The sequence below is a fragment of the Polyodon spathula genome, chromosome 6, assembly GCF_017654505.1.
Source record: "Polyodon spathula isolate WHYD16114869_AA chromosome 6, ASM1765450v1, whole genome shotgun sequence".
NCBI classification, from domain to species: Eukaryota; Metazoa; Chordata; class Actinopteri; order Acipenseriformes; family Polyodontidae; genus Polyodon; species Polyodon spathula.
In genome coordinates, this window is record NC_054539.1 from 33144615 (window position 1) to 33216703 (window position 72089).

Genomic DNA, 72089 nt, shown 5'->3' on the forward strand with positions numbered 1-72089 from the left:
GGGGGGGGGGGGGGGAGTTGGCCGATTGCGGCCGGTGTACGTTGTACATGGGGGGAGGTGTGTGGCAGAGCAAAGCTCTGCTCTTTAGAAATTGGCAGGGATGGGGTTAACTTCCCCTACCTGCCTGGGTTTATTATGTTCAGGTGGCTGGGGTTGATTAGTTGATTAGGTTGATTAACGATCAATCAGCGCCCAGCCACCTGATATAAAAGGAGGCCTCTGCTTCTCATTTGGGGAGAGGGAGCTGAGGAAGCAGGTTGGTGTTTGTTTTGTGGTTTTTGAATTTTCTAAATCCAGTGAAGGCATTGCCCAGCCTGGAAACTTTATTTTTCTGAGTTTTGTTTTTGCTTTATTTGTGTTTGAGTATCTGTTATTTTGCCCTTGTGCACTTTATTTTTGTTTATTTATAATAAAATAGTTATTTTTTTGAACTGCAGTCTGTCTCTGGGCCTCTATCCACTCGCCAGCCTGCCACATAGGTTAACATTTGTTATGACTACTTCTTGATTAAATAAATGTTATCTGCTCACAATGAGATCCTCAGCAATAAACCAGGAAAGTAGACTATTCTGCTTCACAGCCATCATTTCAGTATTTCACCCCACAGTAACTTTAAATATACACAGATATTCATTTTGATAATATCATTACCCTTAATATTTATGATGCATTATTTTATTTAATTCTTTCAGGAAATACAGATATACTGCATATAGGCAGTTTGTCTGGCAGTGTTGGGGATATTTGGGAAAGTATATCTGGGTACCTTTGCCAGCATGTGTTGTGGCACGAGTGAGGGAGACATTTCCTACACAGGGGATTTACGCTGGCTTTTGCCTTCCACAGCTGTATGTGTGTGGTACAGTGTATCTTTCATTTCTGATTAACCCTTTAACTGACACTCATAGAAAGACAGTAAAAAAAAAAAACTATTGATTTTTTTTTTTGCTGGCCTCAAAAATAACATTTTATTACATATTTGTGTGTATGAGATTAGTTTTTTTTTTTTTTTTATTTTAACTTATTATCAGTTACTAAATGCCATATTCATGCCCAATTATGGTCATTCTTCTTAGGTGGCAAAGGGTTAAACCAAGATACAAATTGATCCACAGCCTCTCCATGTTTGCTGCAAGTAACACAGGGGTGTTGTTCCATATTCCTGAATAGAGTTCTTTAGTCTAGTAGGATCCTCCTTGTAATCTGCCAGTGCTCTCTGAAGTAGCTCATTTGTGTAGTCTGAAAAACAAACATTAAAAGGAATAAAAAGAAACTTGGTAGGTAAATTTAAGAAACTTAGAAACAATGTTTCAATACCCCAATTATAAAATGTGCCAGTTTTAAAAATAAAACTTTATTATTAATCAGGTTGTTGCAAGTACAAAACTTACCAAAGTTGCAGCAGTCATCTCTTTCCGTACAGTATGTCCCCCCTTCTTTGGGAAGCGTATGGAAAATCTTGGCTGACCATCTCTTGTCATGGCTTGAAAATGATCACTGTTCTCAATATAATGAAGAGTTGCAAGAATCTGCCTATAAAATTGCAGATAATTCTGTTAATTTGACATTTCTTGGGACATAAATGAGATGTAATGTATGTATTTTACCACATAAATGAAATGGCAATTTTGGAAGTATTTTGAACCTGGAACCAAACAATTTTAATGTAACAAACATTCTGCATAATTGTGTGCATTCTTCATTCGGTGCTTCCCTGCATGTCAATCCCACATATGAGAATCCTGTGTGTTTAGGTGCAAATCTGATGATGAGGTTATGAAGTGCTTCAGGAGTGCTCTGGAAGTGTGGTGACAACTGTTGAATATCTTTAATGAGTGATGGTCTGGTGAGGAAAGCAACCAACTTTTCACAGGCTTTTGTACCTACAGAAGTTTTAATATTGAATTGAACAAAAACAAATAAATCCTTTTAAAGCAATACTTTCCATACTCAATAAAAAGTATAAAAGAACAATTCTAGCTTTGCATCTATTTAGCAATGGCATTCGTGAAATTTGATCAGTTTTACCTGGTTGAAGCCACCGTTTCTTCTGCTCTTCCACATTTAACTGTTCATGAGCCCACTTGGGGTACAGTTCACTTTTGTGCTCAAGGATGTCCTAGATGTGATTGACACCTGACATCCACATGGCCTCAATCAGGTCTTTCTCATCCACTGGGGCTGTAGCTGCTATCCAGTACATGTGAACAATGATGGATTTTTTCCACAGTGCCAATTCTTTGCAGCCTTTCTGCTTTGATAGGGCATCTATTTTCCCATAATTTGCACAATGTCCAGGTGAGTCTGAGTGAGCATCGCCTGTTAAGGCCAGGTCCCTGTCCATATACCCAAGAGCCACTAGCATTATCTTTTGGTTTTCATGCCACTTGCCAATGATGGTAAGGAAGGAGCCCTGACACCAAGCGGCAGCTATACACAGTGTGTCCTCCTCTGCCATCAAAGACTACGATTCCAGCTCCCATGGAAGACCCAGGGATCTGAGCTTGTGCAAGTGGTAGTGGGGCCCCGCCCTGCACCAGTGCTGCAGGCGCTTGCTGTCTAACAGGAGCTCAAGGACCTGGGCCATCTGCACCTTGAGGTCCATGATGTCTCTCGCCTGCCTTGAGCACTTTACCCTTCCTGCTTGCGGAAACGGGGAGCAACTACAGGGTGTCGTTGCAGGACTCTGAATGTAGGGATCTCCTGCTAGGGGCTCTGCGTCAATTGGAGCAGCGGGGGTGGGGCCCCAAGGGCTGCTGACGGCTCCTCCTTGGGGATGGAACGTCTATCCCCATGGCCCTATTGAGCCTATTGTGAAGAACTCTATGCTGAAAAGCCATGCAGATGTCACAAAAGTCCTCATCCCTGATACTCCTGGCCCATGACCTCCTGTTATGACCCTGCTTGCCTGACCCTGACCTAGCCTCTGGTCCTCTGCTTTCATATTAGCAACTAATCTGTATCTCCCCACCCTAGCCCAATAACTTACATTCTTTCTTCACCCATTTTTCTTGATTGTACCGTTTTGTTTAAATTTGTACAGCGCCTTGACTAAAGGCGCTGTAAAAATGTAAATAAATTAATAAAATACAAAAAAAAAATTAATCACCTTCATTCTCTAAAACTACCAGGTTAATTAAAATGGTTGTGTGTCAAACTTAACTAACAATTTTTTCACTTTTGAGGTTTTTGCTTGAGTAACCTTAACGTTATTTTAACACAGTTTTTGCATATGAATATATATATATATATATATATATTATATATATATATATATATATATATATATATATATATATCAAGTATTCAAGTATAAAAACGACATGGAGACATCATAAAAACAAATGCAGGTTATTTTGTAAAACTAGTGTTTTCTAATTTGACTAAAGCATATTCATATTAAATGATCTTTGTTTATTTTAGGCACCCGCTGACTGTAATCAATGCATTGAATTACTGTAATCAAGAATGATCAGACCATTTGAATGGTGCATTTGGTCTTGCATAAGCCACACTTACTGTCTGTTTATTGATTCTTAATGCATTAAATACTGATTAAAGCTAGACAGGCTGCATGCTGCACATTGCAATGAAAAAGGGGTATAGTAAGGTGAAATTGTGATGTTTAAAAAATGTATTAATGTGTAATTCCAATTGAGCCAATTGATTACAGTGAAATCAGGTGTATATTTTATCACAATTTATCACTAAATATCAGTAAAAAAACAGAAAAAAAACAACAAAAAAAAACAAAACAGAACACTCACAAGTTTAATTCACTGGCATCAGAATCTTCTGACAGACAATGCTGTGATGGGATAAAGTTCTTATCTAATAACTGTTGTAATTTCTTTGTTGGACTAGGGTCAGGGCTGAAAACAGAACTGGGAAGAGGTGCAGAGGATTGGAGTAGAGTAATCTTTCCAAGTAACTGGTGACTGGGTCTCTTATTAACCATTGTGATCTTACGATGAGTTCTTGTGAAAAGTAGCAAAGATAGATATATATATATATGACTTCAACTTCTTGATATAATTATAATTCTGAAATAATGACAAAATATTATGCTCGGGTTACCAATACATGTTAAACATATTGTCATAAGTACTTGTCAAGTGCATAATAACAGAAACAAACAATAATTTGTTGACAGTGCAATAGCAAGAAAGACATTTGACATGGAGTGGAATTTGACAGCATATTGAAAACCACACAATAACTCAAATAACAAGTGTTTACAAAATATTATGGTAAGAGTCTTACCCAAACTAGATATGCTTACTTCGTCTTTTTCTCTCCTTTTTTAGATTGGACAAACTTGACCCAAAGTCGCCTTTTGGCAGGATCTTTTGGAAATTAGTGGACACTATGTCCACTGTAAGTGGAATTACCACAAAACATTACAGCACACTGTTTAACCAATGCGAAATGTGTGTATGATCGTTTTGTTTATTCCATATAAATATAAATATGTCTATGGTATGTGTCGACTGACGTTACGGCTTTTTGGCGGAAGTAGTCAAAATCAGCTTTACAATTGTAATTTTCTTACAGTTGTAGCGAAAAAAAATATATATATATTTTTAGAACACTATTATAGTGTAGTTTCATAAAATACAACAGAATTATAATGTAAAATAGGTGACTCGTGGACTTGAAACTCCATTCATTCTCTCATTGGTGCTCTGCTCACAGGGGCTTTTTATAGCCTTCACTCACTCTTGATTGGACATTTTCACGGTTACAAATATGAATAATCAAACAATCAATTAGAACACAACGCAGAGTAGCACATCAATGCAGAGCGTGCTTCTCTCTCTCTCTCTCTCTCTCTCTCTCTCTCTCTCTCTCTCTCTCTCTCTCTCTCTCTCTCTCTCTCTCTCGTGGAGGATTGTGGGAAGGGCTTGCAGAGAGGTGGATGCCGGTGCGGTAGCACCGGGAAATATAAAACTTTATCTATCTATCTATCTATCTATCTATCTATCTATCTATCTATCTATCTATCTATTTATTTATTTATTTATTTATTTTGTTTGTTTGTTTGATAGTTACTTAGTTGTTCTTTTTGTGTGTTTGTTTGTTCGTAGGTTAGTGGTGTGTGTGTGTTTGTTTGTTTGTTTGACTAGACCGGTTTTATACTCCTAAAAACGATTTAAATAAATTTATCAAAGCAAGAATCATCCCCAGTAGTCTCTCTGACCACCACTGTCTATTAATTACAGTAATAAATCAATCAGAACCCCACAGAGCATCTTACTGGCATTTCAATGTAAAATTAATACACGATATAAAATTTAAGCAACAATTCAAACTTTTTTGGATAATTTGGAAAAAAGAAAAAGCACAATATAAAGATTTAAGACAGTGGTGGGACATTGGCAAAATACAAATTAAATGTTTTTGTCAACAATATACTATAAATGCAACCAGGTCACTGAACACAGCCGTGAGAGAACTGGAGTCAGAAATCCTCCTCCTAGAGGAAAGTTTAAATTCAGAATTTAAAGAACAGACCCTGGAGAACCTAAAAGAGCAGAAAATCACGCTGGGGAGCTTGCTGAAGGCAAGAGTGAAGGGGGCGATTGTGCGTTCCAGATTCATGGAGTTGAGAGACATGGATGCCCCCATTAGTTTCTTCTTCAACCTGGAAAGGAAGAGAGCGGAAAGTAGACAGCTGTGCTGTATCAGGACTCCTGGTGGGAAAGAACTGTACACCCGGGAGGAAATCAGCAGAGAGGCGGTGCGTTTTTACAAGGAACTTTATAATAAAGAACTGTGCAACATAGAGGACACTGAGAGGTGCTCCAGGGGTTACCCAGCCTCAGTGAGAAGGAGCAGATTCAGCTGGACGCACCACTGACCCACCAGGAGATGACCGCCGCTGTAAAGCAGCTCTCCAGCGGAAAGGTTCACGGGATCAATGGACTGCCAGCAGAATTTTATAATAATTTCTGGGATATAATGGGGGAGGATTTGCTCAAGGTTCTGAGAGAGAGCCTCAGCCACAAGGAACTGCCTCTTAGCTGCCGTAGGGCAGTGGTTACACTGCTGCCCAAGAAGGTAGACCTTTGCCAGCTTAAGAATTGGAGACCTGTGTCAACTTTGTGTTCTGATTTAAAGATTTTATCCAAAACAATCGCTAATAGATTAAAAAGTGTTATTGGAACTGTAATACATATGGATCAAACATATTGTATACCGGGTCGCTCTATTTTTGATAACTTATTTTTTATTAGAGATTTTTTAACTGTAAGTGATATTTGTGATTTTAATGTAGGAATGGTCTCCCTGGATCAAGAGAAGGCTTTCGACAGAGTCGACCACACCTACCTCTTTCATACACTGGAAGCCTTCGGGTTCGGTCCTGGTTTTATTTCTTATATTCGGCTTTTATATTCCAACATTTTTAGTATTTTAAAGATCAACAATGGGCTGAGTCAGCCCTTCCCAGTGTGCAGGGGTATAAGGCAGGGCTGTGCCCTGTCTGGTATGCTGTATTCACTGGTTATAGAGCCCCTGCTGCACCTGCTGAGGGTCAGGCTAGCTGGATGGACAGTGCCCTCCTCGCCCTCCACACCCTCCTCTGCCACAGTGAAGGTGTCTGCCTACGCAGACGATGTGACTGTGTTTGTGAGTGGGGATGCAGATGTCCAAGCACTGCAGCAGACTCTAAATGAGTTCCAGAGAGCATCTTCTGCCAGAGTAAACTGGGCAAAATGTGACACCTTCCTGTCAGGCAGCTGGGATGAGGGCACCCCTCCTTTCCTGCCTGAGGGGCTGAAATGGAACAGAACAGGTATTAAAGTGTTGGGGGTGCACCTCGGAACAGAAAACTACATGAAAAAGAACTGGGAGGGTTTGTTGGACAGGGTGAGGGGGCGGCTGCAGAGGTGGAAGGGACTGCTGGCTCAACTGTCCTTCAAGGGCCGGGTGCTTGTTATTAATAATCTGGTGGCCTCTAGCTTGTGGCACAAGCTGGTATGCCTGGACCCACCCCAGGGCCTGGTGAAGGAGATCCAGAGAGTGTTGCTGGAGTTCTTTTGGAGCGGGAGACACAGTTTGAGGCCGGCAGTCCTCTACCTCCCTAGTGATGAGGGGGGGCAGGGGCTAGTCAGCATTGCCAGCAGGGTGGCAGCCTTCAGACTGCAGGCGGTTCAGAGACTCCTGTACACTGAGGAGGAGGCTCATTGGAAGAGGCTGGCCTGTTTCCTTCTCAATAGATTTGGGGGGCTGGGGTTAGGAAAACACCTGTTTTTAATTGAGAACACCAGTTTTAGTAAAGCAGGACTTCCTCCTTTTTATCAAAGTATTTTAAAAGCCTGGCAGCTGGTGAGGGTGGAAAGGGATGTGGAGTCCTTGACAGGGCAGGACCTGTTTGAGGAGCCCCTATTTTTTAATCCACTCTTTCCAGTTAAGTTCCTCCAGTCGATGACGCTCTGTGCCAGTTTTTTAAAAGCAGGTGTAACCAGGATGGTCCACCTGTTAAACCTTGAGCTCTCCTGCTGGCTAACTGCCTCCCAGCTAACTGCACAGCTAGGCTGGCACTCAGAGAGGCTTGCAGAAAGACTGATGGGTGAGTTGAGGGGCTGCCTCTCCCCGCGGCTCAAGGCAGTCCTGAGGGAGGAGTTGTCCAGAGGCACAGAGCAGAGACAGCTTTCCTTATTTCCAGGGATGATCGTGTCACCAGCAGTAGGTGAGGAAGGTGAGGGGGGTGGAGAGAATGGAGGGACTTTGCTTAAATTGCAGAATGTGGAGGAAATTATCTTTCACACAATGAATGGAAAACATATATACAAATTGTGTGTTAAAGCCATAGAGTATAGTAGGCTAAGGGGTCTGGTAGACTCTAAGTGGCAAGCTTATTTGGCTGTAGAGGAGGGGCACAGGCCGGTGTGGAGGGTGCTATACAAGCTGCCTCTCGCCAAGAGAGTGGGGGACCTGCAGTGGAAGATTCTACACTGCATTGTGTCCACAGGCAGGTTTCTCCATAGAGTGGACTCCAGCATCAGTGAGCAGTGCGCTTTTTGCTCAGCAGAGGAAACTCTCTTTCATGCCTACAGTGAGTGTGAGAGGCTGCGGCCACTTTTTAATTTACTGCAGGGAATCCTGAATAATTTAGGGGTCATTTTTAGTAAGGAGCTTTTTATTTTTGGGGTTCTATACAGTTTTAAAATGAAAAACAGGTGTGTTCTTATTAATTTTTTAATTGGACAGGCAAAATTGGCTATTTTAAAGACAAGGAAAAATCAACTCTCTGGTTCTGGACTGACCAGTTTAGTGGTTCAATTCAGGGTGCTCGTGGTCAGCCAGATCAGAGTAGAGTTTGAGTATTTTAAACTGATCAGTAACCTGGAGGACTTTCAGGAGAGGTGGTGTGTGGGAGACGCCTTGTGTGCTGTGAGTGAGGAGGGGGAGCTCCAGTTTTTGTTCTAATTTTATTTAATTTTTGTTTTACAGTGTTTTATTTTGGCTTTTATCTGTTTTCAACATTTTGATTCTTTAATGATCCTTTTATTTTGCTTAAAATCTGTTTTTAAGGAGAACACGATGTATTTTAGGATTTTTTAAATTTTGCTGAGGCAGTAGGAATCTTAACTTTTGTTGTGTTTTACCTTTATTTGAATTTTAATTGATTTTATTTGGAATATTTAAATAAAGGATCTTGAAAGTCAAAACTCTCTCTCTCTCTCTCTCTTTAGCTTTACCCACTACAACACAGCACACCATTCACGCAGGCCAGTCACACACATCAACAAAGGCAACATCTAGAATCTACACGAGTACTCCAATCCTTCCCCACAGTCCAACACAAAGTCCAGAGCTCCTTAATCGTCTGGCTCAACCCCTCTTAAACAGGGGCAGGGGCAGTTGATGCTGACGACGTGAAAGTGTCCTACGGCTGTCCCATTGTACTGACATGGAGCTTGAGGGGGATGCACTGCAGTGTTCGCTTGTTCTCTTGGGACGTGCCGCCCCTGGAGAGGGAGAAACTGGCAAGTGGTTTGGTGGTGTACTAGAAGCAGGCTCCGGATTCCACGGGTGGCTGCAATGTGTCGCTTCGATAGGGAAGAGAAAGCGGGAGAGGGAGATGCAGGTGGGTTGGTCGAGGGGGAATAAATTGTCATGCCATTCGATTAAGGGTACTCTTTTCCTTCTTTCTCACAGGTCAGGAACGAGATCTAACACCAAGTATCATTCGATCTCTGTCACATATCCCACTGCTCAGAGTGGAGCCGAAGGAACACTCGGATAAACATACCTTTCCCATTACTCCCTCCTCCCGGGAAAAATAATGGTGGTCTTTCGCAGCATGGTGTACCATGTGGTACATGAAGGGCTGCAATGCCAGATACCACCAAGTTATTTGGGCATTGCTGTCCTTCATTGTGCTTAAACACATGAGTGGGGCGTGGTCAGTGACAAGATCAAATGAGTGACCCAGCAGGTAGTATCTCAAAGAGTGAGTAGCCCATTAGCCCAATGGAGCATTTTTTAACTTATGTACAATAAGGGATGTTCAACTCCGTTTACCATTTGGGACAGGACTGTACTCAAACCCACATCCGAAGCATCAGGGTGGAGGATGAATCTCTTGGTGAAGTCTGGAGTGATAAGAGCGGGGGCCTGGCACAGTTTCTGCTTGACAGTATCAAACGCCCCCTGATATTCTGCTGACCACTTAAATAAATTTGGTGCACTCTTTCTGGTAAAGTCAGTTAAGGGATTGACCACTGTGGCATACTCGGGATAAAGCAGCGGTAATAACCTGCTAACCCCAATAGAGACCTCACCTGAGCCTTGGTTTTGGGGATTGCCACGTTCACCAAGGCCTGGACCTTGGTGACAACAGGCTTCACCCTACCATTCCCCATTATAAATCCCAAATATTGTGTCTCTTCTTTGGGAGACGCACATTTTCGCAAGTTGGCTGTTAGCCAGGCTACCCTTAGAGACTGAAGGATTGCTGTGATCCTTACATCTCTCAACAGATGGAGCTGTAAATAACCACATGGTCAATATACGCTGCCATATATTCACAATGTAGATGTAAAACCTGATCCATCAGTCTCTGAAAGGCAGCGGGCGCACCATGTAGTCCAAACGGCATGGTTGTGAAATGGAACAGCCTCACTGGCATTGAAAATGCAGTTTTCTCTCTATAACTACGAGTTAACTGTATCTGCAAGTGAGATCTTCCATCAGATCCAGAGTGGAAATAAACCTTGCCTTCCCCAGTCTATCGAGAAGTTCGTCGACCCGAGGCATGGAATGAGCATCAAACTTGGCAATAGTGTTTACCTTACGGAAATCAACACAAAAGCAGTTGATGCCATCCTTTTTGGCCACTATCACAATCAGACTGCACCACTCGCTTCTGGAAGGCTCAATCACCCCAAGTTCGAGCATGTTCCATACCTCTTTGTAAACACCACCTCGTTGACTTTCTGGGATCCGGTACAGTCTCTCTCGCACCGTGACACCTGGTGGTGAGATAATGTCATATTCAGCAAGGTTAGTTCTATTGGGCACGTTGGAAAAAACATTGCTAAATTCCTCAATTAACCAAGAGCTCAAGAATGCTGCAAGCCTGTCAGCCATACAAGAGCTCGAAGGGGGAGAACCCTGTTGAACTCTGTGGTACCTCTCTCACTTCAAAAAGGAGGTAGAGAAGAAGTGATGCCTAATGTTTTTGCTCTTGATTTACAAACCGTCTAAGCATCACCTTCAGGGTCTCACTAAAATGTTCCACCAAACCGTCTGTTGTGGATGATAAACAGACATTCTGATGGGATGTATTTTTAGTATTTTATATACTTGCTGTAACATATTTGACAATAAATTAGTTCTGTGATCAGCCAATATCTCCTTAGGGATCCTGACTCTCACCATAATCTGCACTAGTTCTTTGGCTATCACAGCAGAACAACGGAACTGCCTCCGGGTATTGCGTTGCATAATCTACCTCCACTAATATATGCATATACCTGGAGTCAGAAGGTAGCAAAGGGCCGACTATGTCCATTGCGATGCGTTCAAAAGGGGTGGAAATAATCGGCAGTGGGACCAAAGGGGCGGGGCACACTCAATCCAGCGCTACTGGTTGGCAGTCTGGGCATGTGGCTACATATTTCTACACGTCTTTATAAAGTCCTAGCCAAAAGAATAGAGCCAATATCCATTCCCTTACCTTGTCAGCTCCAAGGTGCCCCACAAAAGGGATATCATGTGCCAGCCTCATGACCTCCAGTCCGACAGGATGGGGGAACCAATAATTGTGTTACAGGCTGTCCTGTGTTCGTGGCAAGGTTTACCCCATACAGTAATTGCCCCTTAATAATGAAATGTGGAAATACTTGTGCCCCAGCGCCTTCAACATCCTTACCTTTAACAGACCAGGCCTGTCCCCAAGTGTGCACCAGTGAGGGTTCATTTTTCTGGCTCCACACAATGTCCACATTTGAGTGCCACATGTCCAGTATATTGACAGGAGCAGGAGTAACATCTGTCCATAATGGCCCAGTAACCTCGCCCTCTTGGTCACATTGTGTTCCGACCCCCTTTGAGTGGCGTTTGTCACCGTTATAGCAGGCTCCCACCAGCCCCAGCCCTGTTTCGTTAATGCTTCCTCCCATTTCCGCAACCTTCTCTTTTTATTTGTTTTTGTCGGGCAGAACAAGGGAGAAAACAATTCTGTTTGAATGGGAAAAACATTATCAATCATTTCCCTTTCGGCTTTTTCTGCCACATTTACATGTGTGATCGGGACTGCCATTAATTTCACCAAATCTTTATAGTTTGGCCAGTCTCAACCCAGAATAACTGGATGTGCTAGCTTTTCCGCCACCCCAATTACCAGGTGACATTTTATCAGACCAATCGATAAATATGCTTTGACTGAGCGGTATGTTGCCGTGTCTATATGGATAGAGGCGATTGCCATCTTACCTTGTGGCTGCCACAACACACTGCCCAAGAAAGATGCTCTAATTAAGGTCTGACCACACCCTGTGTCCAATAATGCCTGGGTTTTCACATTTCCCAAAATCACATTAACAATACAAGGCCCTTCCCGACCATTTATCCCTCGCTTACCAGCTTCAGATACCAGATTACATACGGTCATGTCACACTCTATCGCAGATGGGCATGGGCATGACCTGGCCTGATGACCCAGCTGGTGGCACTTAAAACAGGTAGGGGGAAAGGAGGGTAGAGCGGTTAGTGGTCTGTCCCGCTGCTGGTACGGCAACGGGGCTGGAGAAACACCTCTACCCCAGCTGGGGGAAAACCTTGATCTCCATGGGAGACAAGGTTGCCCATCGGGGCCGGCGGTCTAAGAGGCTGTTGACCCGGTCCCGGTGGTGGGGGTGGTGGAGCAGAGAGAGGAGGTGGTGCTTGGATGCTCCGCTGAACTATAGCAGTGAGTAGCCCAGACTGGGCTGACACCAGGGAGTTCTCAAAATCCTCTGCCAGTTTCACGGCTTGGTCTAGGGTGTCGGGGGTTGTAGCGACGTATTCATGCTTGGGTTTCGGCACCAACCACATGGCAAAACTGTTCTATTACAATGGTCTTCCCCATCTGTGCACTTGTTTTTAGCACAGGGGTGAGCCAGTGTACCAGATGGTCACACAGTTTTTGCACAACCACCCTGGGTTGTGTATTTGGGGAAATGTTGTACTTCCTGAGCCTCAACCGATGGGTTTCCTCCATTATATTGAGATGGCGGAGAATGAACAGCTTTACCAGGTCATATTGAGCGGTGTCATCATCAGCCATTGCCTGGTATACTGCTTCAACAATCAGGCACGGTCCCAATTGGCTTGCCCAGAACTGTCGGGTCCATGATACGGTGGTAGTCAGCAGCTCAAATGCCACCAGGTATGTTTCTGGGTCATCCTCCACCATCATTTAATGCGTCCTCGCTTTTGGGGCCACCATAATGGGTGCTGCTGTTGCTGTTGTGGGAGATATCACCAGCCCGACTCTCTCGATCAGCGCGGTGCACCGCTCCTCTCTCCGTCTCTCCTCAGCTGAAAGTGCTGCATAGTCCAACCCTCTTCTGACAACCATGTGTGGCAAAGTGGTAAATACATGCAGATGAGTGCAGTGCAGGGCAGATTAATCACACGGCCAATGATTCACAGGTGCAAGGGTGTTTATTAATGATTATAATGTCCAGAGTCTTATAGCAAAACCTGTAAACAATAATAATGATGGAAGTGGTACAGTGGCGTGTATCACTTCTGTTTGTAAATCCCACGGGTTTGACCCGAAACCAAAAGTCAGTCTTTTCTCACCCATACAAAACACAAAATATAGACACAGTTCCTATAGTGCATGAATTAAGTGCTTGTGGTGGAAAGACTGTTCCAAAGTGAAAAGTAAGTGTTGATGTCTGGGTTTAATACTGGCTTGCGGCTGCAGCTCTGGATCATGCTAGTACTCTTGAAAACAAACATCACAAACAAACAGTGTTAACAAGACAGGCTAACACTCACGGTTTTGAACACTCATGGTTTATATTCACAACTTACGGGCTCCTTCTAGATCGTTGCTAACCATAAACAAAAGAACAGATCACTTAAGCCCCCTATTTATACCCTTGCCCATGGCCCCTAGATTAACGAACACATCCGCTCCTCCAATCCTTGGATACCACGCCGTCTACCGTCCAGGTCAGTGAGCTTGGGTGCCGTAGCTCCGCCCCCTTCCTAAATGGCCGACTTCCACCTTCCCTACGGAATAAATTGTCATGCCATTTGATTAAGGGTACTCTGTTCCTTCTTTCTAGTGCCCTCACACTAAGCATCATTCTATCTCTGTCACAGGCTGTGATGAGTCAAAGGGATTTCGGTCTGTGATTCAGCCTCCCGACAGTAGATGGCATCAAACCAACTCGGGACTTCCCTTACCAAGATCTCGTGACCATGGCAAAAGTCATCTTTTGAGGGGCGGCACCTTGGTGAGGGGCGGAAGTACGAGTATGTAAATTCCAGCCACTGGAGTCAAGTGAAGGATAAGGACACTTGTCAGTTGGGGATTGGTGTTCCACTGACTACAGAGGCGGGACATTACATACTAAAGGGAACGTACTACTGTGTTCGGGGTTGGTCCGAAAGTAAAATAGGAGGAGTAACGGGTGGAGGGAGAGACTAGTTTGGTGCAGCGGGATTTTAAAAAAAAACACAAACATTTCTTTTGTCTTTTTTTGTTTATGTATGGTTTGCCACGAAGACGATTAAACACGTGTTATCACGGTCTGTTTTGGATTTCACCCCTGCACTCCTTCCCTCACACCATTTTGTTTTCTTTTGTTATTTAATTAAATTTTGTTGTGTATAGATAATAAAAATAAATTATTTTATTTCTGTACACATAAATTACTGTCTGGACATTCCATTTAATACACTCTCGCCTCACACAGGCACTCAGCGCAATCTTTCTCCCGCTGATCTCGCTGCTCTCTTAAGAGACACTAACTTCATCCTTCTGGGGTGCAAGGGCGATGGGACAGGGCATCTGCATTTCCATGCTTCCTGACGGCTCTGTGCTGTATTTCAAAGTCGAACCCTTGCAGCTGTTCAAGCCAGCATGCAAGTTGACCCTCAGCCATTGGAGAGAGGTGAGGACAGTTCTCAAGGTGAAGTGCCATCCGATAAGGTAAGCCTTGAATTGTCGCAAAGCGGTGATGACAGCATACAGCTCCCTTCTGGTAATACAGTACCTGCGTTTGGCTTTACTGAATGCACGACTGTAACAGGCAATGACTCTCTCACCTTCAGACATCAACTGGGAGAGAACAGCTCCCAGAATGGGTTCCTGGGTTTGGGCCTCTTTCAGGGACTCAAAAGTATCCTCACAAGCAGTTGTCCACACAAAGGCCTGTTACTTTGTAGCAGTGATGGAGTGCAGCAGCAATCGTGGTGAACTGTGGAACAAATCGCTAGTAGTACAAACCCACGCATCTGCCTTACATTGGCCAGGGCTGGCCAACGTTGAACAGCTTCCACCTTTTTCGGGTCAATCCGAATCCCATCTTTCCCCAAACAATGACCCAAGAAGGTGACTTCATGTTGCATCAAATGGCACTTGTTGGGATGGCCAGAGCTTCAAGGAAGGTGGCAATGTGGACAAGAAGGTTGTCTAGATAGATGTGACACTGCTGAGGGGGATCGCCAGTGAACACTCGCTCCATCAGGTTCTCAGATGTGTTGCACAGACAGAAGGAGAGCGCCTTAAAAACTGCCAAAACCCTCGCCCAGTAGAAAAGGCATTCTTGGGGCAGCAATCATTGAGGCGGCGGTAGTCTACACAGAATCGCCATTCACCGTCCTTCTTGGGAACTAACATGACGGGGAAGGCCTAAGGACTGTCGGATGGCTCAATGATGTCTGCAGCCTGCATCTCCTGTAGGATTGGATCAGCTACTCCTTGTCTGGCTAAGGGAAGTCGACGGGATTACTGACGGATAAGATGAGCATTCCCCGTGTCGACAGTGTTTTGAAAAAGATGAGTGCGTCCAGTCTCCTCAGGTTTGAATAGCGAAGATGTGTGGGAACGCAACTGGCAGCATTGCTCTGAGTTGAGTCCCTCACAACTGTGGGTAAGGACCGTCCCCATAGTAGTCTCAGCTCTTACGGGAGTGGGGGATAGAGTCTGTGTGGCAGATCCAGGAGGGTGTCTGCACTCTGCAGAAAATCCAAACCCAGGACACATGAGTCTTGTATAGCTGCTCCAGATCAGGTGCCTCCATGTTCCAGCTTCAGCTAGCCCCTCACCTCTATCCGGGCCATCTCTCCAATCACGGTATGCAGATGGACAGGAGTGGTCATTACCCACTTCTTCCAGTATGTGCAGGCTTGTTGTATCACATCAGGGTGGATGATCATAATGGAAGAGCCAGTGTCGATAAGTGCTGGGCCCGGTACTCCTTCAATCTTGACAGCGGTGTACAGGAAGTCTCCTTCTCCCGTACTACCCACGATGGCAACGTTGGTATGGACAGTGTGTTGCAGGGATTGAATTAGGGGGTCCATGTCTCCCCTTCTATAAAGACCCGCTTCCGTTTCTCCGATGGCTGGCATGTAGTCAGTTTTGCTTCTAGCAGGCGGCAATCAGTCATCACATGGCTGGGCTCTCCACAGCGCAAGCAGATCCTCTCCATTTCATGACCTTTCTGTTTCAATGGCTGTGGTCCGGTTGATGCCTTCGTCCAAAGAGGCCCAGGTAGCGAGCCGAACTTGATGGTGCAGTTTTGCCAGCTCAAGGCTGTAGAAGAAGGTGTCCAGTGCAACCGACGAACAAAACTACTGCTCTCATCACTATATGCTCTTCTAGCTAGGCGGGCGATGTTGGCTCCCAGTGTTCCCTAACATTCTTTGGGGGTCCGTCTGCAGTTCTGTAGCTGGTCCTGGAGTAGTATTAGTTCTTCTAATAATCCTTCAGAGCCCTTGAAAGGTCTCACTAGTTAACTCTTTCATCTGGATCTAAGTCCAGCAGTACATCTAGTGCAGCCCCTTCGAGGGACTGAGTCAGGTAGGAAGACCTTTCGGGGGAGCTCCAGCTGTACTCAGTGGCTGTGAGCTCAAATTGGGCCAGGAAAGCTTCCAATGAGGCTTGTCCAGAGAAGCGGGGAAGCTCTGGTTTGTGTCCAGCCGTGGTTACAACCGATGAGGCCGTCTCTTGAGGAGGTGATGCTGCAACCGGAGTTGGTGATGCTTCTGTGGCAGTGGCGACGGAGCTCAAGCCATGCTCTGGCTGTGAGTTTGAATTGAGTCAGAAAGTCTTTCAGGGAGGCTCGACTGTTGTAGTCAGTTCAGGTGACAGTTGGACTTCACTCAAGTGCTCTTCCAACAACATGTTGGTTGTGGACCGCATAAGCAGAGCGTGCTACGAGAGAGAGAGAGAGAGAGAGAGAGAGAGAGAGAGAGAGAAAGAGAGAGCTAGAGAGCGAGAGAGCTTTACCCGCTAGACACAGCACACTCCGTTCATGCAGGCCAATCCCACACACATCAAGAAAGGCAACATCTACAATCTACACGAGTATTCCCACCCTTCCCCATGGTCCAACATAAAGTCCAGAGCCCCATAATCCTCAGGCACAGGCTCAACTGCTCAACATCATCAACATCACGGTCCAACACAAAGTCCAGAGCCCCATGATCCTCAGGCTCAACTGCTCCACCGTTACAGTGTGTTGAAAACTCTCCCCAGAGTGTTTTTTTTGCGCAAGTGTTTTGAGCATACTACACCGGTGTGGTCTTATTTTGCGGTATGCACTGCGCTATGCCAGGACATGCGGAAATGATTTTAGATCAGAAAATAAGGAAATGCCTATATGAACTAAGTAACCATATACTGAGTTTGCCCTTTAAAGTTCTTTTTAATTAAATTTTCTATCACAATTCAGCAAATTTATGTGACTTTAACTGATGAGAGACAAATTGGGTTATAAACATATATGATTTTGTGGGTGAACTACAGTGTGACAGGGTCTTCGTCGAGTCACGCATGTGGGTCGCCGCTGTTCAAGCATACAGAGAGACAGAGGTGGTGTTGAAACGTCGGCACAGGCACGCAGGTTTTATTCTCACACAAACAGAAAACGAAAGTAAAATAAAGGCGGTCATGTGATGTTACCAGCGATGGTAACGCATAGAGGACTAGTACATCACGTTGTACAAAAAAGTGCAAAATAAAACACAGTACAAACTATAAATCAAAATGTGCCGTGAAAACGGCAGGCCTTGCAGCAGCCCCAAGCTATCTCCTGCAGATGTTTTTAAACTGACGGACACTCGGTCAAGACCCGCCCACCTGCTGATTGAGGACCAGCACAGCCAATCACTTGCTGTCCTTCCTCAACCAAGCATAGCAGGCAGTAAGTCTCAATCGAGCGCCCGTCTGTAAACAATAATACAATCAAACTTATCAAGTCCCAAAACGACACAAAATAAACCCATTCCCACATATAAACCACACCAACACTAATTTACCACTGTGCAGGGCAATCGCACTAACACATACAGTTTGTCTTGTTTATAGTGATTTGAGCAGTAGTCAATCACAGCACCTCATCAATGTACCCTTAATTAGAGCCTTGTATTGCTGGAGATCTAAGGTGTGTAATAAAGTCGGTCAGGGCTACTATATAAGCCTGAGAATGCACAGCTTTCTGCCCTGTACTTCACCTTCCTTCCTCTAGAGGGGTCACTGTGACTACAGAAGTCAGAAAGAGAACTCCTTTGCCAAGAAGGCCTTGGGTTTCGCAACCAGCTTAAATGGACTAATTGCTTAACTGATTTGACAGGTGTCTACAATAGGGGTGACTGTGAGCTCTTTAAAAAGGGACAGGGTGAACCCATCTGGGAGGAGGTAGAGAAGGGGAGTACATGCGGACGGACAGACAGACAGACAGACAGACAGACAGACAGACAGACAGACAGACAGACAGACAGAGAGTTAGCAATCAAAAGAAACAAACCTGTTGTCTAAGATACCACCAGGCCAACTGTGAAGAAGTTACCTGTAGTCTGGGGAACTGTTTATGTTCTGGGTGAACTTCAATGAATTAATGTTTTGTTACGGGTAAATGGCTTAGCAATCCAGTGTTTAGCTAGGACCAAGTGATCAACAGTTGGATTCAGTGCCAAACTCGATATTTATTAAGAGCACTTAATACATGCTCGAAGACATTATGACAAATGTTAAATGTTAGCCTGCGTAGTTCAGGGGGCGTGCAGCAGGGGACTTCCAATTTCTTTTCAATTAGTACCTATTTTCTATTTAAGCCCTGATCACTTGCACCTTCGTTGTCTAGCGTTTTGTTTTTGTAGCAAACACTCAGACGCTATCTTTCCGTGCTTCACTGCTAATCTACACTTCGTTGCCTTTCACTGGAGGTCAATTCTTGCGCAGCGCTCCCACGATATTATCAAATATTTTCCTACCTGCTCCGGTGCTGCTTCTCATCATTCAGCTTCTCCTTTCGGCTGCAGGAGCTCCAGCGTTAGCCTTTCCTGCTCTTTCCAGCCTCTAGCCCAGCAACAGCATCGTCCAAACCGCAGCTTCATTACTCAACTCGTCCGTGTCTTTATTAGACAGACTGGCCCTCCACTAAAACCTCTAAAGCTCCTTCAACAAGACATCGACATTCCCGTCGTCAGCTTTTGCCTTGCCATAATTCCTCTTTTAAATCCACCACAAAGATTGCCAAATTGTGACATCTAAATACTGTGTTAACATATTTATATACATGACTAACTGTCCTAAAACATGTAATGAAGATATTCAAATCTAAAAGAATACGCCATTGTTGTTCTACACCGACAAGGATTTTAATCACAATAACCAAATATATTCTACCCGGCTTCACTCACGCCAATGGTTAATTCTAATCATAACCACTAGATGGCAGTATAACACCACAAATTTTATACAGTCTCTAAGCCGGTTTGCTATCACTGAGAAGCTCGCATGCTCAAGCTTTTCTATACATTCCTGCAGTTTGTTGTCACTCCGAGGGATTCGCAGGAGTCCCCCTCCTCCTCAACCTTTTGTAGCAACTGACGTTCTCCAATTTCAACTCTTTCAAGGACCTGGTCATGAAGCACCCTTACTCAGCTGTTTTTGAGAGGCTCAGTATCTACCATCATAGTAACGTCCTGCTTCCCTGCATCACGCATAAATTCCTGTGACTTATTCCTGTTTCCAGATTCGTGTTTCCTCATCTGGCGCTGCTCCTCCAATCTGAGAGACCAGCTTCATCAAAGTCGTAATTTCATCAACGCGAGCCGCTAGTCAGTCATGGAACCATGTCTTACGATTTCTTAATGTTCCAGTCAATGTCCTCCTACCCCCAATAGACAATAAACTGCTCCCGACCAATCAACAGGTTTTGCAGACGCCTCGGAGCAACACATTCTTCATCCTCTCTGGTTCTGCAGCGGTCTCACCATGTGAGTCAGAGCGGACCCCCGGCCACACATTGTTCTTTCGCAGCTCCTGTGCTTATCTTGCTTCACTCTGTTCTATACTCTGTCTCAGTTCGGGACGTGGCTATTCATGCTCGAGTCCCATACTAACCTCTATGCCTTGTTCTTATCTCAGGTCCCAGGCAGCGTGAAGTCTCGGCCAATTGGGGGTCTAACGAGCGCCCATTTACAGAAGTCTCAGACGCTGGGTACCTCTTCCTCTCTATCTCCTTTCGTGTCCCGGTCTTCCGGGACCGTCCTCCTCTGAGGGGCGGCTCCCCGAGTCATAATCCTCATATGTGTTTTCGGTTGCTGCGTCCTTCGGCCCTGGGTTGTGTCGGCATCGCCGCCCTCAGTCAGTGACCACCTTCTATCCTAGTTTCCATGTCCAGCTTTGCTGGTCTGCTACTAGAGTGGGCCTCGCCTGCTCTTCTATCCTAGGTCCAGTCCTTTCTAGCCAGCACTCTGTCCTACTTACCGCTCCCTTCTGCTTCTTCTGCCCTATCCCTACCCCCCAGCTCACGCCCCGTGAACTAACAATGAAACACGTCGCTGTGGGCCATGACCTATGCCACTAAACGAATTCATTTTATAAAAAGGAATTTCAGGATGAAATTGTTCTGTCTCTATCTGTTCACCTTTGTCTACTGCACTCAACAAACTCAACACTTTGTCACTGGTATTTAGCACCAGTCAGTTCCACCTCATCCCTCTCCATGGCCAATCGCCAGCAGCTTCCTGTGGTCTGTGCCTGTCGCTCATAGGCTGTTGTTATTGTGTGCTGTCCCATCTTGACCGATGAGAAACACAGCACCTACTCCAGGCATTCTAACAGACCTCACATATGTTACAATATGTGTGGTTCATTTTCTAATTTCTAATTTTAAAATACAAAAAAGGGTTCAGGCTTGTCTTTCCATTTTCCATATTGGTTTTTGCAACAAAATATTCGAAATGAAATAATCTGTAATACAAAAATAAATAATACACGATAAATTAAATCAATCTCCAAGAGTCGGTGATAAAGTAAGTAGTTTTATTCAAACAGATATCTGGAGAGACAACACTTCACATGAAATCTGTTAATGCTTCTCCAACAGGTACACAGTGGTATGACACAGACCCAGTTTTTTGGGATGGAACCACGTAACGCATTTTGATTGGTCCATGTCTGTCACCTGAATATGTCATCACGCGAGTGGAAAAGCTTGCAGGCATTTTTAACATTGAGATCAGAGAGAGAAAGAGAGTGAGGGATCTGCTTTCCACAACCTTTCAATTAAAATATAACGTGGCATTATGCTGTACTAATAAAACAAACTATGCGTTATTACTTTATATGAATTATCATGTTATGCACGAATATAAGAATTGTTTTTTTCTGTAGTAGTGTACTTTTTTCATTCAAATAGCATATATATCTATAATCATTTGCCAGATGTATTTTAATATCATATATATATATACACTATTGCAGTTTTGTTACAGGATACTTTAGTTTATCTCTAATGTAATCATAGTTTTAAATACAGGCTTCTGCTGTTTTCATTTACGTCCCAAATTCTGGGCATTTGGATGGCAGATAATGTTCCAAATTCTGCACTTTCGAATTCAGCCCAGTTTTTGGGATATTCTGCTCCGCTGACAGCTAAGTTTCTAAGTCATGCATGCTCAGTTTACCATAAACTGGATCATGAATTCATTTGAGAGTAACCCTTAGTACATGAATCAAAGTTAATGTATTTTTTTGTCTGCCAAGATTTTTTTTTATTTTTTATGAAGAAACAGAAATAAAATGTTAATGTTAAAAAAACGTATTTCTTATTACAATGAAGAAACTTGAAATAGATATATGAAAATTAATTAAAGCAGTTGTTTTCCTTTATTAAAGGCTAATATTAAAACACTTTTCAGAAGGGACACGGTATTCTAAAAAAAAAAGTAAAAAAAACATTTATTTTGCTTATGTAATGTCCATCAATATATAGGCATGCATAGGGGTTTATCAGACCTTCTGGGTTTAGGAGACCAGTGCCCTTCAACAACTTCAAATAAATCTTATTGTATTGTATTAGTCAATACTTTCCTTATACTGTAGGCCAGGTGTTTTCAATCTTTTTTTGAAACTGTACGCCTTCTACATGGAGCTTTCAGCTCAGGTACCCCTTTACAATTTTTGCTCAACTGAACGGTACCTCAGCTGCAATAAAATGGAGAATGATCTGATGACCCCCCCCCCCCCCCCCCCCACCTCCCCGTTTATTTAATAAATAATTTAATGTCCATTGGGTTCGTACGACCCCCTTGGCCAATAATTTTCTTTAGCTGAGAGTCATGTGCCCCAGGGGTCAAAAAACACCACTGGGGTAAGGCTCAGCAAATGACGGTTGTGTGTCGTACGAACTTGAAGGAACTCAAAGACTGCTGTGTATCTAAAGAGAGTACTATTGAGTTCGTTGGCCCAGGATCTGTGGACTTATGGGGTACGACAGGAAGACTCCCCCGGCCTCTATTTCCTATAGAAAATCCCATAAAAACGGCAGATCTAGTGGAAGATAAATATGTCATATTTAGGCCCGTCAAATGGTAGTCGGGGTCATACAAACCCAGTTTTCAGCCTAGAGCATGCATTAGTTACTTAATTATGTAATTTAGGGTACAGTTGGAACATAAACCAGGAGGGACACTGGCCCTCCATGACCAGGATTGGAGACCCCTGCTAGCAGATTCATTGCTCCATATCACCAGATTTATATTGTGCCCTTTTTAATTAAAACATTTAATGAATCTCCCTGTTGTTTCTTGCTAATTCTGCATTTATTATGTGCTTCTCCAGGCAGAATGTATGTATTTTATGAAAGAAGTGGTGTGCAGTGTAGTGACTACATCTGCTTTACAGTGAGTGTAAAGCAATCAGTTTTGTTCAAGGAATGTATATCTAGGTTTGTGCATGCAGGGGTTACATGGTGGGTGTATGCATGCAAGGGTTGCATGGTGGTGTGTGCAAGCAGGGGTTGCATGGTGGTGGGTGTATGCGTGCAAGGGTTGCATGGCGTTGAGTGGTTGTAGGGGTTGCATATTGGTTTGTGCATGCAGGGGTTGCATGATGGGTGTGTGCGTGCAAGGGCTGCATGGTGGGTGTATGCATGCAGGGGTTGAATGGTGGTGTGTGCGTGCAGGGGTTGCATGGTGGTGTGTGTGTGCTGGGGTTGCATGGTGGGTGTAGGCATGCAAGGGTTTCATGGTGGTGTGTACCTACAGGGGTTGCATTATGGTGTGTGCGTGCAGGGGTTGCATAGTGGTGTGTGCATGCAGGGGTTGTATGGTGGTGTGTATGTACAGAGATTGCATGGTGGTGTGAGTGTGCAAAGGTTGCATGGTGGGTATATGCGTGCAAGGGTTGCATGGTGGTGTGTGCGTGCAGGGGTTGCGTATTGATGTGTGTGGGGGGAGTGCAGGTTTGGAGCAAAAGAGGGGGCGTGGAAAAGAATGGGAAGGGTAGGATAAAAGAGAAACTACAATCATTTATTTTCACTTAGACTCGGTCCCCTTTTCTCACTTTATGATTTTATGTTGTGATTATTTTATTGACAAAATAAACAGCCTTAATCTACTCATGGCTGCAGTCTCATTTCTGTCCCATAAAGAACCCAAAACGCTACAATATATTGATGGTCATTACATAAGCAAATGAGAGATCATTTTTTTGGAATACCATGTTCCTTCTCAAAAATGTGTTTTAATATTAGCCTTTAATAAATGAAAACGGCTGCTTTAATCAATTTGCATGTAACTATTTCAATGCAATGTAGTTTCTTCGTTGTAATAAGAAATACGTTTTTTAACATTTACATTTTATTTCAGTTTTTTCGTTAAAAAAAAAAAAAAAAAAAAGGGGCGAGTAAAAAATGCATTCACTTTGTTTAATGTACTAACGGTTACTCTTAAATTAATTCACGATCCAGTTTCTGGTAAACTGTGCTGCATGACTTAGAAACTCGGCTGTCAGCTGAGTCCCAAAAACTTGGCTGAATTCGAAAATTATCTAAAAACCAAAGCGACTCAGAATTTGTGACGTCGTCTGAAAAGCAAAGCGGCCAGAATTTAGGACCTTATCTGAAAAGCAAAGTGGCCCAGGATTTGGGACGGAAATGAAAACAGGGTCAGTCTATGTGGAAAACTGCGATTACATTAGAGATAAACTAATGTATCCTGTAACAAAACTGCAATTGTGTATATATTTAATATTAAAATACATCGCGCAAACGATTACAGATATATGCTATTTGAATGAAAAAATACATCACTACAGAAAACACAATTCTTACATTCATGCATAACATGATAATTCATTTAAAGTAATAGCCCATAGTTTGTTATATTAGTAGCAAATACTACATTATGTTTTAATTGAAAGGTTGTGGAAAGCAGATCTCTCTCTCTCTCTCTCTCCCTCTCTCTCTCTCATCGCAATATTAAAAATGCCTGCGAGCTTTCCCACTCGTGTGACAACATATTGATGTGACAGACTGAGGGACCAATCAAAACGCGACACTGTTATACGGTTCCATCCCAAAAACCAAGCCTGTGTCATACGTCGGTACACACTTCACACACAGCACACAACAATGATAGATATGCCAACGTACCATGAGAGGGGCAGACATATTCAACCAATAAAAGCGTGTAAGCTCTGTAAGATGCTAACAGTTCCTCTCTCCCTGCGGTTTGCAGCACTTGCAAAAGAAGGAACTGCGATACAGTGCGAAAACTTCACCATATTCGGTTACTAAAGAAACCCCACTGCAGCACGAAAACGCTTTTAACATCATTTTATATCTTAAAAATTATTTAGCTCCTTCAAAACCTTAAAAAAAGGTCAGACACAGCCAGCTCTGCCTCAGTTATGACGATGCAATAATTTAGCGCCTGTGCTTATTGTCGTTTACCAACATTATTTATTAATTAATTTAGCAGTTGTTACAAAGTATGTATAACAATACAGCCGTAGGTCTACGTTAAGTTAATATAATAATCATCCTTGTATCACTCAGGTGCAATATATTATACATAATATTACTAATACGCCTGCACGTACGGTTCTTAATATTTATATCTGTCTTTATAAATTAACTTTATAAACTTAATAGGATTATATTATCATAGCACATTTATCCAGGGCGCTCACGTATGTTTAGCGCTCCCCTTTCACGGGTACCCAATTTGTTTCACTTGGGGGGTGCATCCATATAGATATCAATGTATTGATGCAGAAAACATCATAACATCGCGACACACTCGATACGCGTAGTGCACGCCTTAGTATTTTTTTTTTTTTTTTTTTTTTTAATGGTCTACTATTTATTTTTGTATTACAGGTTATTCCATTTCGAATTCTTAGTTGCAAAAAGCAACATGAAAAATGGGAAAACAAGACTGCATCAGTTTTTGTATTTTGAAAATGAAATTGGAAAATGAAAAAGGGGTCGATTTTGTTTTTATGAAAAACCGAAATAGAAAAACGAGTCGTTCCCTTTCAATTGAATGACAACCATTACCGAATGGGAAAGAGCCTTCTCTGACAGTCAATCTCTGAGCATATATAAAAAAACTGCCTTATCAGTGCCCTGCTGTGAGGGGGAAGTCCCTCCCACCTCCTGTTGAAGGGGGATGTCCTCACAGTAACATATCCCCATTTTCTTTCTCACTTCACTGAGACAGGTCACAGATTGCTTCTTGCTTTCTTGTCTGAATTTGGCTGATGTGTTGGTTTCGACCTTCAAATTTATTAACATCCACAGTAAAATTTCGAGCATTATTAACAGTGCTCTTGTTTGATTCTCCCATCAGTTTACTGACTAGAGCTGGTTTCGACCCCTCCTGCGAGATTGGCGAGAGGCCATTACTCTTTTTCACTACACAAGGCCTCGTGTAGTTTGATATACCGTGTTGGGAACTGTTGTGGTGCTGAAGGAGACTTCACAGCCTCACGGCACCGTCCTCTACGTCGATTTAATCGGCCTCAGCAACCAGAGAAAAAAAAATAAGAACAGCTCAGGCCTAGCTCCCCTCTCAAGCCTCGGGCTCTCCTAGTGCGGCTGCGCTTGCCCTCGGCAACCAAGACGACTGAATCAGTGAAGAACAGTGCCTACCCGGCCCCGATTGACTCGGCACCGGTGTCGCCCCCACCTACAGCCCAGGACCGACCTTGGAACAGGTTGAATTGGCACCAACTGTTCGGCACTGACAGACCTCTTCTCGACGCAGATCCTGGCACCAATTAACTCTGCACTGGTTGACTATCTTCTGAGCAGTCTACAGCCCAGCACCGACCGCACTACACATCTGCACCGACCTCGTCAACGATTGACTTGATACCTACCACTCGCTCCAACCGTGCTCTTCTCGATGCCGATCCCGGCACCAACTGATTCAGCACTGGTGAACCTCTTTGGAGCCGTCTACATCCCTGCAACAACCGCTATCCATCGGCACCGACCTCGGCACCAACTGCGCTCTCCTCAACGCCGATCCTGGCACTGACTGATTCGGCACCGGTGAATTGCTTAAAAGCCGTCTACAGCCCGGCACCGACCGTGCAGCAGCATCGCCTATGACGCCATGTCGGTACAGTCGACTGGGTCCTCCGCTGGGTTCCACCAGTGCAAACAGTGTGTGGCAAAGCTGGCCAGGCAGGACGAGCACCGGTCCAGATGCTTAGAGCCAGAACATGTGGCCAAAGCACTGGTAGGTGAGTTGGACTGCTATCTGTGTAGGAAGTTCTCTAGAAGAACTAAGCGCCGGAGAGCAGCCCTATCCCCAGCAGAGTCTCTCTCCTCGAGCCATGGGAGAATGAGGTCTGTGGTCCAAGGGCCTCCGCAGAGGTCCTCTAGGACCTCCCCCTGCTGCAGTGACCAAAGAGCTCTCCCACACACCTGGGGCACCCTCCCCTTCCCCACCACCGGTACAGAGGCGCAGACATAAGAACATAAGAACATAAGAACATAAGAAAGTTTACAAACGAGAGGAGGCCATTCGGCCCATCTTGCTCGTTTGGTTGTTAGTAGCTTATTGATCCCAAAATCTCATCAAGCAGCTTCTTGAAGGATCCCAGGGTGTCAGCTTCAACAACATTACTGGGGAGTTGATTCCAGACCCTCACAATTCTCTGTGGGAAGCAAGATGGTCATGGTCAGGGGAAGCAAGATGGTCATCACCAAGGCGGTATCGTTCGAGGGGATGCTCACCAGAGGACAGGTGGTTGCCGTGCACGCACTGCTCCCCTCCCCCACGCAGGCGCAGATGATCCCCGTCGGAGTCGCCTCGGAGGTGCCCAAGCTCGGCCGAGTGGCGCTTTGCGGAGCTAGCGGAGACCATAAGGGCTCAGCAGAGCATGCTAGATACCCTATTAAAATCTGCCCCCTATCACCCGGCAGCCCCAGCCCCCACAGTCTCATTCCCAATCCCCACTACCTAGACCTCCTAGCCCAGGCGAGCTGTCCTTCATGGCGTTCAGGTCGGATATCTCGGACCCAGCCACTTCCATCGGGCAGGCCACAGCGGGGGGCTCCTTACTGCCCTTGCCACATATGTCGCAGAGGGAAGAGTTCCTGGCACTAATGCAGCGTGCAGCTGCAGCCACGGATGTTCCCTGGCCGGCAGAACAGGAGGGAAAGGGGAACCTCCAGCAGAAAGGGCACCCACAGCATGCCCTCCCTTTATGCCAGTACTACCTGGAACTGGTGCGCTCCTCCTGGAGCAACCCAGCGTCTGCACCATCAGCCTACATACTGCAGGAGCCCAAGAAGCGGGCTTAGGCACATTACCCACATTCCCATTCCCTATCGGGGACACAGTCACGGTATTGGTGCAAGGTTTCACCTTATCCAAGGGGAATAAGGACTCAACCTGTCCGTCCAAGCCTTGCAGGACAACGGATGCAATGCTTAAGAAGCTGTACGCATCGGCAGCGCTGTCCGTCTGAGCAGCGAATGCTATGGCTGTACTAGTGCTCTACCAGAACCAGTTAGCAGAGAGGCTGAAGGAAAGGCTACAAAAGCAGATACAGGGGAGCTCCAGGATGTAGCAAAGGTGATGACTGACCTAATGGGGGAGTTAGGCCAGGCATCAGGGAGGTCACTGGCGGCGATGGTGGCCGCTCACCAGCATTTGTAGCTAACACAAGTCAAGATCGTGGAGAATGAGAAGGTGGCGTTACTGGATGCCCCCATTACACCGAGGCAGACATTTGGGACAACCATTGATGTGAGCCTTGAGAGGTCCCACAAGGTCACGGAGGTCGCCTCCAAGTTTTCGCTCCTTCTAGCTTACCGTCAGCGGCCAAGGTGGCATTCACAGCCTGCAGGAGTAACCGGTTCTCTGGCTAGAGACCGAGGCCGAGCCCTAAGAAAGAAGCGCCCCCTCCCAAGCCCAAGGGAGACCACCCCTGAGGGGCCCCGGCTGCCACCAAACCCCCCCACAACCGGACTGACAAACGGCAACGATCCATTGCAAGGGTCCTGTCGACAATGTTGTACTGGAGGCGCAAAACAATTACATCCCTAAAGTAGACAAATCTAAATGTACAACTAAATTGCCAAAATGGTTTAATAGATCAATTTAAAAAAATATTCAGCGAAAAAAGGCACTTTACAGAGCATTAAAAAAGGACCAAAAAGAAAGTACGCAGAAAGAGTACACAGAACTGCAAACGCAAGTCAAAAAGGAAGTTAGAAAGGCCAAGAGAGAAATAGAAATGAACATTGCTAAGGGAGCTAAAACCAATTCCAAAATGTTTTTCCAATATTACAACAGCAAGCGAACATTCAAAGAGGACATTAAATGTTTAAGAGATACAAATGGCAAAATCGTAGATGAAGAAAAAAAATAGCAAATATATTAAATGATTACTTTTCACAAGTTTTTACAAAGGAAGATACTGACAACATGCCCCACATGTCATCCAGTTCCTATCCAGTTTTAAATAACTTTAGCATAACTGAGGCAGAAGTGTTAAAGGGACTAGGAGCTCTTAAAATAAACAAATCCCCTGGGCCGGATGAGATCCTCCCAGTAGTACTCAAAGAAATGAAAGAAGTAATTTACAAACCGCTAACCAAGATCATGCAGCAGTCTCTTGACACAGGGGTGGTACCGACAGACTGGAAAATTGCAAACGTAATACCGATCCACAAAAAGGGAAACAAAACTGAACCAGGTAACTACAGACCAGTAAGCCTGACTTCTATTATATGCAAACTTATGGAAACTATAATAAGATCCAAAATGGAAAATTACCTATATGGTAACAGGGTACTGGGAGACAGTCAACATGGTTTTAGGAAAGGGAGATCGTGTCTAACTAACTTGCTTGATTTTTTTGAGGATGCAACATCAATAATGGATAATTGCAAAGCATATGACATGGTTTATTTAGATTTCCAGAAAGCTTTTGACAAAGTCCCGCACAAAAGATTAATTCTCAAACTGAACGCAGTTGGGATTCAAGGAAACACATGTACATGGATTAGGGAGTGGTTAACATGTAGAAAACAGAAAGTACTTATTAGAGGAAAAACCTCAGAATGGAGTGTGGTAACCAGTGGTGTACCACAGGGATCAGTATTAGGTCCTCTGCTATTCCTAATCTACATTAATGATTTAGATTCTGGTATAGTAAGCAAACTTGTTAAATTTGCAGACGACACAAAAGTAGGAGGAGTGGCAAACACTGTTGCAGCAGCAAAGGTCATTCAAAATGATCTAGACAAGATTCAGAACTGGGCAGACACATGGCAAATGACATTTAATAGAGAAAAGTGTAAGGTACTGCATGCAGGAAATAAAAATGTACATTATAAATATCATATGGGAGATACTGAAATTGGAGAAGGAATCTATGAAAAAGATCTAGGAGTTTTTGTTGACTCAGAAATGTCTTCATCTAGACAATGTGGAGAAGCTATAAAAAAGGCTAACAAGATGCTCAGATACATTGTGAAAAGTGTTGAATTTAAATCAAGGGAAGTAATGTTAAAACTGTACAATGCACTAGTAAGACCTCATCTTGAATATTGTGTGCAGTTCTGGTCACCTCGCTATAAAAAAGATATTGCTGCTCTAGAAAGAGTGCAAAGAAGAGCGACCAGAATTATTCCGGGCTTAAAAGGCATGTCATATGCAGACAGGCTAAAAAAATTGAATCTGTTCAGTCTTGAACAAAGAAGACTACGTGGCGACCTAATTCAAGCATTCAAAATTCTAAAAGGTATTGACAGTGTCGACCCAAGGGACTTTTTCAGCCTGAAAAAAGAAACAAGGACCAGGGGTCACAAATGGAGATTAGACAAAGGGGCATTCAGAACAGAAAATAGGAGGCACTTTTTTACACAGAGAATTGTGAGGGTCTGGAATCAACTCCCCAGTAATGTTGTTGAAGCTGACACCCTGGGATCTTTGAAGAAGCTGCTTGATGAGATTTTGGGATCAATAAGCTACTAGCAACCAGACGAGCAGGATGGGCCGAATGGCCTCCTCTCGTTTGTAAACTTTCTTATGTTCTTGTGTTCTAATGATACAGGGATTGCGCATAGGTCCACGACCTTTCAAGGGTGTGCTCCTCACCATCGTCGAACAAGCAAGAGCGATACTCCTTCCACAGAAGAACGCTGCACACTTGGTTAATCCAAGCAATGCCCTCAGCGGCTTTTACCCCAAGTACTTCCTGGTGCCCAAGAGGGACGGCGGTTTCAGACCCATTCTGGACCTCAGGGTCCTCAACTTGTTCCTGAAACAGAGGAAGTTCAACAAGTTGACAGCACAGCGTATCCTCCAGTCCGTCCAACCGGGCGACTGGTTCACATCAATCGACCTGCAAAACGCCTACTTTCAGGTCCCGAAGTGCATGGATGCATCACTTGCTCCACTCAGGCTGCGGGGTATTCAGATCCTAAACTATCTGGACGATGGGTTAGTTTGCGCGTATTCCAAAGCACGCGCAGAGGTGCACACAAAACAGGTCATAGATCATCTGACGAAGTTAGGGCTTTCAATACATCAACAGAAGAGCAACTTCATACAGTCTCAGTCCACAGTATTCCTGGGGATCAAACTGAACTCTATGAGTATGCTTGCCTCACTGTCGGAAGACAGGATTCGGTCATTGGTGGCCACACTCTCCCTATTCAGAGAGAACGTTCTCCTACAGGTCAAAATATGTCAAAGGTTGTTGGGGCTGATGGCAGTCGCCTTGAGAATCCTTCCACTAGAGCTGCTCAGAATGCGCCCGCTTCAAGCCTGGGTAAATACACTCAAGGTGCACCCGGTCCAAGATTGGTACCGGCTGATGCGAGTTTCCAGATAATGCCGGAAGACACTGGGGTGGTGGCTCCGTCCAAGCAATCTGCGTCTCGGATCTCCCCTCGGATCCCCTCACAGAAGGGAAGTGGTCACTACAGACGCCTCCAGCCTGGGCTGGGGAGCGGTCTGGAATGGGAGAGGAATAAGAGGTCAGTGGAAGGGACATTGGCAGAAAGCGCACATAAATGCCCAAGAGCGCCAAGCAGTGAACCTGGCATTATCCCATTTTCGCCAGCAATTAGCGCACAAACATGTGTTGGTCCGGACAGACAATACCACAGTAGTAGCCTACCTAAACCACCAAGGCGGTCTGCGCTCACCGGGCCTTCACACACAGCACACAGACTCCTGTCCTGGACGCACAGAAACTTACGTTCTATCAGGGCAGTTCACCTCCTTGGTGTGGACAACAAGGCATCAGACCTCCTGGACAGAAGAGTTCCAGACAGTTCGGAGTGGAGACTGCATCCTCAAGTGGTGAAACAGATTTGGGAGAGGTTTCGATCTGCACGAGTCGACCTCTTTGCCACAGCCGAGTCCACTCATTGCCCCCTATGGTTCTTCATGGAAAGAGACAGGTGCCCCCCGGGAGTAGACGCACTAGCTCACCTCTGCCCACAGGGGCTCTTGTATGCGTTCCCTCCTCTACCATTATTACCCCTGACACTAAAGAGGATCAGGTGGAGAGAGCACAGGTTTTGCTGGTTGCACCCAGATGGCCGAGACGCCCCTGGTTTGCTCTCCTCTCCGCCATGTTGTCGGATCAGCCGTGGCAGCTCCCGCTGCGCAAGGACCTCCTGAGTCAAGCGGAAGGGCTATTATGGCAGCCGAACCCAGCCCAGCTCAAACTCTGGGTCTGGCAGTTGAACAGAGCAATCTATTCAGACGAGGTTTACCAGATGCAGTAGTAGAAACATTACAGTCTGCTAGGGCGTCGAGCATTAGAGCGGGGTACAAATGGAAAGTTTTCAAAGACTGGTGCATTGCCGAAGGTCACAGTCCGGTGACCTGTCCTATTGAGAAGATACTAACCTTCTTACAACACCTGTTTGATGCAGGAAAATCAGCGTCCACTTTGAAGGTATACCTGGCAGCAATATCAATGGGCCACGACAAAATTGACTTGGCAGTGCAATTTCTTAAAGGGGCTCGGGGGCTTTGTCCTCCCATGAAAAGTATGCTGCCCAAGTGGGATCTAGAACTTGTACTGCGGGTCCTTATGGCTCCCCGATTCGAGCCCATGGCGTCAGCAGAACTGTGCCATGTTCCCTTGAAGGTGGCGTTTTTAATAGCCATTACATCTGCCAGACGAGTGAGTGAGCTTCATGCGCTGTCCATCGATGACACATGTATGGCTTTCACTGGAAGTGACTCACGGGTAACATTAAGAACACATCCATCCTTTTTGCCAAAGGTGGTATCCTCATTCCATATTAACCAATCAATGGTTTTGGAAACTTTCAGACCTCACCCGCACGAGTCAGAGGAGCACCGTAGACAGCACACACTATGCCCAGTTCGGGCTCTGCATTGTTACCTGGATAGGACGGCGTCTTGGAGACAGTCCGTCCAGCTGATTGTCTGTTATGGGTCCTGCTCTAGAGGTCAGGCCCTATCGAAGCAACGTCTAGCGCACTGGGTGGCAGATGCTATACGCTTGGCGTATGAACAGATGGAATCTCCCTTCCCGGGGGACATTATGGCCCATTCTACCAGGGGCCAGGCAACTTCGTGGGCTCTCCTTCATGGTGCCTCCTTAGATGAACTATGCAATGGTGCTACATGGGCAGGTAGTCAGACATTTGTGCGATTTTACCTCCTTGATGTGGCGGCCTTCTCTTTTTGCTGCCTTCTCTGGGCTCTATGGTCTTGCAAGCGGCATGCCATGTCATGTGGGCTCTGTGGCTATCGCCTTGAGGCTCTACTGTCGGTAATCTGGAGCCACTACAGCTTTGGTACAGCTTCCCATTCGGTAATGGTTGTCATTCAATTGAAAGGGAACGTTAGGTTATTACCATAACCCTGGTTCCCTGAAAGAGAATGACAACCATTACCCTTCAAGGTCGTGTCCCCAGCTGACCTCTGATTTCGAAAGAAAATGGCGATATGTTAGTGTGAGGACCTCCCTCTCACAGCAGGGCCCTGATAGGGCAGCTTTTTTTATATATTTAGAAGACAAGTGTTGAATTGACAGCAGATCTGGCAGAAGGCACAGGTGTCGTTGTCCATCCATCAAAAGTCCAAAGCACCTTTGACCAGTCCAGTTTCTGTGTTCTTGTGCATATTTCAGCTTTTTAGTCTTGTTCCCCTTTCTTAACAGTCATGCCAGCGGGGATTCTTCTCGACTGCCTTCACGATTCCCTTCTCAATAGACAGAATCACCAAGTTCTTTATTCATTCCTGTCCCGTTGTGTTTCTGGTATAACATTTTAGTCTCTTGAGACACGAGAAGCTCTTTTCCACACCAGCAGAAGTTGCACTTATTGTCATTACTAAAGAAATCAGCTTGTAAAGCTGGTGTATAGTTTTGTCAAGACCATGATCTTTGTAGTACCGCAGCAGATCTGCAATTTTGCCACTCTCGCCTTGCAGCTTCCTGTTGAGTAAAAAACGTGCAGCTCTGTTTTTAGCTCCATGTCAAATAATTGTCCACATACATACTCCAAGTTTTTAAAATCAGCATATCCGCATTTTATCCATGTATGCGTAGATGAAGAGATATTAAAAAGTAAACACTGCCAACAATAGAGGCAATTTGTAACAGTGCTGTCAGTAAGGCAATCCACTCTGTCATACCAATTACATTGAAATAACCTACTCTTTCCAGAATCTTCTTGCATGGCATTTGTTTAGGCTGAGGCCTGGCTGCACCTGCTATGGAAACCTTCTCTGTGTACTCCAGTGTTCTAAATGGATTCTCTAAGTCGATCTACCACCTTCTCCATTTTGCTTTAAATAAGTTTTCAATAACACTGTCTGGTATCTAAATACTGTATTTCAGTATTAAGAGTTCTGCAGTTGGACGGGATGCTGTCTAAGGCACCACTAGCTATCCCATGACTTCCGGGCATGCTCAGCACAAGCATCATTACATGACAGTATACCGGAGACTCAGGGAGCCTGGCCTCCTTTGTGAAAAAAGGATCCATATCCAATATCATCCAATAAAAACCTGTTTCTGGGTTCAGGTGACTGTTGGCAACTTGCATTAGAGTATTTTGGAGACAGGGAAAACTAACAGAGCTGTGCCTCCTCCTAACTGCATAGTAAATTTAAGGTGTTGGTATAATGATCATGATCAGCCTACTACTACTATATTATTAGTAGTAGTGGTAATCGTAGTATATTGATGATGATGATGAAGATTATGGCATTTTTGAGGAGGCACTGCATCCCTTTCCTCCTTGAAGGAGCTGCTACTGTAACATTCCTATACAGAGTGAATACGTATACTACAAACACTATTTGATCTCTAAACTTTATTATCTAGCTATAGCCAACATAACATATTGTCACAGAGACGGCCGAAGTGGGGGGGGCGTCAGAACCAGGAAATGAATACACAAAACAGGACGGATGAAATGAAATGATGATGGCGCTTGCTTGCGCCGGTTTATTGTAAAATAAAAGGTTTAACAAACAAACAGAAACAGGACACGGCACTGATAGCCAAAATAAAACAGACAAACAAAAACAGCCTAATACTAAACAAAAATACCGTGAGCAGATCGACAAACAAACACGGTGAGTTAAATAAACAAGTATCGTGCTGGTCCCACCAGCATGCAATAGCAATTGTAACTCTCCTACTCTCCTACTCTCCTACTCTCTCTCCCGTTCTCCACTCACCGAGCACCCAACCACAAGTGGGTGAAAACATGCTGCTTTTATGCAGCTGTACCGAGACTCGTCTGCTAATCAATCATTCAGTTGGAGTCTCAGTACAACTGCACGTGAATTAATAAAGTGCAATTCCGTGCTCACATATTATAACTTTTTACTTGCACGTGAAATGCTGTGCAATCCTCGTGCCTAAATACAAATACACATTTTAAACACTCGTGTTACACAGACCCGTTTATATCCCGTGTACCAATGACTATACACCAACATTAAACAACACGCAACACATAACAGATAATATACACAGGGGCGGGCACTTTGTCACACATATCCAATGCTGAGTCCTTGGTATACAGTACACACAGGCAGCATACACATACACCTCATTAAATACAATTATTATGTGTTTATACATCTGTTTAATTGAGGCAACACAATCATATGTAGAAATTTGAAAATAATGTAGATTCCACAAGTTTAAATCTGCATATTAAAGTGTAATAACTTATGAACACAACTAATGGTTCTGAAATCTATATATTTAAAGCAAGCATACATCAATAGCCTATTCAATACTTTCTTGCTTCACATTGTACTGTAGGCTATAGCGCTATCAGTGTATATATTGAAAAATGAAAACATGTACCACATTCTGGCTGGTTATTGCACTTATGTTATTTTTTTTATGTTATATCACTTTTTTAACACACTATAAATACCCACACATGTGGTATTGGTCAGATGATAGTAGAAAAAAAAAACAATGAATTGGTATGATCTGCAATGAATATACCTAACTGAATACAGTTATTTGAACTGCTTGAGGCGCCACTGAATCTGGAAATCAGTAACCGTAGTCAAGGTGCTTTTACACCAAAGGCGTCGATCAATCTGAAGCACTGTCACTGAACACAACTTATCCTTAAGTACTAAGTACTGTAACAGCACTATTTCATGATTAATCAAATTCTGTGTATTTTGCAAAAAAATTTAAATGGAATATGTTATACTGTCTACATTGACAGACAACGTTCAGAGATTGTGTATTAGAAATGAGATTTTCTTTCATCAAACAAAAAAAGGTAAATAGAGGAATACTGTATTTATATATTTTATTGGAAATTGAGATTAAACATAGTGTGAACGATAACATTTGAGGTCATTTACCAGAGATTAGAGGCCACATGTTGACCAGCAAGGTTAAAGGAAATCTCTGATCCATTTTCTAATTTCTGCATATCACTGGAAAAAAAGTAAAACAATAACACATCTTTACTATGGTATGTATATATACTCAGAAGGATCAGTAATGCACAACTTCCAACCAAAGTTGTTAAATTAGCAAATCATATTGCTTGCTGATTCTAGTAGCAGGGGGGCCAGTGGAACACTTCATGTACTTATAAACCACACGCACCATTCATAAAGTTTCCCTCTACTACAAAAAAGTGATTTAATCCCTCTCTCTCTCTATTCACACACACGGCATGGCATGCCTTGTAATGTTTGTATACAGAGTTGTAAAGAGAGCCTTCCCTCCTTTGTGTGCGATTGGCTGTGGTAGAGGGGGTTGTTGGGATAGCCCTCTGGCAGCCATCTTTCAATTGTGTTTGCAGCCAAAGCTGATCTCGTCTTGCTTAGAGAGCTTTCAGGAAGGTAAGTTTCTTTTTAAAAAAAAAAACAAAATAATAATAATAAAACTGCTTAAAGATGGATGTTAAACGTACACATACAGTAGTGGAAGGCTTGTTGGTGTTGTTTTGTGAGGAAAACTTGCCGTTGGGCCAACTTAACTCACCATTTGGAGAAGAAAGATTGCAAATTATGGGTTTCTGTCTTCTCTTCCTCGTTGCAAGGAGCATATTTTTTGTTTTCAAAACCGACCTTGTATTTGTCGATGGTTTTCTGTGAAAATATTAGATCAGCTGAGTCCAAAGTGACGTAAAAAGTAACCCGAGATTTTTATCTTGAGGTTTATGTATATGTTTAGTGGTTTTTAAATTATGGAGTATAGAAAATTGGACGTTTAACATCGGTGTTCTTCTGTGTTTTTTTGCTTCCGTCAGTTGTTGCGAGCCCTTCACCATCTTGTCTCTTCTCTGCTCATCGACCATGTTTTAAGCCATTAAAAAAAGACAGTTTTAACAAAAATACCGCAACTGCTTCGATTTTACTTGTAAAAAGTAATAACATTTTTAAAAGTTGCCGCGCGTGGTATTCAATGATGTTTGTTTGTGTAGTATAAATGTTTCTTTATCTTCTGCATTGTTTCCGTAGTATTTTATTTTATATTTTTTTCGTTTTGGTTACCAGTGCGAGGCGCTTTGGAGCAAAATAGAATCAAGTGGGAGAAAAGCGGGAAGATCAAAATGATCGGAACCAAAGTTGTTGTTTTTTTTAAGTGCTGTTAAGTACTGCTTTTTTCATACTCAGAATTAAATGTAATTTTGTATTATGACAACCCATGATTTACACACAGATGCCAATGTTTGGAGCAAAAGAGAATTACAATTAGAAGGCAATGTGTTAGTACATAGAATCGGTGTTTCTAATTTAAAAGGTTTATTTTTCTTAAGTATATTTGGGGCTGGTTTGAGAGTTCGATGCATTTCTAAATAGCAGTATTTATTTTATTTTAATTTTTACTTTTGGGGGAGGCGCTTGTGGTTGTCTCACTAAAGTTTGTAGAGATGGCAAGTAGTTATATCGTGGTATCTGTTCTATTCCACTGAAACCCGCATGGATACATTTTTGTCAATTTCACGGTCATAGCATCATATATATATATATATATAATAATATATATATATAATATATATATATATATATATATATAATGTAATGTAATTTCACAATTTTAGCTATTTAAATCTTATTTTCACGGGTTTGTAACAAAGTATTAATGTTGCTAAAAACGGCAAAATATAAACATTAAAAGCGTGAAGTTAACAAAAGCATGTGACTAGGTAGAAACCCTAAAAGAATATTAACTGAAATCTGGGAAGGATCGTCTGTGATTGTTGCGTTTCTGTTTAAAAAAAAAAAAAAAAAAAAAAAAAAAAAAAAAATGGCTGGACAGTATCCAGAAAAAAAAATATAAACTCAGTCTCTGAAATTACTGACATTAATTGTTGTTCGCCCAGCGGTGCTTTTAATGTATTTTATTGCTTATACTACTACTTTATATATATATGCCTTGCAAATTATTTTACGTGATCCGCTGCGGCAATGATTGTAGCACTTTTTAAAATTTATTTTGGACAGTCCCTTTAAAATATAGCTCTAAATTGACTCGCCTGACGGTACGACCAGTTGAAATCGTAGGTCATACTTAACCCGCCCCGAATGCCAGTTTCTACCAATCGGTTAGTAGAGCCCAGTTATTGGCTGTTATCAAGTGTCCATCAATAAATTCTGTCCAGTTCATGTTTTGTTTTTTGTTTTTTTTAATTGAAATAAGCTTACAATCGTATCAGGAACTTGTAACGGTATATATAACTTAATTGGATTTAGTGCATTTAGTGCCTCTTCTCTTTTTGTAAAGCATGTGGTATGGTTCTAATATTTATTTTCTTTGCTGGTCAATAAAAGATGAAGCCCAGTATTTAAGTAGTTTCATAAAATGATTTGCAATAGGTAATCATTTTACTTATTGGTACATGCATCTGTTTATGAATTTCCAATCCAATTATAAAACACTGTAAATTGTCATTTTTTAAATAAATTATATATTCTTTTTTTTTTTTTTTTTAACCCCAGTAAACACATTCCATTGTGTTTTCATTTTTATTGTTCAAAGGTCTCCCAAGAGAGGAGTGAAGGAAAATGGCCCGTACAAAGCAAACTGCACGTAAATCTACAGGTGGAAAGGCGCCCAGGAAGCAGCTGGCAACCAAAGCTGCCCGCAAAAGCGCCCCTTCTACTGGAGGAGTCAAGAAACCTCATCGCTATAGGTTTGTAGACAGCACTGCCATGTAGAAATCCACTTCTGGCTTTCCAGCCAGCCAGAGGTTTTAGTGACCTAATCCAGTCATTAAGTGGTTTAAAGCAAACCCTGGAATGGAGTGTAGAACAGAAAAAGGGGATTACAGCTGAACATAATTGTTTTTCTTGTAGCAGACATGCGTGTCTGTACAATAACTGTTTCTTTTTCAAAACAAGCAAGTGTGTCATTATTTTGTAATAGTGTAAAGCTTTACACCAGTTTAACTAAACAGTTCCAGTTCAGAGCATGTCAACAATAAGCAATACACAATGTGTTCTGTACATTTAGATTCTTATTTATTTGTTAATTTAATTTGAGTGTTAAAAATGGATAGGAGTCTACAAACTGTGCTGAACATGATGCAGAAGATAGTTGTCATTTAACACATTACCCTGTTTGTTTTTAATTAGGCCAGGTACTGTGGCTCTTCGTGAAATCCGGCGTTACCAGAAGTCTACTGAGCTTTTGATCCGCAAACTGCCCTTCCAGCGCCTGGTTCGCGAGATTGCTCAGGACTTCAAAACTGATCTGCGTTTCCAAAGCGCTGCTATTGGTGCTTTACAGGTGAGCAGCACAAAGCTGGGTTTGCTGTTGGGGTAACCAATCATTTGGTAAGGGGGGTGGGGGTTTGTGCTTTGTGAGTGTATAGTACCACAACTTCTTACTTTCACCAGAAAGTGACCCATTGGTACTCATGGTTTCAGCTGATCCATACACTGTACATCAGTGGGAAACTAAGCAGTAAATCTCAGAAGATCTGTGGGTGGTTCTTATGATTACAGGGCTGACAGCACTATTCATACAGTAGAGAGTGATAATTATTGGATTTAATGTAGTGTGATATTGAAGGGGCTGTCTTACAAGCAATAGTTTGGGGTAATCTACCTTGATGGTCTTTAGTGGGAGCAGCAGGTTTATGAAAGTTTAGACTTGCTGTTTTCTCTAGCAACAATTGTTTATTTTCTGTCATTTCTCATCAGTTCAACCCAAGAATATTCTGAATTTGAGAAATGTAAAATGTTAATGTTAAAGCCTTTATCTGAAAATCCACCATAAAAATGGGAGTTGTACTCTTAATATCTAACCATCATTTTTTTCTTTATGCTTTCGTAGGAGGCAAGTGAGGCATACCTGGTTGGCCTGTTCGAAGACACTAATCTGTGTGCTATTCACGCCAAACGTGTCACAATCATGCCAAAAGACATCCAGCTAGCACGTCGTATCCGTGGGGAGCGTGCTTAAGCTCCTACCATCACGTGAAATCTTCTCACTCAACAATACACGCATCTATTCTTCCTGTCACTTGGTAGTATTAATGTTAGATTTATTTCCATCAAGAGATTTAAAGTGGTATTGGAAAAAAATGAAAGAGTTGGAGTGGTAATGGTAATTGGCTTTTATTTCCATTTACATTTGTGTGTGAATTTAATATGGAATATACAATCAAAGCATTACAAGTTTGGCAAAAAAACATATGTATGTCAACAATAGTGTCAAAAATTGAACTTTGAAAAAAAACCATTTTAAAACAGCCAGGTGCATTTTCTGGATTATACCAGCATCGGGGAATTTTTTAATTTTTTTTTTTAATACAGCTACAAAGTTTCTTATCTGTAACAATGGAATGGTGTTTGTAACATTTTTATCATGCGAATAGATTCCATCCATTCACTATACCTTTTCTAACAAAGTTGTACTACACACAAATGTTTTAAGCGTCGTCTGTCTGTGCTGTTCCTGTAAGTTTGCTATTAAAATGCATTAAACCTTAAACTGTTGTCATTCTCAAAGGGACAGTATTTCTTGAATACCAGCATTTGCTGTATGTGTGTCTAAGACTTAATTCATATAATGCTGTAAAGCAAGGGTGCCCAAAGCGTGGCCCGACAACCCCTTTAATGCAGCCAGCAGTGTCTCTCCAATTGAACCTTTTATGTGGCCCGCAATGAATGGAGCAGCTGCCAAGCATTTGATTTAGACTAGCCTTTACAGCGGAGTTGCCCAAAGCGGTTTGTTGATATTAAGCAGCATGCATGCAGGCAGAAGAGCAGCAATACGTAGGAACTTGTATAAAATAGGAATATATTTTTGCACGTACTATGCGTAAACGCTAATGACAGACTGATGCAACGGTTTCCATGTGCAGCCAGTTTGTGAGATGGTGAAGCAAGCAGTGGCAGTGGCAGTGGCAGTGGCAGGGGGGTGGGCGGGGAATAAGCTCAAGAAGAGTTTCGAACATTTCAAGACCAATGGCCAGAAATGTTTTGTAAGACTAATGTTAAACGGCACTACAAAACAAAACGCATATGATCAATAGTGGGTGAGCAGAAAAAAAGGTGGACGGAGAGTCTGCAAAAGATTAATGCAGGAATTTTTTTTTTTTCTAGAATAACACAATTTAATCCTTTAATGTTTAAGATACAATTGATTAATGTTGAGACGGAGGGAATAGCATTTTTTATTTCTTGATTACTCAACCCTAGCCAGAGACAACTTACTTGAATTAAATAAATACACCCTCTACTGGACATTCTGTACAACAAATAGAACTACAAGCTCACACAGCCTAATGGCAGTTGAATAAAATGATAGTTTACATTGATTTCTGCTTACTCACACTTGCAGTCTTAAATGCATTTGATGGAGACTACTTTATTACAGAGTAGAGTATTTGGATTGCACTCCAGGTATATTAGCATAATCAATACAATATAACTAGGATTGCTACTTTTCGATATTGATCGGTAAAGCTTGTTAAATGTCGAAGTCCCAAAAAAGGTCCACTGGAATAATTTTATATACGATAAACATAAGTAAAACCACTCGCTATTTTTTATTTTCTTATCAAAAATAATCATTTAGAAAGTGTAGTTTGTAGTTTTTATACTTGCTCTCTGTCCTATCTCCATTCCGCTCTGAATGGCTGGGGGTCTCTGTCAGTCAACTCAGTGGTCTGTTAGTACTGTAGTTTCAGCCTGTTCTGTCACATCTTGTTGACTGAAGCAGAGCTAGAATGCTTTCATTTGTTTAAATGACTGTCAATCATCAAGACCTGCACCGACTGCCCATTTTCATTTGCCAGCTTCAGCGCCTGTCATTCAAAGTGCCTACTTTGAAATTGTCAGGTTGTGGTGTACATAAGCTTTTGCTTAGGTATACCGTGACAGTTACTAGTCTGATTTGAAAATTGGGCGAAAGAGAAAAACACTTAATGAATATTATGCACAATAGCCTGGCGTACAGCTGAAGTCTCCGCTGCAGGAAGAAGCAGGTTTGTCTGCCTTGCCATCCAGTGACTCTGAGTCTGAAGCAGGAGAGGGGTGGAGTTCAGACTCCAAATAACAAGTGTAAGTTAGTTCTTTTCAACTATCTAATGTTTGGTTCTGTGCATATTATTTACTCTAAATGTTTTGCTATAAAGGTCTGTGTAATACACTTTTATATGCTGCATTGTTTACAGTTTATTTGAGACCATTTTTTAATTTGTGTAGGATCGTTAAAAAAAAGTTTTTTTTTTTTTTTTTTTTTTAAAGCATAAAGGTCGATTTCACACATTCTCTGCTTGAATTGAAAAATAAAGATTAAAAAAATTTGGGAAATTCTTTCTAAAATAAACACCGATATTAATCATCGATTTGGCAAAACAAATTAAAATCGAATAGTAGCAAGCCTAAATATAAACAGGCCAAGTCAAGTAAAATTGTAATGGGCACAATCCTGCCATGAATTTGTATGCAGGTTCGATCCTTTTCGATAGTTTTTCAAAAAGATAACTTGAAATACCTTAAATAGTTTCAGTGGCCGGGTGCTTACGTGAAAATCTTGTTTGTGACCTGTATTTACTTATGTATTGATCTGTGTGCAACTTTCTTCTATAACCAAAGGCCATACAAAGCAATCCTTTACTATCCATGAGCTGCTGGAAATATTCCTGGCAAGGTTCTTTGACCAAATAGGAAAAAATAAGCATGCAGTGCGCAGGGTTTAGAGACCTCTATTCAGTATTTTTTTTATTTTTTTTTTATTCAATGTTTCAAATTATTGCCATTTGACTCATAAAATGATCATGCTTTAGTTGTTATAAGCAAGGTTATAAAAAAAATACTGTAGCTACAACAAATGAAAAAAATGCAGCCCTTTGCTATAAATAAACAAATAAATAATGAAGCAGTTTGAAAAGTAGATATATTTTTCATCTTTTACAAGTGGTGATTCTAGGGTATAGCACACGGGGTGGTGGGGGAGGTCTCTCATTTTGGGGGGTCTACAGTGTCTTCCATATATAATAAAATGCTCCAAAAAAATAACTGTTTAGATTAAAAATAAGAAATATGTAATGGCATAACCTGAAGCAAAACTTAATTAAATGAATGAATGGCTCCTCTGTCTACCTTCCTGCAATTTAATGAATTATAAAGTGCTTTTAAACCCCCTACTGTTTATTTAAACAAAAATTAAATAAATTTTTAAGCAAAACACTGCTCACAGAGCAAAATAAAAGACTGAAAAAAACCAAAATCTCAAAAATAAAATAGCAACAATTAATCAATGAATTAACTCGGGAGATGGTTCCCCTTACAGAAATGTCCTATAGGAAGTACATAGGACATTATGGGACTAAAAAGGTTTTTAGAGAAATCCTAAAGGATTCTTTTAAAAAATATAGCCCCCTATAGTACTAAAAAAGGTCTCCCTACAGTAGTACTATAGGACACTCTATAGGACTAAAAAGGTTTTAAAGAAATCCTATAGGATATTTTATAGGGCTTGACCAATTAACTGTAGGACTTTGTATAGGTTATTTCCGTAAGGGTCAGACCTGTAAAAGGAGCAGACTGAGACCTGGCGACAGGGTACTGGGGCGCAGTGGATGATGAGCACAGGCAGGTGAGCAGTCGGCTCAGGCAGAGGTGCAAGCCCAGGCGACTGTGGAGCAACATCTGGGCTACCAAAGGGAGTGGAGCAGGAGACCAGACGACCACCTGTGCAGGTGGTGCCGCGATCTAGGAGCAGGCAGCAACCCCAGCCGAAGCACATCAGACAGAATGGCGATGCAGAGCAGTAGGCAACCCCAGATGATGCAAATGCTCCTGAGCGAAGCGGGCGTGGCATCCCCAGGCGACCGCAAACTGGCATCCCCAGGCAATGCAGAGCAGGGCAGAAGCGGACCCTCGGGAGGCGATGGTCGTAGCAGAGCCCCTGGCCAAGTAGGTGGCAGCGGGAGCTCTACTTCTCCCCCTGGTGGTGGAGGTGGGAGCAGCAGGTAATCCTCCCATGGCGGTGGAGGTGGGAGTGGCAGGTAGTCCTCCCACGGTGGTGGAGGGCTTCCCACCTGATCTCCTGTGGCAGTGGCTCTGGTTCCACCTCCTCTGCCTGACATCACCAACTTCAAAACACCACTCCTCCCCCCAAGCAGGTCATGCAGACCTCCAGCCCTGGTTTCCCTCTCTCTTCTTGAGGCTGCCTTTGCTGCAGTTTCTGCTGCTGCTTCTGCCACTGCTTCTTCCTTCCTATTCTTCATAAAACATCACAAAAATAAATAAATAAATAAATAAATAAAGCACACACAGTACATCTTCTGGCCTGAGTACAGGAGGCACTGGTAATCCCACAATTTACACCACGTGTGACAGGGATGGCTGAGTGGTGACATCAGGCCAGAAGTAAGAACTACACACAGACAAAAAATAAATAAGATATTTAAACAAAAACACTGCTCACAGAGCAAAATAAAAGGTTGAAACACAGCCAAATCTCGAACACAAAATCCAAATAAATACTGTGCTGGTGCTTCCAGCATGTGTAGCAAGTGTTTACTTTTACTTTCGTTTTTGAGTTCTATTTTTTAATCCTCTGCTCTCGCACACACTTTCCTCCTCTTTCAACACCCACCCAGAGTGTAGAAAGCTGCAGGCTTTTATACAGACGACCATCTCCAGATTAGCAACAATTAATCAATGCATTAACTCAGGAAATGGTCACCTTCTGCACAAGGTTTTTAAAATGAACAATAACAAACACACAGCTTTTCGATGTCCTATTTAGACATAAATAAATCATACCAATAATAATAAAACAGCGTGTTTTGAACTAAACACAAAATACATTCCAATCATACAATACATTCACCCACGCAGGGCTTTCTCCTGCTGCCCTGTTACAATAACATAAATCAAATACTTTAATTCTGACCTTAAATTCTAGGTGAGATTGGAGCTGATTTAGGAGCTAACTGACTGGAGAAGCTGACGCTGACTGGAGAAGCTGGCACTGACTAGAGAAGCTGACGCTGACTGGAGAAGCTGGCACTAACTAGAGAAGCTGATGCTGACTGGAGAAGCTGACATTAACTAGAGAAGCTGGCACTGACTGGAGAAGCTGGCGTAACTGGAGAAGCTGACACTGACTGGAGAAGCTGGCACTGACTGGAGAAGCTGGCACTGACTGGAGAAGCTGACACTGACTGGAGAAGCTGGCACTGACTAGAGAAGCTGACGCTGACTGGAGAAGCTGGCACTGACTGGAGAAGCTGGCATTATCTGGAGAAGCTGGCACTGACTGGAGAAGCTGGCACTGACTGGAGAAGCTGGCACTGACTGGAGAAGCTGGCACTGACTGGAGAAGCTGGCACTGACTGGAGAAGCTGGCACTGACTGGAGAAGCTGGCACTGACTGGAGAAGCTGGCACTGACTGGAGAAGCTGGCACTGACTGGAGAAGCTGGCACTAACTAGAGAAGCTGACACTGACTGGAGAAGCTGGCACTAACTAGAGAAGCCGGCACTGACTGGAGAAGCCGGCACTGACTGGAGAAGCTGGCACTGACTAGAGAAGCTGACGCTGACTAGAGAAGCTGACGCTGACTGGAGAAGCTGGCACTAACTAGAGAAGCTGGCACTGACTGGAGAAGCTGGCTTTGACTGGAGAAGCTGGCACTGACTAGAGAAGCTGACGCTGACTTGAGAAGCTGGCACTGACTAGAGAAGCTGGCACTGACTGGAGAAGCTGGCACTGACTAGAGAAGCTGGCACTGACTGGAGAAGCTGACATTGACTGGAGAAGCTGGCACTGACTAGAGAAGCTGAATGCTAACCAGGAATGGTAGTTGTTTTGGTCACTACCTTTAAATAAAAAATCCAGCTCTTCATGCATACTGGTTACAACAAGTAACCACCCAATTTGTGAATGTGGTGTCAAGTATAAGAATTGCAAATCCATTGCTGTTTGGATGCCATTGATCCTTTATTATTCATCTGTTAAAGATAACTACTGGGGGGCTCCCGAGTGACACATCCTGTAAAGGCATCTGCAGGGAATGCAGGATGAGCCCCATAGCCTGGAGTTCATGTGTCGGAACATCTGATAGCAGTCTATCCAGAGGCTGATCAGGTCAACAATGCCAGGATTGTGTTAACCCTCAGGGAGGTCATACCCGATACTAACTTTGTAATTTTTTCAATTTGACAGTGTCATGTTTCATACTGAAAACTTATATCTGTGATTTTGTTTGATATCAATGTTTAAAAATGATTAAATTCATTAGACCTACATGTTGTCTTTCTTTTGTGTATCAGTATATTTGTCTGTTGCAATGAATATATTTCTATTGTATTATCAGCTTGAAACAACTGCTTGAAATTACACAGCAAAGATTTTGAAACCCCAAACATGTACCTAAAAGTAAGGCATGTTAAACAGAGTCAATACATAAGTAATACATAAATCAATTTAAATCGCTTAAACTAATACACTACAATAATGGTTTTAACCTTTTCCAGGGTCCTAAACTCTCCCCCAGTTTAATAAATATCCCAACATTTGGATTCATTTAGACACTATCACTATACTGATGGTAACTATTTACCAATTATTATAGTTAAGCTGACTTTCCTAGGTAGAGCTGTTGTTTTTGTGTTGTAGGATAAAAAAAATTACCAACTTACAAAATACACATTTTGTTATAGGCCTGGTGGCTGGTCAATTCCACTGAACTAAGTGCTAACCGCACTACTACATCTAACAGTAACGTAATGACAGAATATTTTCAAAATAATGTTTCCATACAGTAGGACACGTAAGCTCTCCGTTCCGATGTAAACACCATCTTGGTTACTGGTTTCAGTTAACACTGACGTGATTAACCCTGAGAACTGTCCAAACAATTTCAGTACATTTAAATTTCTTTTCACAACAAGACTAGATACCATTTTTTAATACTAATGCAATGAATCTTAATAAATTTAGATTTTTAATAATAACTGCTTACAAGAAAACAATTGTTTCACTTGCATTTAACTTTTTTTTCAGTGACATCAAGAACACTTGACATTTCAGTCTTGCTCCTTACTTATTAACATTAGTCTTTACTATTCTCAAAAGACTGCTTTAGCCTCTAATAGAATCTTAAAGGGACTGGTGTTCTAGTGTGTCCCCAGGGAGCAGGTTGATGATACACAGTCCCAGGGTATAAGTACTCATTGAACTTACTGTTGCATTTGTGAAATTTGGCTGTCCCATGTAATCAAAAGTGAACATGCTTCTGGGGACCCTCATTCTACAAGATCATTATGGGGATTCAGGTAAGGTCGAGGTCTCCTGTTGCAATAACAGTTCACTTTGTGGGAGTTTAGGCAGTGCAACTTCATTTCTTAACCAGTCGTTTTCTGCAGGATCCCTTTGGTTGATGGATGAACCTGTTTCATCACTCAACTGTCAGTGTCAGTTGTTGCTGAGGCAGGTTCTGCTGGTGTAACTGGTTTTTCTGAATTTCTGAGTGTATTGCCTCTCACTTTCTAGTCATAGTGTTCTTTCCCTCAAGATGTGGACTTCTGGATATTTTTTAAGTCTAACTTGTAAACTTCTTTCATTTGGGCTTGCCAACGTTCTGCATATCCTTCTGATCTGCTATTTTCAGGTTCTAAGTTCAGTCAAAATACTGTGTCTCTTGGCAATTTTGGCTTCCATAGAGGCGGTAGAAGGGTGAGAAACCTGTTGCGTCATTTACAGTGCAGTTATACGCGGATTCTTTCCAGTTCAGTTTCTTCATCCAGTGTTCTCAGCATAGAAAGAAGGTTACGGTTAAAGTGCTCAGCAGGATTGGCTTGGGGGTGGTATGGCATTGTTCTAGAGTGCTGGGCTGAGTTGCACTAGTTATGTGTACGTTTGTCTATAAGTTAACATGTAAAGCCTTCACTAAGCGCTTAGTAGTTATTAGTTGATAACTAAGTGTTGTCCTATTTTCGGTTGCACCACACATACTTAACACTAGAACTACCGGGCGTACATACATACCTAGAAATACCGCAGTGGTCTTTTTTTTACGTTCTATTAAAATGCATATAAAACGACTGCAGCATCGCACGCTACGAAACTGTTATGTGTTAAATGTAGTCAAAACAGCGTGTTTATACATACCAAACATAGTGCTTACCTTTAATTTCAATTTCCTCAATTGTAATTTCCCATAATGTATTTGTAAATCAGACATTTTTATGTTATTTTTGTTTTCATTCAGGATCTTGTCTGTGACACAGTTTTTGCAGCCTGCTTGTTACATGTGAGCGAAACCTGTTACAATACGAGCAGCACTGACACAAGACTTGGGGTGGTGTTGGAATGGGACTTATGATTGCAAATGCTGGGCTATAAAACAGAGTGGATTTAGCAGCTCAGAGACGACTATCATAGTACCTGGCTTTAAACTGTTATTATTAGTAGTATAGGCGACCGATTACAGGTACCGATAATACACATATCATTTAGTTGAGAATGTTTTATTTTAAATATTAATTTATTAAAATTAAATAAGTGCATTATGAGTTGGGATGCCGGAACTGTACAGACTTGTCCCGTTCACACAGATAACACTGTAATGAAGAGCTTACCTCTTCACTCAGGCCCAGATTTATAAAAGGATTGCACATGTTTTATGATGATAAAACTAGCGCTGAGGTTTCTGAATTCTTGGATGGGATTTACAAAACACACGCAAGGGCATAAATACGCAATTGAGACGTGATTTGCGGAGGCAATGTGTCTGGGCGCTTTAGCCCTTGAGGCATATGTAATTCTGTATATGCATGTGTAATTCTGTGTATGCATATGTAATTCTATATATGCATATGTAATTCTGGAACGTTTCTAAACAAAACCACCAAAATTGGGAGGGGATTTTGCAAATGAGGTCTATTAAATATTCTGTCTAATTTATTAATGCTGCCGGTAATTGCGGGCCTCATATTTGCGTGATTATTTTAAGAACTCTGAAAAGCAGGTGTTAATTTGCCACAGTCAGACAGTAGGCTATATAAAAGGCAAGATGATGTGGGAGACTTGTCTGCAGCAACAAGGAGGCATCGTTTTCAAGGACTGTCACAAAGACAGCCGGAGTGGGTGGCGTCAGACCAGAGCCAGGATATAAAACAACAAGAGAGGTGGAGTTTGGTGGAGCTGAGCGAATGCTTTCACTCAGCATTTAATAAACAGAACAGAAAATAAACAGTTGTAACAAACACAAACAGGCCACGGCACATTCGCCAAAATAAATAGACGAACAAAAACAGACTAACACACACAAAACCGGGTGAGCAGATATTTTAACTATTATTCTTACAATTATTCAATATTATCTCCATCTCCTATCCCGTTCTCCACTCACCGACACACAACCCCAAGTATGTGAAAACATGTTGCTTTTAGGCAGCTGTACTGAGACTCAACCTCTAATCAATCATTCAATTGGAGTCGCGGTACAACTGCACGTGAATTAATAAAGTGCAATTCCCCGTGCTCACATATGAAATTTTATTTGCACATGAAATGCTGTGCAATCCTCATGCCTAAATACTAATATACATTTTAAACATTCGCGTTACGCAAACCCTTTTATATCCCGTGGACCAATGACTATACACCAACATATAACAGAAAATACACACAGGGGAGGGCACTTCATCACATATACCCTCCCCTGTGCAAAGCACACATGGCCTCAATGGCCACCCGCCCCCTTAAAATCCCAAAAGTCTCGCTCAAAGTCCTGGGCCAAGAACAGGGACTTTAAGGGGTTGAGGGGCGGCAATGTTACCAGTAGCCAGGTTGCTACTGGCCATGCTGTCAGCAGACATGCTGACAGTGGGACGAATCTCTCCTCCCGCTGTACCACTGGCAGCGTAAATGCTGCCAATGGTGCGGCTCTCAGCAAAAGTGTTGACAGCTCCCAGACTGACTCCTTCAGCCAGGGCAAGTCCAGCAGCAGAAAAGTTGCTGGGGTTGGCGGTCTCCAGACCTCCCCCAAGATCTCCGGCAGTGAAACTGCTGCGGGGGAAGGTGGTCTCCTGACCTCTCCCCCCTTTATAGCCAGCAGCTCCCTCAGGGGGGACTCCAGCCCCCAGAACTCCTGCAGCAAAACTGCTGCGGGGAAAGGTGGTCTCCTGACCTCTCCCCCCTTTTTCATAGCCGGCAGCTCCCTCTGGTGGGGCTCCTGCCACACTGACCCCTGCGGCCAAGCAGAGCTGACTGGGACCCCTGGAGAAGCAGTTCCAGCGACCCCAGGCGATGCGAAGCGCCAGGCAGCGCCAGGCAGCCCCAGGCGATGCGGCGCGCCAGGCAGCCCCAGGCGATGTGGCGCGACAGGCAGCCCCAGGCGATGCCAGGTAGGCATCCTTGGGCGAAGCGAGGCAGGCATCCTTGGGCGAAGTGAGGCAGGGAGGACAAGCTGGGGTATGGGTGTTGGCCCTCTTCTCGGCCACTGCTGTCGGGCGGTTCTTCCCCGTGCTTCCCTCAGCAGCCTATACAAGGGCTGCTGAGGACCGCCAGCATCCAGTCCTGGTCCTTCTGGTGAAGGGAGAGGCAGCTCCAGTTCCTCTCCTCAATGGTGGGGGGAGTGATACCAGCAGGCCTTCATCCTCTGCTGGTGGGGGAAGTGATAGCAGCAGGCATTCATCCTCTGCTGGTGGGGGAAGTGATATCAGCAGGCATTCATCCTCTGCTGGTGGAGGAAGTGATACCAGCAGGTATTCATCCTCTGCTGGTGGGGGAAGTGATACCAGCAGGCATTCACCCTCTGCTGGTGGACAGGGACCCAGCAGGCATTCAGTCTCTGCTGGTGGACAGGGACCCAGCAGGCAGTCACTCTCTGCTGGTGGACAGGGACCCAGCAGGCATTCACCCTCTGCTGGTGGAGGAGGCAGAGGCAGCTCCTGCTACTCTGCTCCTGGCGGTGGAGGTGGCGGAGGCATGTAGTCTCCTGCCGGTGAAGGTGGGAGCGGTGTGTAGTCTCCTGGCGGCGGAGGTGGGAGCGACATGTAGTCTATCCTTATTACAGGGGTCTGGTGCGGCTCTCCCTCACTTGCAAGGGACTGGTGCAGCTCTCCCTCACTTGCAGGGGATGAGAGCGGTGGGGTGTCTCCCTCTGGCGCTGGAGATGGCAGCCATGGCTCATCTCCCTCTGGCGCTGGAGATGGCAGCCATGGCTCATCTCCCACTGGCGCTGGAGATGGCTCCCCTCCCTCTGGCTCTGGAGGCAAAACCAGCAGGCATTCTTCATCTTCTGGTGGAGACTTGGGTGGTTAATGCTCTGCCTTCCTCTTGTCCTTTCCCCTTTTCTGCCTCCTCCTCCCCTTCCTCTCCTGGGCCAGTTCCTCCTCTCCCTCTTGGTAGGGGCAGCGGAAGGGACAGTTGGCGAACAGATGGTCCTGGTCGCAGAGGAGACACCCCGGCGATGGCTTGTTAAATCGCTGTGGATGTCTGGCCCTTAGGCAGCACTCCTCCTCCCTGTCCTTCACCTCTTTATCCTCCTTCCATCGCATTTTATTTATTTATATATATATATATATTTTTTTTGTAGTGGTCTGACACTTGGAGGCGCTGTTGTTCCGGTTTGACACCACGTGTCACAAAGACGGCCGGAGTGGGTGGCGTCAGACCAGAGCCAGGAAATAAAACAACAAGAGAGGTGGAGTTTGGTGGAGCTGAGCGAATGCTTTTGCTCAGCATTTAATAAATAAACAGAACAGAAAATAAACGGTTGTAACAAACAGGACACGGCACATTCGCCAAAATAAATAGACAAACAAAAACGGACTAACCCTACACAAAACCGGGTGAACATATATTTTAACTATTATTCTTACAATTATTCACTATTACCTCTGTCCCCTATCCCTTTCTCCACTCACCTAACACACAACCCCAAGTGAGTGAAAACATGTGTGCTTTTATGCAGCTGTAGGGAGACTCGACTGCTAATCAATCATTCAATTGGAGTCGCAGTACAACTGCACTTGAATTAATAAAGTGCAATTCCACGTGCTCACATATGAAATTTTACTTGCACGTGAAGTGTTGTGCAATAATCGTGCCTAATACAAATATACATTTTAAACAACATTTGCCTTTTTTAGACTTACATCGTAAAGGCAAGGTTAAGGCGTCGAGTTTTTCTGTCTGTGAACTTCAGAACAGACTGTTACTGCGATCTTTCTGGTGTGTCTAGTAAATTGTTTTACTCTTAAAAATGTTGTCAGGGTCTTTATTAAAAGCTACATTATATGTGGTAAAAATCAAAAACATGTTGTAATATTAATAATTTGTTTTTATTATTATTATTTAATAATAGGTTAACTTTAAGCTACGTAGTTTACAAAGATTACATTTAATCGCTGGCTACATAGGTTTTCTTCGTACATGCACTTCTGTATATTTGCAAGTATTAGCAAAAGAGAAACGAATACAATGATGAAATACAGGTGAAATACACTTTCATGTATTTTCAAAAAGAATGAAAAATGCAATATTTAATAAGTATGAACAATCTAACTAATAGCTTATTGTAACATAGTCAAATTCCATGTTTAAATTATTGAGAATAGACATTTTTGCTGCTTACTATTAAAATGTATATGACCAAAAACGTGTGTGTCTGCGTACCAATATATGTATTTTTAAAACGCTGTGACTGTAAAAGTCGTTAGGCAACATTCACACAATTTGATTGGCTCTTGTAATTCTTTATGCATATTTCCCTACAACCTATTGTTTTTAAATATATTAAATATATTGCTTTCATTCACCTTAACTCGAAAGCGATATATATATATATATATATATATATATATATATATATATATATATATATATATATATATATATATAGTGCCTTGCAAAAGTATTCAGACCCCTGACCAATTCTCTCATATTACTGAATTACAAATGGTACATTGAAATTTCGTTCTGTTCGATATTTAAAAAAAAAAAAAAACACTTAAACTCAAAATCAATTATTGTAAGGTGACATTGGTTTTATGTTGGGAAATATTTTAAAGGAAAATAAAAAACTTTTACCATGAAAATAATATAACTTTGTTAAAGAGAGCCCACATAAACATTTCATTAAACAATGCAAAAAAGGTTCTTAGAAGCACCTGGAAAAGGTCTCCCCCCAGTGGCAAAGCACGGTTCTAACAAGAGCCTTTACTTCTTAAGAGTGTAGGCAAGAGAACGGTGGAGGAGATTAAGAGAAGACTGAACGATATTCCGAGGTTCACAAAAGAAAAAGCCTCACATGCAATGAGGGCTCATCATCCACCATTATTTTAGTAACGCCTACAGAATTTATTTTTTTGTAATATGGTATTCTGGTATTTAACAATACTGGTTCAGGCAGTATTGTTAAAAAAAAAAAGGACAGATGAACAGATGACGCAGTTAGTTTGTAGCTAGAGCAAGTACAGTTTTTCGACCATATATACCATACAGATATTTTTTTAAATCATCCATAGAGTAAGAAATACAGACAAACATAAGAAATAGGAGAGTTGTAACTGCATAAGGCTTTAAGAAGATATAAGTTGTAGTTAAACGAAAGACTGTTCATATGCATCAGTATTGTTACTGAACATACTGCTGTACAACAATGGAAGGTTTATCCACTCGTTTGACTGCCACGGATGTAAGTAAATAAAACATATTGTTTCTGAAGTTTGAAAAGTATATGCCTGAAATTATTCTATACAAAATAAGAAGTTGAACTAATATGCAAAGCAAAGTGACTGGATGATGTGTTGTAATGTATAAGTAACCTAGACTACAAACTCTGAAGTGGTACATTTGTTTATTAAGAAGCCACCACACATTCCATATTTTATTCATTTGTCCTGGTGATGAATTTCGAGCTTGTAACACATCTTCATGTGTTACAAGTACTGCTTGTACCAAAATCTCCAATTCCATATTGGTAAATTTTAGTTTTTGCTTCTGAGCATCCTCATCACCATGGCAAGTATCAGGCTGAGGTCTTTGTGTGCCATTCATTTTCTTTTGGAATATGTTCTACACACACAGGGTTGACCCAAACCCACTATTTATTGTGAGAGGTTCTCCACTGCTAATTGCGGCAAGGGGTATTTAAATTGTTTGATTGCGGAACTGGCTGCTTTACCTAATTAGTCTTATAAAATAGGTTGTTATTTTGACGATGAGTGCAGCTGTACTGAACACGCACATTACGTGACTTTTTGTGGTCCGTTTTTCCCCTTTATAATTTTGGGCCTCAGTGTTGTATCTTCTTCTTCTTCTTCTTCTTCTTCTTCTTCTTCTTCTTCTTCTTCTTCTTCTTCTTCTTGTTAATGTTGAGTAAAATATTTACATATACTGTATATATTTTCCAAATGTATTCAGTTTTCAATGGAAACTGTTTAAAATGCTGCCTAATCTAAGGCTAATGAATATACCGGTACCTACTGTACATTAGAATATATAGAAGTGTTTATTATTACGAGTTGCACATTTCACTAGATTAAATTGCATCCGCATTACACCTATTATATGAAGCCTGTAGTAATACTGGTCTGAGTCTGTGTTGTTACTTACAGAAATTGTTTATGTGGTATTTGTTGAGAAAAGGGACCATAACCACTTTCTTAATGGATAACCCTAATCTCAGAGTAATTTCCCTTTAAATTGACATATATCAAATTCATCCCACAGATTTGAATGTTTCAGAATAAAGCTGTCATGCTTGGATCTGGGCCACTTTATAAAACAATTTGAGATTAAGAAATCTGCATCGCAAAAAAATTGTGTATTCAGGAAGTGGAAACCCTTTCTGTTTATGTATTCTACTTCATTAATGGAATGTGTTTTTATTTTTAAATGCACCCCATCTATGCAGCAAATAACATCAGGAAACCCAGCAATCTGAAAAAACTTCTGACGAGTTTTGTCCAATCTTTTGGTATCATTGAGAAAGTATACATACTTCTGTAACAGTTTACACAGCAACAGTTCAACGAAACAGACTGTTCTGCAGACTGTTGATTTGTGCACCTGTATCGAGTCGCCTACCAGGTTTTGAAAAGATCCAGTAGAGAAATACCTTAAAGTGAGGCAAACCTCGAGAGATGGAGAAAGTCCTCCATTTCTGGAAGATGTCTCTGTAAACCACTTTCTCACTCTCTTTGTAAACCCCTGTCTCTGTAAACCACTCTCTCACTCTCTCTGTAAACCACTCTCTCTGTTTATGTAAACCACTCTGTCTATGTAAACCACTCTCTCTGTAAACCACTCTGTCTCTGTAAACCACTCTCTCTCGCTCTAAACCACTTCCTTGTTCTTAGCTGGAAACACCAGTTGGGTTCACTGCTGACCTTCAGTCAGTATCTTTCATGTATCAAATGCTGTACTGCAAGAGGTTCCTTTTTTGTCTGTCCAACTCAGTTTAGTGTTGTTGTTCTTCAACTCTAAGATTCTGCCAATGGCAGGATCATGCCACTGAGCTGATTGGATTTCTTCCAGTGGTATTTTCTGAGAAGCTAAAACCTCTGTATTGTGCTCTTCCTCATCCAGGGTGATGTTTGGATTGATTGCTGAAATCCATGCCACTTGTCCTTGACTTTGAACTTCTGATGCTTGTGTGACTGCCAAAGTAGGAGTCACTCACAAAAATCTGCGGTAAGATGTCCTGGAATCTGCAGTGAGAAAAGGGTTTTCTGCAGAATTCTGTGGCAATTACTTTTTAATGAAAAAATTGTTAACGAGTATGGATAAATAAAAAAAAGTCAGTCACAGTTAGATAACTTCATTTTTTTTAATTAAATCACATTACTAAAATCTAAAAAAAACAGAACAAACATGTTTGCCATATTTATGGAAATTAAAGAAGAAAAAAACACATACAATAAACAGAGTAAAGAGAGTTCACTTTTTTTAAAACTCTTACAGCACTGACTGTCACTTTTTTTTTTAAATATACATAAAATATAACGATTCTTAAATACATTAAATATAGTTATGACCAAAACATATAACCATATTTAATCACATTAGTAATAATAACATTTGCCTAGCAGAATAAGATTATAGTGGTGCACTGGGATTCAGATTAGCATTGGTACATTTTACAAATGCGCTGTTTTACAAACGTGTACTAGGTTTCGAACATTTTTGTACAAATGTAATAGGGTTTTGTTCAACAAAATGTTGTAATTTTAAAACATTCACATGAAGACAGCATATAGAAATATTTTGGAAACAGTGACAGGCGAAACTGCTAAACTCGCTTTTTTGTTTCTTTGACCAAGGGCACAGTGTGAAAGTGCTACCATCACATACCACAAAACAAGCGGGAAAGTAACGATTAAAAATAAAAGAGGATTTTCACAAAAATGTTAAGTCATCCCAAGTAATCGGACAATAGCTAATATAGTTCACCACCCCCTTCTTTTTTGAGCATTCATGTTACTACACCAGGTACAAAAAACATGTGTATTTCCTTCTATAATTAGAATGACATCTTTCAGGACCCGCAACAGAGGGTGTACAAGCAAGGTCCTATTGTTTCTCTCTGACCTTTCACATAGGAGTAACAGAACAACGTTTTGCTTTGAACTTGCGACTAAACTCTGAAATCCTTTTGTAAAATAATAATAATAATAATAATAATAATAATAATCTTCCTTATTTTGTTCTTCAGTAGCCACTGTTTGTCTATCTATGGTCGTTGTCACGTCTTCTGCTTTTTAACAGATGCTGTTACGGTGAGTTATTGGAAATACTGGACTTTCCATTTTGTATGTGTGCCCTGTCTTTTGCCGTTATATTCTGTGCTAATTCAGATTTGTTTCCGGAGCTCACCGATGGTCTTAGGAATCTCTCCAGGGCAAAATATTTTATATTTTAATACAAAGACTACATTATTTACATAAAAACAACGATTTTATGTAATTTAAACATAACATTAAAAATAGCACAATCAATAACATTTTCCTCGGCAGAAAAGCAAAATGTTCAGTACTAAAAATAATCTATGTACAGTGCTCCCTTGCTAAAGGCTGCCCTTCATACCATAGAACCTGTGGGTGGTATGGTCATGGCTTCTATTTGTCCTATAATGTCCTTGCACTAATAATTGCACTCGCAAAGTAAGATGGAAATCTAATACTATGGTTCTTTAAGTATGGCTCCCTACAGGATTATAAAGAGCTGTCACTTGATTAACATTTTTGATCGGTTAAATTATGGGCATTAGTTGATTAACTGGTAGATTAATCCATGCACATTTTTAATAAAGGTAACAGTTTTATAGTCCTGCATATAAATATTTATATATATTATTATTTTTTTATTTTTTTATTTAATAAATGTAGTAGCAAAAGTATCTTGCAGTTAGGTACTTTCCAAATTAAAGAGTTTAATAGCAATGTTCTAATACACAAAAAAAAAGGAAGTTCGTTTTCTAAGCAAACATAAGTAACACTTATGGGCTCCTTATGAACAACCTTTTTTTTAATTATTATTAATATATAAAAAAAATAAATAAATTATAACTGTTATATATTAAATTATAATTATAATAAGTTGCCAGCAATTTTATGGCTTCCAGTACCAGTATCAAACTCTTTAACAAATAGTGCAGAATGGCATTTTTACATAATATCCATGACCCTATGTGCATTCTATAAGGAGTTATAAGCCAGTTTTACATGTAACCTTTAGGAAAGGTCAGAGGTCACGGCAATGACATTTTTTTTTATAGAGCATACATGGGTTACTATATGTGTTGCATAGTAACCATGGCCCTATCTGCACTGTCTCAGGAGTTATAAGCCAGTTTTGTATGTTGATGATGTCATCCAACTTGCCTGCCATGTTTTTTATTGTAGCAACTTCCCTTGAACAACTTTTAAAGACAACCACACTAGGATCATGTGTACCTATTTTTAGTTCAATTGGACTAGTGGTTTCAGAGACAAAGGTTTTTGTAAGCCAGTTTTATATGTTGATGATGTAATCCATAGTGGCCACCATGTTTTTTATTGTAGCAACTTCCCTTGACCAAAACTTAAAGACATCCATACTAGGGTCATGTGTGCCAAATTTTGGTTCAATTGGTCTAGTGGTTTGGGAGAAGATCTTTGTAGTTTATGATTATGACTTCATGCAGCGTGGTCACCATACCACACTCAACAAGTATACCAAAGTGCAAATGGGTGTGTCTGAGGCTGCAAGCAGGGTACTGAAGCACAGAGGCACCGAGGCTATGGAGTAATGAGGCATGAAGCCACCAATGTCAGGAAGCACTTGAACACCAAGGGCGCTGATGCACCAAGTTGTCAAGGCTTTAGTGCACCGATGCGCCAAAGCACTGAGGCTCTGAGACACTGAGGACCCGAAGGTACCGCGGGCATCGAGATCTATACACTGAGGGCAAAGCAGCAAGGTACTTGGTTGTGAGTCTGTGTCTGGGCTGCTTGCAGTCACACAACCAGGAACAGGGTGTAGCTTGCAACGGTGTGGAGTGTAGCCTACAGACATTTGGAGTGAAGTCACACAACCAGTGCAGCGCGAAGCTTGCAGTGAGTGGAGCGCCTCAGATGGCGTCTGGATCGCGTGCAGCACACGGCCGGTGCAGCACATAGCTTGCAGCGAGGTGGTACAGCCTACAGACCTGAAGAAGGGAGAAAAGAGAGACAGACAAGAAAAAAAACACTTTAACATATTGTGACGGAGAGCGAATGAATCCGAATCAAAAATCTCCCTCTCGACCAGTGAGGGCACTGTACAACAGGAGCTGCGGGCTTCCTACTGAATGGTTGGGCAGTTCATCCTGGGGACAGTCGGGAGCCGGCCATTCAGGAAGAGGGTGGCGTTACGGTACCTGGAGTCATCGCCCTAGTACGGTGAGCGAAGTTTCAGTCATGAATTGGAGGAGACGTGATTGAACTAGCTATCGGAGGGGGCGGGGCTTAGGGTACTTTAGGGGGACGTGACGCCGTAATCGGCTCCTTTGTTGTGGTTAATGGGAGGAGACAAGGACGGAATCTTGAATGAAGTGTGGGTTCATTGAGGAGTATTGTGTTTGTTTTGCCAGACGGCTGATACGAAGCTGGAGCTGCAGCAAGAAGCCCGGACCTGAACGCGCACGAGCACCAGCACTCAGAGCACCGCACCTGCACCAGAGCACCCAGTTTGGAGACGTGTTTTTGTGTTTATTATTTCGGGACTGCAACCCCTTTGTTTTGTAGCTGGTAATACCCATTGCTGGGTAGAACCAGCTTTATTATTTTGGGTCCAGTTTTCACTGGCAATACCCATTGCTGGGTAGAGCCAGCTTTATTATTTGAAACCCGGTTTAAAAAGGGCATTAAAAGAAACCTGACCGGTAGACTTCGTGTTTGTCCTTTGTTGGAGCACCTCAACTCACCTATACACCGGAGCACTACAAACCACTTTGCCACACATATATACCTGCACACCGCTTTATTTGTGAGTGGTTCAGTGTGCTTGTCTGCTTAACGATAGAGCCAGATATTGGGCCTCGTGGAGGAAGCACACGTTTTTTGTTTTTTTTTCACACACAGTCACTCAACAGTAAGCTACAGTGTGAGGATTATTTATTTATTTATTTATTTATTTATTTTTACTGCAAGCAGTAACGAAAAAACAACAGTAATAAACAACCTGTAGGGGCACGAGTAGCGAGTGCGAGTGGATGTAACAAGGTTGCCCAGAGTCCTTGAGTCAACAGCGGCGCAGAGCGGGGCAGGTCTCGCTGGAGGATTACATTCTCCTTTTTCTTAAAATCTTTTTTTGCAGCTGCAAAAAGCAGAGGAAAATGATAGAAAACACATGCAGCAAGCTTCAAGGTTAGTAAAGCAGACTACGATTGCTACACGATGTCGGCTGTTCTTCTATTTATATATATATATTATTTATATATAATTATATAATATATATAATATAATATATCATATATACACACACATTTTAAAACAACATGCAGTTGCATAGCATTAACCTTCATCTTCAGGGGGAAGTGGCAAGCCTACTTCCAGCAAAAAAATTGCAAAGGAGCTACAGAAGAACTCGAGAGAAAGAGCTCTTAAAAGAGTCAATCACACAACTGGAAAGAGATTAGTTTATACTCGCCCTACCTGCCTGTTCGTGAAAGGCAAAAGAGGCTGAAGTCTCTGTGTAGTGGCTATTTATTACCTCGGGAGGCGGGACAGAGGACGTCACTCCACGGAGGGGCCTATCGGCAGCTTTGATATATAATGCTCAGTAAATACCTGACAAGCAGGCATAACCCAAAAGTATTGTTTTGGCGGTCATCTTTGAATTGAAAGGGAACTGCCTATTCTATGCAATAAACAGCTGTATAAATAAACCCACCCTGGATACTGGGTTCCAAAGCTGCACAGAGTATGAAAATGATACACACAATACAATTAAGTGAGAACAACATAACACTATTGAAAAAACCCACCAAACTGACCTTTTATTTCCCATTCAGTGCAGTAAACAGCTACATAAATAAATCCACCCAGAATACTAGGTTCTGAAGCGGCACAGTGGGTCTCTCCTCCCGCTGTACCACTGGCAGCGGAAGTGCTGCCAATGGTGAGGCTGTCAGCAGACGTGCTGACAGCTCCCAGACTGACTCCTTCAAAGCCGGGGCAATTCCAGCAGCAGAAAAGCTGCTGGGGTTGGTGGTCTCCAGACCTTCCCTCCCTTCATAGCTGGCAGCTCCCTCTGGTGGGACTCTGGCCACACTGACCCCTGCGGCCAAGCAGAGCTGACGGCGACCCCTGGCGAAGCAGTTCCGGTGACCCCAGGCGAAGCAGAGCCAGCAGCCCCAGGTGATGCGGAGCAGCAGGCAACCCTGGGCGATGCCAGGCAGGCATCCTTGGGCGAAGCCAAGCAGGCATCCTTGGGCGAAGCCAAGCAGGCATCCTTGGGCGAAGCGAGGCGGGCATCCTTGGGCGAAGCGAGAAGGGCATCCGTGGGGAAAGCGAGGCGGGTATTCTTGGGGAAAGCGAGGCGGGCATCCTTGGGCGATGATGTGCTGGGATTCAGGACAAGCTGGGGTGCAGGTTTTGGCCCTTTTCTCGGCCATTGCAGCCAGGCGGTTCTTCCCCATGCTTCCATCAGCAGCCTATGCACGGGCTGCTGAGGACCACCAGCATCCAGTCCTGGTCCTTCTGGTGAAGGGATAGTCAGCTCCTCCTCCTCTCCCCCTGATGGTGATAGAGGCAGAGGCAGCTCCAGCTCCTCTCCTCATGATGATGGAGGAAGTGATACCAGCAGGCATTCATTTCTGCTGGTGGAAAGGAACCCAGCAGGCATTCACCCTCTGCTGGTGGAAAAGGACTCAGCAGGCATTCACCCTCTGCTGGTGGAAGGGGGCCCAGCAGGCATTCACCCTCCGCTGGTGGAAGGGGACCCAGCAGGCATTCACCTTTTGCTGGTGGAAGGGGACCAAGCAGGCATTCACCCTCTGCTGGTGGTGGAGGCAGAGGCAGCTCCTGCTGCTCTGCTCCTGCCGATGGAGGTGGCAGAGGCATGTAGTCTCCTGCCAGTGAAGGTGGTGGAGGCAGAGGCAGCTCCTGCTGCTCTGCTCCTGGCGGTGGAAGCGGTGGAGGTGGGGGCAGCGTGTAGCCTCCTGGTGACAGAGGTGGGAGCGGCATGTATTCTCCTGGCGACAGAGGTGGGAGTGGCATATAGTCTCCTGGCGACGGAGGTGGGAGCGGCGTGTAGTCTAGCCTTGTTACAGGGGACCGGTGCAGCACTCCCTCACTTGCATGGGACTGGTGCGGCTTTCCCTCACTTGCAGGGGAGTGGTGTGGCTCTATCTCTCGCTCTGGGGGCGAAACCAGCAGGCATTCTCCCTCTGCTGGTGGAGATGGGACAGCAGGCATTCTCCCTCTGCTGGTGCAGGTGGGAAGGCACCCCCGGACAATCCATCATTAGTCAATGGGCAGTCTCCCTCAGTCAGACTCCAGACCGGCTCATGACTTCTCTCTGGAGACCCTGCTACCTGAGCTGCAGTTCCCTTTATCACTGCCTCTAGGTAGCAGAGGACCAACTCCACACCTTCCTCCAGGGTTTTGGGTGTGTGCTCTCGCTCCCAGGCCTCCCATCGCTCCCTGTCCATCAGCCACAGGACCCGGATGGCTATGGGCATGGACTGGGCCTCCAGCATCGCATTCTCCTGGATCCAAAAAAACAAATGACGGTGTCTTCTGCCATTTTTTTTTTTTTTTTAACAAAAAACTGCGGTTCCCACTCTGGTCTGCATCTAGGAGGCACTGGTAATCCCAGTAATCCCATCACGTGTCACAAAGATGGCTGCAGTGGGTGACATCAGACCAGAACCAGGAACCAACACAGAATAAACAGAGAGGTGGAGTTTGATGAAGCTCAGCGCTTGGTTGTGCTCAGCATTTAATAAATGAACAAACAAAAAATAAAAGGTTGAAAGACAAACAAAACACGGACATGCCACCTTAGCCAAAACAAAGAGACAAACAAAACAGACTACACAGATAAATCTATTACTATTACCTCCGTCTCCAATCCCGTTCTCCACTCACCGAACACACAACACCGAGTGAGTGAAGACATGCTGTTTTTATGAAGCTGTACCGAGACTCGATTGCTAATCAATCATTCAATTGGAGTCTCGGTACAACTGCACATGAATTAATAAGTGCAATTTCCCGTGCTTACATATTATTACATTTTACCTGCACGTGAAGTGCTGTACAATCCTCGTGCTTAAATACTAATATACATTTTGCACGTAACCCATATTACATCCCATGTCCCAATGACTATACACCAAGATTAACACACTACACACAGCATTCAACACAGAAACACACTGGGCAGTGTGTGTAGCTTGCAATCCCCGATCTACAGTGAGAAATCGTAGCTCAATCTGTAAGTGTGAGTGGCGCTGTGTCTCCCGATTGCAAAAACCGTGCCGTGTAAGCCCGGCTTAGTACAACTAAGTGAGGACAACAGAACACTGCTGAAAAAAACACAGAACCCACCTTTAACTGCCCATTCCGTGCAATAAACAGCTTGATTAATAAAGCTGCCCAGAAGCTGCACAGGGGACGAAAAGAAAGATACAGCTGATACAGAATACAGTGAGCAACATACTCACAAAAACTGACCAAAGTCTTAACCAACCTTTAGTTACCCATTCCCTGTATGAAATGGGTTAATATGAATTGAACTACTGCAAATTCAAGAATGGGTATTAGCAAAGGGGATGTTTGTTGATTTTTACTGTCTAGTAGGCTTAGATTTTACACACTACACTTTTCAGCCTTGATAGAAACACCTGCAAAGAGCCACTAATTTGTACTTTAATTCTGTACTGGATTGAAACACTACATTTGCCTACAAATTCAGTGACGACAGAGAATAACAGGTTATTGACCAGATCTTGTTTTTTCTGATTAAGCACTAGAAGCAAATTTCAACTATGTGTTGTACTCTTAGGTAAACAAAATTTAGCAAAAAAAAGGTTCTGTGTCTTAGAAGTGGAACCTTTTATCTGGTGCTGTTTGAAACCACTTGTAAGATTCTGTATTTTTACTTTCTAATTAGTAGTTCATGCAGTATGCTGAGAACTCTACTCATTTATCCAAAATGTCATGACTTCTGTAAAATGCTGAATATGCTTCGCACTGACAACCATTCAAGGTTGTGCTGATAAGTTTGTGGTACCCTGGATGCTGTTGTAGACTGAATTATGAAATTATAGGGGTTAGAGAACATCAGCTTGCTCCTGGGTTCCCATGCACTTACTTCTTCTTGGTCCATGCATCACTGATAGATAGACAAGAATGGTGAGGTACAGGCAAAGAATGACATGAGCGCGAACGAGTTAAAAAGGTGAAATAGCTTGGTATTCGATTAAACTTGGATAACAGGAGGTTTGGTGGTCCAGTGGTTAAAGAAAATGGCTTCATAGCAGGTGGTTCCCGGGTTCAAATACCGACACACTGTGTGTGACACAGAGCAAGTCATCAATACAGCAGTTACACCAGAATAACCCAGTTCCAAGCATGCACCTTTTCTGCAAAAAATGTTAACTTTTTATTTGTGTATTTAATTGTATTTATTTATTTATTTATTTTCTTTATTTATTTGTGTTTGTTTGTTTGTCTGTTTGTTTGTTTTTTTATTTATGTATATGACACAATGTAAAAACTAATTTCTATTTTTGAAGAAAGGGAAAACTGAAATTGAAACAATGGTGTTGTATTTGAAGGCATCCCGCGCAATATTAAAATATGCACTGTTTTGCTTTGTTTGCTAACAATCTAGATCCTGGAGCAACCATTTTTGCCATCAGGTTTGCAAAATCTACCTGATCCAAAACGAGATTAACCAACAACATTAATTTCATCAGAACTAGACATCACAACTAGAACACAACTAAAGAAAGTAGTTACTATTCCTGAGAAGTTGCCAATCACCAGTGCTGAAGTTTTTTCCAAGGGACTAAGATTTGTACCAATAAAACAAGTATCTGATGAATTCACAACTGTCAATGACATGCACATGTTTTTCCGACATCTGCGTCTACGTGCCCACTTCACAGAAACTCATCCTAACACCTCATCTACTCCCCTTACTAGTTCTATGCATCCTGATATTTTTCATCAATACAAAAAAACTAAATAAACCTGGACACCCCCTTCAGGTGAATTTCAAGCACTAGATTTTATCATCGATAAATGTAAAAGAGAAATTCAACAAATAGATTTTAACCAACTTATGAAACAGCATGGCTTATCTAAAGAGGAACACCTTGCACTGTGGAACATACAAAACCGAGATGACATTGTAATAAAACCTGCTAACAAAGGAGGAGCAGTAGCTGTCTGGAGTAAAGACCTCTATACAAAAGCAGCCCAACAACCTTCCAACACTAATTTCTACACTAAGAACTGCAAAGATCATACTCATTGTTTACAGTGTCACGAAAGAACCTAAAACCTGTCTTCACTTGTAAATGTGCGAGCACCTTTTTTGAATGAAAGGTGTATGTGGCAGAGATGGATGGCTCTTTGATAGAAACAGTTTAATTTATTTGAAGTTTGCTCACTGATGATGGGAATGGGAATGTAAAGATGGAAGCCCTGCTAACAAGATTGAAGTTTTTGCAGGTATCAGGCTTTTAAAGACACAACTGTGGTGGCTTTGACAGACTCACCATGAGCAGAAACTGACCCAAGACTGTGAGTTACTGGAAGCAGGCTGATCTTTGGGATACAAAGTGAACATTCTTTAAACTACATACGAATTAAAATGTTTTAATAACTTTACTGTGTTTTAAAGAATACAAAGCCAGCAGAAATACTAAACAAATTGTTAAAACACACTGTTCATACAAAAAGTTATAATATGCTCTGTATTTATCTATAGTTATGTGAGAGCATTCTATATTCCTGTTTATTCTGTTATAACACAAAGAATGACAACCATTACCAAATATAAAAAACATATATAAAAAAGTTGCCCTATCAGGGCCCTGCTGTGAGGGGGAAGTCCCTCCCACTTCCTGTTGAAGAGGGACGTTCTCACAGTAACATATCGCCATTTTCTTTCGAAATCATAGGTCTGCTGGGGACATGACCTCGAAAGGTAATGGTTGTCTTTCTCTTTCAGGGAACCAGGGTTATGGTAATAACCTAACGTTCCCTTTCAATTGAATGACAACCATTACCGAATGGGAAGCTGTACCAAAGCTGTTGTGGCTCCAGATTATCGACAGTAGAGCCTCACGGTGATTGCCAAAGAGCCCACATGAGACCTAAGGGCATGCCGCCTGCAACACCCTAAAGCCAAGAGAGGGTCTCGCTCAGTTTACCACATCAAGGCAGTAAAAACGAGCAAATGTCTGACTACCTGTCCACGTAGCAGCACTGCATAGTGCAACTAAGGAGGCGCCATGAAGGACAGCCCACAGTTGCCTGGCCCCTGGTAGAATGGGCTGTAATGTCCCCCGGTAAGGGGGAGTCCGTCTGTTCATACGCCAAGCGTATAGCATCTGCCACCCAGTGCGCTAGACGTTGCTTCGATAGGGCCTGACCTCTAGAGCGGGACCCATAGCAGACAAACAGCTGGACGGACTGTCTCCAAGACACCGTCCTATCCAGGTAACAACGCAGAGCCCGAACTGGGCAGAGCATGTGCTGTCTAAGGTCCTCCTCTGACTCGTGCTGGGGAGGTCTGAAAGTTTCCAAAACCACAGGCTGGTTGATGTGGAATGAAGATACCACCTTTGGCAAAAAGGCTGGATTTGTTCGTAATGTTACCTGCGAGTCATTCCCCATGAAAGCCATGCATGTGTCATCAATGGGCAGCGCATGAAGCTCACTTACTCGTCTGGCAGACGTAATGGCTATTAAAAATGCCACCTTCAAGGAAACAAGGCGCAGCTCTACTAGCGCCATGGGCTCAAAAGGGGGACCCGTAAGGACATGCAGTACCAGTTCCAGATCCCACTTGGGGACCATGCTTTTCATGGGAGGACGAAGCCTCCGAGCCCCTTTAAGAAATTGCACTGCCAGGAAGTGTGCCCCAGGAGACGCAGAGTCCATTTGATCGTGGCACACTGATATTGCTGCCAGGTATACCTTCAGAGTGGAAGCGGACTTTTCTGCATCAAACAGGTGTTGTAAGAAGGTTAATATTGTCTCAATAGGGCATGTCACCGGATCGTGATCTTCAGCAATGCACCAGTTTTGGAAAACTTTCCATTTATATGAATACTGGGCTCTATTGCATCTGCCAAACCTTGTCTGGATAGACGGCTCTGTTCAACGGCCAGACCCAGAGTTGGAGCTGGGCTGGGTTTGGGTGCCATGATAGCCCCTCCGCTTGGCTCAGGAGGTCCTTGCGTAGCGGGAGCTGCCACAGTTGGCCTGACAACATGTCGGATACGACAGCAAACCAGTGGAGCCTCGGTCATCTGGGTGGACCCAGTCTCTCTCCATAGAGAACCATAGGAGGCCATGAGTGGACTCGGCTGTGCCGAAGAAGTCGACTTCTGCAGTACGAAACCTCTCTCAAATCTGTTTCACCACCTGAGGATGCAGTCTCCATTCCGAGCTGTCTGGAACTCTTCTGGACAGGAGGTCTGCTGCCTTGTTGTCCACTCCAGTGTCTTCCGGCATTGTCTGGAGACTCATACCAACCGGTGCCGATCGCAGACCGGCTGCACCCTGAGTGTATTTACCCAGGCTTGAAGCGGGCACGTTCCCAGCAACCCTAGTGGAAGGATTTTTGAGGTGGCTGCCATCAGTCCCAACAACCTTTGATATGTTCTGACCTGTAGAATGGCATCCTGTGTGAATTGGAGAGTGTGACTTCCGGCGACCAAATCCTGTCTTCCAACAGTGAGGCAAGCATGCTCACAGAGTTCAGTTTGATCCCCAGGAACACTGTGGACTGAGGCAGTATGAAGTTGCTCTTCTGTTGATGTATGGAGAGCCTTAGCTTTGTCACATGATCTATGACCTGTTTTGTGTGCGCCTCGTTGTGTGCTTTGGAATGCGCGCAAACTAGCCAATTGTCCAGATAGTTCAGGATCCGAATACTCCACAGCCTGAGTGGATCCAGTGCTGCATCCGTGCACTTTGAAATTGTGTGGGGCGCCAGTGAGAGGCCAAACGGCAGCACACAGAATTTGTATGCGTTGCCTTGAAAGGCGAATCGCAGATAATTTCTGTGCGCGGGACAGATCGGGACATGGAAGTAGGCATCTTGCAGGTCGATCGATGTGAACCAGTCGCCCGGCTGGACAGACTGGAGGATACACTGTGCTGTGAACATGTTGAACTTCCTTTGTTTGAGGAACATGTTGAGGACCCCAAGGTCCAGAATATGTCTGAAACCGCCATCCCTTTTGGGCACCAGGAAGTGTCTGGAGTAGAAGCTGCTGAGTACATTGCTTGGGTTTACCAAGCGCACAGCGTTCTTCTATTGAAGATTGGCAATCTCCTGTATAAGGAGTATCACACTCACTGGTTCGAAGGTGGTAAGGAGCACACCCTTGAAGAGTGGCGGACCTAAGTTGAATTATAGAGTCTTGGGTGCAGCCTTGCCATGTGTCAAGGCTGCATCCTTTGCAATACATGTGGAAGGGGCAGTATGGAGCCCCCCGCTGTGGCCTGCTCAACTGACGTGGCGGGGTCAGACATGAACGACTTTGAGGCTGTAAAAGTCAGCTTGTCTGGACTTGGAGGTCTATGTGCCGGGGATGGAGAGTGGGACTGGGCGGCTGGGGCTGCCCAGTGGTAGGGGGCAGTCTACCGTGAGACTTAAGTAGGCTCTCCAGCATGTTCTGCTGGGCCCTCACCGTCTCTACCAGCTCTTGAAAGTGCCACTCAGCCAAGTTTGGGCACCTCTTGGCGACTCAGAGGGAGAGCGCCTGTACTTACGCGGGGAAGGAGAGCAGTACCTGCGTGGTGACTCCCTGCTTCCTGGCAAATGTTCCCTTGAGTGGTGCCGCCTTGGTGGAGAAGGCAAGAGTGACCCAGGGATGCAGGGGAGCTCCCTGGTCACAGTGGAGGAAAGGGTCCTAGAGGATCTGTGTGAAGGGTCCTGGACCACAGATCTCAATATCCCCTGTCCCAAGGAGAGAGACTCCACTGGGGAGAGAGCTGTGTTCTTTGTGCTTTGTTCTTCTTGAAAACTTTCTGCGTGGAGAGCAACTCGCCTGCCAGCACCCAGGCTGCGTGGTCTAGCATGGTCTAGTCCAGCGGAGGACCCAGTGGGGCGCACTGACATGGCGTGGGACATCGGTGCCGAACAATGCGTCGGTGTCGAGCGTGTTAACTGGCGCCAATTAATCAGCGTCAAGGGTACACCGATCGGCCTCAGTGCCCAGAAAGCGCGGACGAAGCCGGGCTGGTCATAGGCATCGAATATATTGGCTTCGGTGCTGAGAACACGCGGTCGGTGCCGAGTCAGTTGGTGCCGAGAGTGACCACGGTTGGTCACTATCGGTGCCGAGACTACTGGTGCCGAGTTTATCGGTGCAGAGGTCAGTGCCGAGTCTATCGGCGTTGACGAGGATAGCGCAGTCGGTGCCGAAGATGTTCCCATCGGTGCCGAGTCAATCGGTATGTTTTCAAGCATCACGGGCAAGCGCGGTCGATGCCGGGCTAGTGTAGCCGAGTTCGATCAGCATCGGCACCGAGGGCAAGCACAGCTGTGCTAGTAGAGCTCGAGGCTTGAAAGGGGTGCATAGGCTCAAGCTGAAAGGTCAGTGAGTAAATCGGTGTGGAGGACGGTACCGCGAGCCCTAGGGGTCACCCTACAGCACCACAACAGCTTAAACAACGGTAATTACTACACTCAGTAGTGAAAAAGAGAGAAAAAAGAGCTTGCCAATCTCAAAGAGAGGTTGTTGTGTGAAATTTAATTACTTTAAATTTAAAAGGAAGTTGATGTGGAAGTAAATAAGGCAATTACTTCACAGAGTAATTTTAAAAGGTCCTTTATTATTTCACACACACACACACACACACACACGCAGTTACATACACAGATGCTATACTGCGAATAACGATATCCCTAACGGGACACAACCCAACAAGGTTACATACAAAGATTATATTAATCACAGATCAATACAATCCATGAGACGCAACTGAACTAATTCTTACCCTTCCAAGTGGATCGGGAGAGCCCTTCGACCCTGGTAAGAGAAAGCAGCTGTCTCCAAGAAATTACCGAGCAGGACTGCGCGCTAATCCTCACGGCTGACTCTCATCAGAGCAGAGGAGAACCCCGTCCTTTATAACTTACCAAGTTAGGCTTTTGCATGCGAGAGAGTAATTGGCCAGATCACTCCCTCGAGGCTCGGCCCTCTGAATAAACTATTCCTTTCCCTAGAACATTCTAACCAAAACAAGTTATATAAACGTGACAAAAACAAGTTATATAAGATATGGGGTTATTATAGGGCAAGGGCAAAGATGAACTCGAACGCATTTCTAGAACTTTCTAAAACACACTTTTTTTTATTACAGGGGTCCAAACCAGCTCTAATCAGTAAACTGATGTGAGACTAAGGTAAGAGCAAACTCAATAAACGCTCGAAAGCGTAATTTTACCGTGTATCACTTGAACTTGAAGGTTTAAAACCAACAAATCAGCCAAATTCGGACAAAGAAAGCATGAGACAATCTGTGACCTGTCTCAGTTAAGTGAGAGAGAAAATGGCGATATGCTACTGTGAGGACGACCCTCTTCAGCAGGCGGTGGGAGGGACTTCATCCTCCCAGCAGGGCCCTGATAGGGCAGCTTTTTTTATATATGCTCAGTGATTGATGGTCAGAGAGGTCTCTTCCCATTCGGTAATGGTTGTCATTCCATTGAAAAGGAACTTAAAATTCTACCAAATTCAATTATTAAACAAAAATGTAAACACATCTCAAAATCTGCGTTTTCAACAAGAGCACCTGCTTTTTTTTGGTATTGTATGAAAATTGATATATTATTTTCTAATGTAAAAGCCACTCCAAGCCAGTATAATTGAGCATGTAGCGCTGATGCAGGATCGCATAGCCACAGTCACACCCTTAGTGAAGGAGCATATGAGACAGGCACACGAGGCACAGCAGCTCACATAGAACACACAGGCTAGATTGAGGGTTTTCCACCCAAGGGACCGTGTGTTAACACTTGTTCCCACTGTGGAAAGTAAACTTCTAGCCACATGGCAAGGCCCAGAGAAAGTTTTAGAGAGAGTGGGTGAAATATATTATAAAATTAGACAGACAGGAAAACGTAAACTGGAGCAGATATACCACATCAATTTTTTTAAAGCATGGAAGGACCGGGAGGTATTAACGGCAGACGAAATGTTTGCACTGCAGGGTCTAAAACCGCAGTGTAAAACCGCTACACTAAAAGCAGCAGAAGATTTGTCAGGCTGACAACAACAGGAGGTTCAAGAGCTTGTTGCTGAAACCAGCGGTATTTTCAGAGTTGCCAGGCAGAACCAATGTGGTGAAGCATAACTCATCTGGGGGAGAGGCTGAATCTAAAACCCTACTGCATTCCAGAGTCTAGACGGGAGGCGATAAGACTATAGAGTTATTGAACAGTCAAATAGTGACTGGTGAGCTGCCGAGAGGCGCAGCCGATATAGGTGCTCTATATGATGAGCTTATCGACAGGTTGGGAAAAGCTCCCGTATATGACCATGCTAGACCACTCGAAAGGTTACTGGTAGGTACCACTCCCCCCTCAAAAGAAAGAGGACTGAGTTCTCTATACCATATGGTCTATTCCATTATAAGGTTTTGCCTTTTGGGTTGCATGGCGCTCCCACCACATTTCAGTGTCTGATAGATAAAACACTTAGGCCCCATCAAAAATATACAACAGCCTATCTAGATGATGTGGTTATCCACAGTGCAGACTGGGACATGCATCTAGCAAAAATACAGGCTGTACTAAACTCCATTAGGGAGGCAGGGTTGACAGCCAACCTGGCAAAGTGTGGCTGTCAGAGGCCAAGTATCTAGGATACACAATTGGGCAAAGGGTGGCTAAACTTCAAATAAGTTGAGGCCATTAATTAATATTAATATTAATTAAAAGCAGGTGAGGGT

At 43.3% G+C, this 72089-nt stretch overlaps 1 protein-coding gene across 1 annotated transcript; it reads left to right on the forward strand.

Moving 5' to 3' along the window:
* The first annotated feature begins 36726 nt into the window (after positions 1 to 36726).
* Positions 36727 to 40933, forward strand: LOC121317132 (histone H3.3A). The gene is made up of 4 exons (XM_041252758.1): positions 36727 to 36831; positions 38975 to 39128; positions 39571 to 39724; positions 40274 to 40933. The coding sequence occupies exons 2-4, from the start codon at positions 39001 to 39003 to the stop codon at positions 40400 to 40402; spliced, it is 411 nt and encodes a 136-aa protein (XP_041108692.1). The 5' UTR covers positions 36727 to 36831; positions 38975 to 39000; the 3' UTR covers positions 40403 to 40933.
* Positions 40934 to 72089: the final 31156 nt, after the last annotated feature.

What these genes read in the sequence shown, in the direction of transcription:
- LOC121317132 (XM_041252758.1), top strand. Translation starts at nt 39,001, where the DNA reads ATGGCCCGTACAAAGCAAACTGCACGTAAATCTACAGGTGGAAAGGCG. An exon ending in AAGAAACCTCATCGCTATAG is followed by an intron (nt 39,129 to 39,570) that starts GTTTGTAGACAG and finishes GTTTTTAATTAG; the next exon opens with GCCAGGTACTGTGGCTCTTC. An exon ending in CTGCTATTGGTGCTTTACAG is followed by an intron (nt 39,725 to 40,273) that starts GTGAGCAGCACA and finishes ATGCTTTCGTAG; the next exon opens with GAGGCAAGTGAGGCATACCT.